The sequence below is a fragment of the Malus domestica genome, chromosome 05 (genome assembly GCF_042453785.1).
Source record: "Malus domestica chromosome 05, GDT2T_hap1".
Classification (NCBI taxonomy): domain Eukaryota; kingdom Viridiplantae; phylum Streptophyta; class Magnoliopsida; order Rosales; family Rosaceae; genus Malus; species Malus domestica.
The window spans coordinates 15,365,732-15,437,820 of record NC_091665.1 but is presented as its reverse complement, the minus strand read 5'-3'; the positions used below and the strand labels follow the sequence as shown (position 1 = coordinate 15,437,820).

General features: G+C 36.2%; 5 protein-coding genes and 2 long non-coding RNA genes across 10 annotated transcripts; 1 reads left to right on the top strand and 6 right to left on the bottom strand.

Moving 5' to 3' along the window:
- Positions 1-4,666: 4,666 nt before the first annotated feature.
- LOC139196401 (uncharacterized) lies at positions 4,667-6,857 on the top strand. Of its 2 annotated transcripts, none has more exons than XR_011581276.1 (2): positions 4,667-4,892; positions 4,975-5,247. It is a non-coding gene; the product is annotated as an uncharacterized lncRNA (long non-coding RNA). The 2 variants fall into 2 exon arrangements; XR_011581275.1 differs by lacking the exon at positions 4,975-5,247 and adding an exon at positions 6,133-6,857 and having other exon boundaries at positions 4,716-4,892.
- Positions 6,858-13,983: 7,126 nt separating this feature from the next.
- On the bottom strand, positions 13,984-18,770 carry LOC103437338 (uncharacterized). 2 transcript variants are annotated; one of them, XM_008375812.4, is made up of 10 exons: positions 18,626-18,770; positions 18,309-18,501; positions 17,744-17,947; positions 17,330-17,427; positions 16,979-17,060; positions 16,705-16,908; positions 16,366-16,622; positions 15,150-15,240; positions 14,840-15,056; positions 13,984-14,415 (listed from the first exon to the last, which is right to left on the bottom strand). In XM_008375812.4, the coding sequence occupies exons 1-10, from the start codon at positions 18,640-18,642 to the stop codon at positions 14,204-14,206; spliced, it is 1,575 nt and encodes a 524-aa protein (XP_008374034.1). In that variant the 5' UTR covers positions 18,643-18,770; the 3' UTR covers positions 13,984-14,203. The 2 variants fall into 2 exon arrangements, with proteins under 2 accessions (XP_008374034.1, XP_017188428.1); XM_017332939.3 differs by having other exon boundaries at positions 14,827-15,056; positions 18,626-18,768.
- Positions 18,771-41,454: 22,684 nt separating this feature from the next.
- On the bottom strand, positions 41,455-44,478 carry LOC114824798 (pollen-specific leucine-rich repeat extensin-like protein 3). Its single transcript, XM_070822291.1, has one exon. The coding sequence runs from the start codon at positions 44,429-44,431 to the stop codon at positions 41,579-41,581; it is 2,853 nt and encodes a 950-aa protein (XP_070678392.1). The 5' UTR covers positions 44,432-44,478; the 3' UTR covers positions 41,455-41,578.
- Positions 44,479-46,933: 2,455 nt separating this feature from the next.
- LOC114824797 (uncharacterized) lies at positions 46,934-51,623 on the bottom strand. 2 transcript variants are annotated; one of them, XR_011581274.1, is made up of 5 exons: positions 51,516-51,623; positions 51,366-51,424; positions 50,196-50,261; positions 48,185-49,491; positions 46,934-47,125 (listed from the first exon to the last, which is right to left on the bottom strand). It is a non-coding gene; the product is annotated as an uncharacterized lncRNA (long non-coding RNA). The 2 variants fall into 2 exon arrangements; XR_003773159.2 differs by lacking the exons at positions 51,366-51,424; positions 51,516-51,623 and having other exon boundaries at positions 50,196-50,626.
- A 1,363-nt stretch (positions 51,624-52,986) lies between these two features.
- LOC139196084 (protein DOG1-like 4) lies at positions 52,987-53,370 on the bottom strand. Its single transcript, XM_070821747.1, has one exon. It carries the CDS (start codon positions 53,368-53,370, stop codon positions 52,987-52,989), a length of 384 nt encoding a protein of 127 aa, XP_070677848.1.
- A 12,775-nt stretch (positions 53,371-66,145) lies between these two features.
- On the bottom strand, positions 66,146-67,267 carry LOC139196083 (uncharacterized). Its single transcript, XM_070821746.1, has one exon. It carries the CDS (start codon positions 67,265-67,267, stop codon positions 66,146-66,148), a length of 1,122 nt encoding a protein of 373 aa, XP_070677847.1.
- A 2,529-nt stretch (positions 67,268-69,796) lies between these two features.
- LOC103416533 (CCG-binding protein 1-like) lies at positions 69,797-71,150 on the bottom strand. The gene is made up of 3 exons (XM_008354779.4): positions 70,674-71,150; positions 70,443-70,516; positions 69,797-70,349 (listed from the first exon to the last, which is right to left on the bottom strand). Exons 1-3 carry the CDS (start codon positions 70,915-70,917, stop codon positions 70,035-70,037), a joined length of 633 nt encoding a protein of 210 aa, XP_008353001.1. The 5' UTR covers positions 70,918-71,150; the 3' UTR covers positions 69,797-70,034.
- Between the last annotated feature and the right edge of the window lie 939 nt (positions 71,151-72,089).

Genomic DNA, 72,089 nt, shown 5'->3' with positions numbered 1-72,089 from the left:
CATAACTCTAAAAACAACATATGAATATGTAATCTATTACATTAATTTTTTTTTTACCATTACTTGCATTTTTAGCACAACAACTAAGAAGGGTATCAATATATTGGCCCTTCAAAAACATTCCATCAAGGAACAACATTGGTCTACACCATCGAAAATGATTCGAACGAACCTTGGCAGCTAACAAAGAGGATTAAACATAATGATCAAACATTTTATTCTCCCTTTGACGAATATGTCCAGTGCAAGTATGAATATTATTTAATTTTTTAATAATGAAACAACCACTAGGTTGTTGCACAATAGCATGAACACACCATTGACACACTCCGATAGTTTCTTTGAGCAAATAGCAGTAACATGCTTCCAATAATTCCTAATGTACTTTAAAACAAACCCAACCTCGATACAATATTGTGTAATTTTTCTACAAAACTCAACTACATCATTTTCATAACTTTGACCCTCGTAAGAAATTAACTATGCCACTCATTTTTTGCATAATAGTGAGGTTCATAAGAGTTTCCCAAGTATTGGTTCTCATCTCCAGTACTTGTCGTTTCACTTGAACCAAAGGACAACGCACAACTATTAGAAACAATAGACATCTCATTCTTATCATGAAAATAAACCTCAACATCTAGATTACAAATCAAATTATTCACCAATAGAAGGGTTTGAATATCTTCATTGCATTCTAATAAACAATTTGCTTCATCACCATATAATGAGAATCTCAATGAAAACCCCCCCAACGATAAACTAGGAAACTATAACTTAATTGCAAACACAAATCCTTAGAACTAGTATGCAAAGTGGCACAACTATTGCACCATTTTCATATACACACTTCAACACCTTAGCGACATACATAATCTACACACAAAAATAAAAGGAACAAAATAATTAAATCATAAACTGATGTTGTATAAACTGATTCTACACATATATTATAATCAAAATGATAATACATAAATTGATTCTCCACACAAATACATTTTCTATATTAAACTAATCATATCATACGTATATCTAATTATGTAAATTGATCCTATTTAAAATGATTTTGCATAAATGCTAATAATATTGAAATTCTTGGTGAATCAAATTCCTAACTGATTTTGCATATAACTGATTCTGATTAAACTGATAATATACGTAAATCAAATTCTATGGAAAAAAAAAAACGGATTCCTTATCCATTATCATTTTAAGAAACTAATGCTAAGTGATTCTGCATTATTTACATGTTCTCTATACTTCAATGTCGAAACTAATGCTAAGTGATTCTGCATTATATACATGTACTCTATACTTCAATGTCAAAACTGAATGCAAATAAAAGGAAGGGTAATTTTGTAACTATTATTTTAATAAAAAAAATGCCCATGATGTCATCCTACACGTGTTCAAAAATTTCTCTCTTGTTGAAATGTTTAAAAAATATTGTCTCAATACACGATAAGTGTGACAACCCGTCCCAAATTTTACAATTTTATAAATTTTAAAAGTGTGAATTGATGAAAATGCCCTGGAGGTGAGGACTCTAACTTCCATTGACCATCGTCTAGAGAAACGTATGACTTATTCTTTTGGCGTATTTGTGCAGGACGCGTTGGTACGAATGCATAGGCGAAAGCCGTTCACGAGTCCAGATTATAACGATATAGTCACGGACATTTGAATTTGGTTATTTATAATTTGGATTATAGATTAATTGAACTACCACCTTATGGGAGAAAAGCCCAATCAGATTTATGTTGAATAAGTGACCAATCAAATTTTGAAAGGGAGAGAAAAAGGACCAATTAGGAGAGGAGAGAGAAGCTGAAATCTTCCCCCTCTCATTTTGTCAACCCGTGCTCACCACCAACCCGATTTCGACCAGGGTTTGCTCATCTTCTATGACAATTTTCGTCGGTTTTTCCGGCGAACCATGTCCAACAAACACCTGGAATCAACTTCCTAGCCTTCCCTCTACCATTTCCACTCAAAATTAAAGGAAATTTAGGTGTAGTTTGGTGAAAAACTCACCATGGGTGTCGTGGGAAACCTTACCGAGATTCATCATTTGTGAAACGATTTCCTTCAATTACCACCACCATTACACTCCCCTTGAGCTATGGAACAAAGCCCAAGCATTGGTTGAGGCCTTGGAACGATTTTGGAGTCGAATTGAAAACACCATTTTCTAGGGTTTCTAGCGGATTTTAACGAAATTGAAGCTCTTCCCGGCCTAATTGGTCATGGTCATAGGCGCCAATCATTCGGGATGCCTCGATGCGCGTGCTAGAGAATTATAGTGTGGACTCCAGGTGAGTGAGTCTTTTCCTTTTATCATAGGTATATAATTGATAGTTCCACAAACGCTTCTAAAGTGAATTATGCATGTTACCTACAATTAATTATTATGAACTACGAATGGCTTGATCCCTATTTAGGGTACGTAGGCAGTCTAACGAGACGTTAGATGTAGCCATACAATAAATGAGACTAAATAACTGAGACAATAGCCTTATTTAGGGAATTGAGTAATGTGAGGGACATTGGTGGAAAATATAAGATTTAACCTTATAATTTGGTGGTTAAATATTGGTCATAAATCAATGTATGATTGAAGTAAGGAAACGTAAGTAATGATAATTAATTAAACTAGTATCTAGTTGGGCTTATCATTGATAATTATTTCCAAAAATAAGTAGTTCGGGAGTAGGGCGTTATGGATTATGCATTTTATGTCATATTATATATATATATATTTAGGAATACTATGTTATAGTTGAATTTTGACTGCATCATGGCATATTCATATGTATATTACCTGCACGTAATCATTGTAAATGATTGGAAGAGCAAAGGTGAACTCAGGACACCCAGGTAAGTTCATGTGAGTTTATGGTATTAGTTAACATGATAGGGTTATGGCATGACTATATTATGTCTTAAGCAACCCCGACACTGTCATGTGGGTTGCTCATGAATCGTACATGTTATGTGGAGATGCATTGAGAGCTCATAAACTTGTACCCCGGTGTTAGTGCTCCCGCTTGTGGCTAGGGCATAGTCCTTCACATGATGTTCACCTCATTCACCTTACGCTCACCTTGGATCCAAGGAAGGTGCACAGTCCTGTCGTACAGACCACTATAGGTGGTTCCGACTCTTAGGTGACCCGTGATTATTCACACAATCTTTACGTGATCGTAGCACTTGAGCGTATTTATTTACAGTCAGTCCTGTCGTACATACCACTTTATGTGGTTCCAACTCGTGTGCAGGTATACTTATTGAGTTATGGATAAGTCGTACAGGTCACTAGAGGTGGCTCCGACTTATAAGTTAGCATATGTGATGAATATGTGATAAGCTAGCGTATGTGATGAATATGTGGTGAGCTAGCATATGTGATGAATACACGATAAGCTAGCATATGTGATGAATATGTGATAAGCTAGCATATGTGATGAATATGTGATGAGCTAGCATATGAGATGAATATTTGATCAGCTAGCATATGTGATGAAATATGTGATGAACTAGTATATGTGATTAGATATGAGTAAGTCGTACAGGTCACCATAGATGAGTCCGACTTGCGTACTAGTATGAGTTATTAATCACATGATTATTTGATATTGCTGATAAGATGCTGTGTTGTGGTATATTTATGATTTTTTTTCTGGAAATTATACAGGTGTTGTAGTGAGGATTATAATGCTTTATATGGTTTCTATTAAAATTTTATTTACAAGGTCACTCACCCTTGTCTTGTCTTCACCCTCCAGGTTTTATTAGCCGAGCTTTCTTATCATCGAAGATTCATGGCGATTCTTAGTATTGGAGATTATTTCAAGGGTACGATTCTTAATTCATCTTCTGTACTTGCTTATGCTCTAACGTCACGTGTGAAGTAGGTTCATTCCCGCTCACTGGTGCACTCTGGTATTTAGGCACTCTTAGGTTTAAATTTATTCACATTGTTCTACATCATCACACTTTATGACTTCGTCACCTTCCAGGTATCAGCCAGCACAGCTCGATTCGGAGTCCTAGTGTACATTCTGGGTTGGAGTGTGTCAATAAGCGCATATTTTTTGATATATTTTACTCCGAAAGTTTCATTTTCTTGTGGTATATTAGACGTAAATAAAAGGAATTACATGGTTTATGCCTTTGTGACTAGATTAATGAGTGAAATATTTATAATATATTTTTGTAATTTCTAGTCAAGTGGATCTGATGGAGTTTAAACTATACAACAACTCATTCATTTCCTCTTCATTTATTTTTAGTGTAGGATTGTGTTGACTTGTCTTATTAGCCAAAAAGAAGATTTGAATAGTCATAAATCTTGCATCTCTCTACCACGTGACTTTCAAGACCTAAAGAGATAGTTTTTTCAATGTGACCGTCACACGAGTGGTATACCATATGTTCCTATATAAATTATGAGTTATGTACATTAAAAGGTTAATAATTTAAAAAGTAAAATTTTTCACCACTTGCATAAAAACAAATGATGTACTATTCGTGTTTCCGTCGTAACTAAAAATTTCTTCTAAAAATAAATCAGCCCCTGTTTTCGTCTATTCCAAAAGAAAGGGAGCTCAGCATCTTTCCGTTTCGCAATTCCTAGAGGGCAGCCGACGTACACTGTTCATCAAAAGAGGGATTTTCACCGAGTAAAAGTCAGAGAGATGAAAAATTATCAAGCTAAAACCCATTCTAGTTTATGGGTTTTCAGATGGAGAATGAATTGGGATAGTTTGAGTGCGAATGAAGAACTCCCAGATTGGTGGATGCCTTCAAAATCAATGGTTGCAGGCTCACGACAGAAGAGGAAATAGCAGAGGCACAAGGGAAGGCGTTTTCAAATGGAGAATTTAATTGAGGTGCGTTAAATGTTACCAGTAGATAATTGAAGAGTTCTTCTGTTTTCTTTTCTTCTAATGTTGTTAATAAATGGGCTTTAAGCCGATGTCGGGTTACGGAGAAGAAAATAAAAACAGAAGAGGAAAAGGACAACTGATCAATATTCTGGAGAAGCAGAGGACATACGGAAGACAGCAGCAGCAGAGAATAAGGATTTTTCAGTGTTTTTCTAAACTCAATTTTCTTCTCATTTTCATTATGAATACAATGACAATTTCATCTATGTTTCGGAACTAATTTTTCTTAGTTAGGGCTACAATGTAGCCATGACTATGAAAGCTTAGATTCTAAAGTGAATTATTTTTAAGTTTTCAATTTTCATTGAGTATCGTTATATGTGCTTATATACTTGGTATTAGTCTTGGTGATTAGCGACCATTTTGATTTTTGCTTGGTAAATTTGATGTAAGTTATGCAGATACCATGTTTTCAACTTGAGTTAGAGTTTCTTGCAAATGGATACCATAAATTACTACTAGTAGATGCCATACTCTAGGATTTGTGTAGTCTTTATATAAATTTTCACTGATCGGAATGAGTTTTATTATGTTAAACTATTTCAAATGCCACGGATGGTTGCATAGTAGAAAATACGTAATAGTCTAGATGCCATAGATATTACATGTGTTAGGGAAGTTTGACTATCAATGAGGTTGAGTACTTGTTTAATAATTCGTTGCACGAAATCAGTTGGATTGGTTATGGTGAGTTAGACGCTCTAGTGTTTTAATTGACTCAATTTTAATTTTGCTTTCTTGGTTGCTACTTTCTGCGTTGTGCTCAAACTCTCTTAATTTTATTTTTTTTACTATTAGTTTCAATTCTCAAATCCATCTTTCATCAATCTTTATTAAATTTTACTAATGTTGCAATTGGATTTAAGTTAGTTGATAAGAATTAAATCATTTTTTGAGTGACAATATTAAGTGCTTGGTTTCTATATTATTGAACGATTCGTACACTTGCGAGCATAAAGTTTGGACCTAAGTTGGACTGATTTCGGTTAGTTTAATTTTCGCAACAATACATAAGTATTAAAAGTATACTCTAGGTGTAATTTTTCCTAATTATTATATATAATAAAACTTTTATTCATTTTTACCCATACGTTTCAACAAAATTATTTATAGCTTGTTTTTATGGTTATTAAAATAATAGAAAACATTTTTTAATCTTCTTTTAATTTCTAACAATGAGCAGCTTTGGGAGTCTTCTGTGGAATGAAGGGTAGTACTGGGATAATCAGACTCAAGTGAGATCATAATTGGAAAAAGAAATGCATTCTGATTTGGCACGTGTTCTGGAATTCAAATGCCTCCCAGGGAGTCCAATTCCTAAATGAGGAGTTGGCCACATACATTTGGATTTCCCAAAGTTAGGTAAACAAGACGTTGCGTGCTCACTTTCGCGGAGAGGACAGACAAGTGGAACTTATGCAGGAGTGCGTGTTTGTTCTGTGGAGAATCTGGAAGAGTCGAAATGCAATGGTTTTCAAAGGTACATGAATTAATCCAATGGAAGGGGCTAATTTGGTGCGGTACCAACTCCTAGAATTTGGAGCATGCCATATTACCAGGCACCAGGCTGACCCTAGCGTGAACGGATGGTGCTGTTTTTGCTGGGCAGCAGGTACGGTGGAGGAGGCCCAACTATGGTGTAGTAACGGTTAATGACGGTGCCTGGTGTGGGAAGTCGTTACAGGGAGGATACGGCTGGGTTATGAGGGACTTCGCAGGGTTGTTGCAACTGGCGGGTGGCGAGAGGTGAGGTTCTTGTTTCCAAAGCGGAAAGGAAATGTTGAGCATGTTACCTCATATAGATGTGATTTCCGTTAAGATGCTCTTGGTCCAGAATTCCTTTTTAATATTTTTGTTAAAGATGTAAACGTGTCATTCAGAATTTAATAAAATTTATCCTTTTTAATATTTCATAAGTTAATTCCGATTACGGACAGGTAAACACAGTAAATTCTTACACTTCCACCAAGAAATTAAACACTTCCTTCCAATCTCTAACATTTTTAGTGTGCTCACCAATCATGGTATTCCAATGCATTCACCATGTCCCTGTTCACCTTCTTCTCGTCACCTAGTTGCTCAAAGGACTTCTGGGCCACCTCCTCAATCATCCTGCCCAGTTCCAGTGGGACCCCATTATTCACTACTTGGAAAACCCTCATTTTTTTGAGAGATTTTTCAACGTGACCGGTACACTGAATGGTACATCACGTGTCACTATACAAATTGTAGGATATTTGTGTTAAAAAGTTAATAACTTAAAAAATAAATTTTCTCCCCACTTATATAAAAATATGTGCTGTATCACTCGTGTTCCAGTCACAATGAAAAATTTCTCTAGTTTTTGCATGCATGGCCTATTTCTAACACCAGTTTTACATGGACCGAGATGCCCGGTTGTCGATAAACTTTTTTTATGTAAGTTCTACTCCTCGTTAGGTTGTTTAGAACTAAGACAATCTCTAAAGGAGATGTCAATATGTCAAATAGGATTAAAATACATTCAGGTGTTCTCCAAATATGATGTGACAGTTGAGTCATTTGACTCCTTACTTTCTAACCGTCTTTTTTGATAGCAAACAAAGAAGAAATCAAATATTTTTAATTTAATTTTTTAATTCAGGTCAATTGTGGATTTCATCAGTAAGTGATGAGTTTGTGGGGTTGGGACTTGGCCTCCGGTATATGGCTTGGATAAAGGTGGATCAACCTCTCCCATAGGTAAAGTTGAGACTCAAAGACAGATGGATGGTGAAGTTTAGTGAAATTTTGATGGGACAAAGTGATGGTGGATTTTTCTTGGGATGACTTTGTTTTAGTACAATGAATGTAGAAGGTTGTTGGAGAGGGAAATCATGTATTGGTAAATGAAGACAATATTGGTAGCTAAATAGGAGTAGATTGTTTGGAAGGTAATATCAACCAACTAGTATTACAATCTAGTAACATCACTTTTTATTTATAAGTGAGATAGTTCATGGTCAACTCACATACATCACGATGACATATTATTTTTGTGTTGAGACTTTACAAAAAAATAAAAAATTAATAGCCTAATTGGACATATTTTTAAGTATTGACCCTAAAACTCCATTTTTAGGACCTTTTTAATGTAGCTGTCTCATTTTTAAGACTCTTAGACTAAACATCTGTTTCTTTTAAGAATTTGATTGAACATTTTTCTACAATTTTGGTGCCATGTGTATTTTAATTAGTCCATTCATTGTACCTAAATTACTAGGCCTGCCATAAGGTTTCCAGTTTTTTTACGCCAAAAAAAAAAACGAGTTCCTACATTCTTGTTAACTGATATCTAAGAGTTTAAATCCAAGAAAAAGACTAACGGCTCAAGATAAAAAGGTTTGAGGATATTAATCATGTTAATTTCCTCTAGTAAAGTTTTTTTTTCCCAGCAGCACATTCTTCCCATCGTTGAATGTACCGGAAGTTTTAGACACCGTACCATGGTCGACATTACTATTGAAGTTCCAGGTATTGCTTCTTCAATTCAGATTATTAGCTAGTTGCATTGATTTTGATTGTCTTTTGAAGTCGAGTAATAAGATAGTAGGTTTTAATTTTTACTGTAGATTCACATTCTCAATCAAAAAAAAATTTCGTACCACCGTTGAAGTTCTAAGGAATTTTTTTAATTTGTTTTCATGTATATGTTTGTTTGTTTGTTTTTTTTTTTTTTTCACATCGGTATGTTTGTTCTTGTTCATTACTTTGTTTAAATTTTGTTTTATTTGAATTAAATGATTAGATTATAGTTGAAATGGAAGGATTGGTACGTATTGATTCACTTTGTTAGTATTTAATATGGTAACAATTGGTAAGTAGGTTGATCGGGCAGAGAAAACTAACATTTATCTATATGTGCAGATTAGATTGTGATGTATGGCTTTTGACATACATATTTTTGAAAGATTATCTTAGCAGCTGCACTTTTGTGGATGAACAATACAATGAACTTGCAAGTGATGAGCATTTTGTTCTAAGAGTTGATAACTTTATATAAAAGTACTTGAAGTCTGAAAGTTTGAAATGTACCAATTAATTGGTATGTTCATTAATGTTATTTTGACACATAATAATTATTTGGTTCATGAAATAGTATTAATTTAGAATGTACCAGAAGCTTGGCACGTTAAATTTTTATTTTTTTGGTAAGTATCTAACTAATGAAACGTTATGTAATGTGAGGTTCAAACGTACCAATCATTTGGTATGTCCGTCAACATTATTTTGACGTGTAATGATTATTTGGTGTATGGAAATATTATTAATTGGCACGTACGTACTGGAGTCTTGTCCTGTGACCTTCGACTCTAGTCATTGAATCAATATAATGAAGTTTCTGATAAATTTGGTCATTGTAAAATAGAAAATTTTATTTGAACCCACATAACCTCTTTCTACATCTAATTTAAATTATAAATGAAAATGAAATTTTTTACCTTATTGCATAATTATCATCAAGTACAAGATAAAATTAACATTAAAACTAAAATTTATCAATAAACTCACCCCTAATAATCAAACCCTATCACCATTTTTACAAAAACACTATCAATACTGACAGTAAACATAGACAAAAACACTAAAAAGAACCTTCAAATGGTGGTCCATAAGGGATCTGAATTATTGAGCAAGTCGAAGGCCGAGTTGATCGATTTCACGAGCTACATAATATAGTGGGAGATCAAAGGATAAGTTGAAGAGAGAGTTCTTAGTGAATGTTGTAGAGAAATGGATGCAACATTTTTGGATCATGGCTATGTGGTCTCGAGGAGAAGCAATTCGATCCGGCCTCTTGAGCTTCAAATTGTGGAGAAGGGTACTTTCAAGAAAATTTTGGAACAGTTCAAGTGAAAAACTGATCAATTTTTCAAATTATTAACATTCAATAAGCCAATAATATATAGAACATTTTTATATGTACCCAAATTCAAGCTAGTTAGCTATAAGGGGATTTTTTTTTTTTTTTCCTATTAGATCCAATTTTATTTGAGATTTTTTTTTATAAATGGCTGTAAAGATAATTTTACACAATGAATTGGGTTTGGAAAAGTAGTTTAGGTAATAAATTTGGATTTATTAATTCTTTAATTGCAAATAATATGGGTGTAGAGAATAAGTTAGGTGTAGAAAAAAATTACATGTGTTCAAATAAAATTTCCCTCTTGTGAAAATATGCTGAGGCAAAAACATGCTTTGGAGGAGCTTACATAATGAGCCCAAATCCAAAAAAAATAAAGGGGAGTTCTTCCAAAGAAATACAGCTTTAGCAAAACAAACAAACAAAAAACGATAGACATCACTAATTAATCAACAAACCAGAAAACTGTTTCCCTACAAAAACGGACACGTAAAAGAATATATACATATTCGGAATTCAATAATTAATATTTTAATTTTAAAAAAAAATTCAATAATGAAATGTAATTTAAATAAATAGAAAAATGTTGATGCGCATATTGTTTAAAGCACAATTTAGACAAAAACCATAATTAAGATCAAAATCTAATTTTATTCCCGTGATACATTAATCATCTCATTTATTAATTATATTTTTGATGTTTTCATTATTTCTCTTTTTCTTCCTAATTTTAATGTATTTATTTTATTTTATTATAATTATAATTTTCATTTAATTCATCGTAATATATTTTCTTGTAAACATTTAGATAAACTAATTTTTATTTTACATCGATATACTTTATTGTCACAGCCCGTCCCAAATAATTAATTTTTCGATAATGTGAAATGACGGTTTTATCCTTGGACAGGAAAATTGTCGTGTGTGTGTATGACATATTGAGACTTAAAGATTATTTTGTGGTTTTGGATGGGTGACCCACGTGGATCACACACACACACACACAAACCTCATTCTCTTTCTTCCTCCCCATACACTCTCTCTCTCTCCTTGTTATTCGTACGGACAAGCTTCAAGATCACCCCAAACTTCATAGATCGAAGGTTTTGGGTGCACCATTGTGTTCCTTGTGGTGCTACGAGTTGATTGGTATCCATTTCAGGTAAGAATCCCTTCGAAATCTCAAGAACCCGTAACCCAATTTTCATGCACTATTCATGTGGACGTAAAACCTTGCATTTCAGGGAATTCTAAGCTTATAGGAAGCTTAATGAGGTCCTCACGAGTCTCGAAGTAGCTCGTTCGAGGAATTTGGACGTAGGGATCACGAGAAACGTCGTGTTGCAATTTTGGTCGGAATTTCGAAGCTTCCCCAACATGATTTCGTGAGATTTGATGAAGCTTCAAATAGGTATAACGTCATTCTTCTCACTCTAAGCTTTCATTTGGTTCAAATTTCATGAAAAATGGTTGAGAAACGAGTGAGAATAGTGAGTTTGAAATTTTACCCAGTTTTCCGACGACCGGCGACTCGCCTGAGACGAAGACGGAATATTCCGTCAGTTTGGACGGAATATTCTCACGGTGTCAGTTAGATTAGACGGAATCTGTTAAGTTTAACGGAATATTCCCTAACGGTGGTTAGGGAATCCGTCAGGTTTAGGCCGCGCGTGGGGACGCGTTTTGCCGTGCCCTTGCTGGCGCGTGGGAGGTCCAAAAATATTTCTAAAAATATGGGGATGTTCCTGAGATTGTGTAGATCACTGTGGTATATTCATATACCTATTTTGAGCAATGTATGAGAAGTTATTAGCTAGTTTTGTATATGTGCTTAAAAATAACGTTTTTATAGTTAATTCGCATATAGGTGAGACTTATCCCGAGGACGAGCGTATCCACAGGCGACTCGGGGGCTACGACCCTTCGACTTATCAGTGAGTGGGCTTTTGTTTTCAGTATATATTTATATACTTGATATATTTTCCAGAAATGCATTTTAAAGAAAGTATGCTTTGAAATAATATGTCAAATGCTTCTATATTTTGAATATGCGTTGCATGATTGCAAACATTCATAAATGTGGTTCTGTGGAGGCACATGTAAGTTCAAGTAAGTTATGTTTGATTGTGTGAATCATCGATGATGTGATATGTGATATGTGATTAAGTAATGTTGAGCTCATAAAGTTGCACCTAGGGTGATTGTGAATTAGTCAGAGATATGAAGTACAGGCCTGTTTATTTACGTCACCTCCCGTACTATATGCTCATATTGGATCCAACTTAAGTACACAGTCTTGTCGTACAGACCTTATTCATGGTTCCGACTCGTAGATGACTAGCAAACTATCGCCCGGCTATTATGAGAGAATAGAGTTGAGCATAATTATATTTCACCCAATCTTGTCATACAAACCCTTTTCAGTGGTTCCGACTTATGTGCAGTATATTGCCGTATAGGTCATAGTAGTGACTCCGGCTAGATTGAGTTTGAGCTATGAATTCAGCCGTACAAACTACCTCAGGAGTTCCGGCTAACATATCACATTTTTATGAAATTATTCTTACCTGGATTGTTTACTTTGTTATATTTTGGCATAGCATACATATGAATATGATTGTGTGAAGCATGAATTGAATTGATATGATTCTACATATATATATATATCTATGTGTATATGCTTATATCTTAATTATGGGAAAATCTTACATGTTTTACAGCGAGGGGTTAGTATGTTGATAAATGAAATGTTTTTGTAAAACATTTGTTTTTGCCCACTCACGTTTTCTGTTTTGCACCCCTCCAGGTTCTAAGTAAGTTGTTGGTGGTGGCTCGGGATCGTCGGCAGTTCTGACATAATTGAATAATAGTAGGACATTCCTGGTACTGTGTAACTAGTACTTGTCCTACTGGACTGCACCTAAACTTATTATGCTCTGATTATGAGTGTTCACTGTTGTAACTAACTCCTATCACTTTCATTTAGTAGTGCACTCTAATAATTTGGTTTTTAATTATTCGTATATTTACTATCTTTATCGCTTCCGCACTGTGTATATGGCTACGTCACTCTCACGTGACGGCCAGCATGCCTTGACCTCGGTCGGGGTGTGTCGTTATTTTCTTCATTTAGGTACATTTAATTCGTTATAATATATTTCGGTGCATACATTTAGGTATACACATTTTAGTACATAAATTTCGATACAAACATTTAGTTACATTAATTCAATATAATACATTTTGGTACGTTAGTTTAATAAAATACATTTGGGTACATGCATTTCCGTACACATATTTAGGTACATTAGTTTAATATAATACATTTGGGTACATACATTTCATACTGACATTTAAATACATTAATTCAATATAATACATTTCGATACTAACATTTCAGTACATACATTTCGGTATTAATATTTAGGTACATTAATTGAGTTTTTCAAGTTTGAGGAATGTTAAATAAAATTAATAAATTAAAAAAAAACAAACTTTGGTATGGTCAAAAAATATATTAAAATGTGTATATTAATAAATTTAAATATTTAATGGGAGACATTGAATAAAATACACATTAATTATTTTGAATTAAAGACACATAAGGGACTATAATCAATATATAATCTAACACCAGATTTATTTTAAATTTCAATCTTCTTCAAGGATTAAAGTTAGAAAATCCCCTTAATCCAAAACATATTGAAAATATGCAGGGATTCTAATTCTCTTTTTTAAGGGATGCAAATGATAGAGGTTTAGTACTAATAATTGAAAGACAAGTCCGAGTAAAAGCAAGGAGTGTGGAGGACATTAGTGGACACGTGCAAATATTGATGCATTGTGAACCTACGTACATATTAATGACTGAGAATTATCTAAGCGCTTGGACAACTAATGTTAACATTTCATTTAACGTGATGCCAAATTGCACTAATCATCTTAGTAGCGGGATTATATGACAATTTCAGCAATGTGGTGAGGAAAAACCTAAACCATACCGTTTAGCCACAATGAGCGGGGAGAATGACATACTGCACGTGTACACCACTACGGTGGCGTTTCTTGCCAATAAAATAAAGACGTGTTAAATTTTATCCCCACGTTTTTGTGTCTTTAGCACAGGACGCCACGTGCAGATGTACACAAGCCTTGTAAAGTGGTAATTCCACAACCAGACCACAGCTTTTTGCATTCATGTTCATCAAGGTTTCCATTAATTAATCCAAACGTATAATTTCTACCTTACTGTTACAAGTTGCTGATTGTGTTCTAAGAATTTCCTTCAATTTCGTACAACACTTGAATAAGCTCAATCTAAATGTGACCATTTACATAACTAAACAAATAGAACTTAAAGATCTGAGGTCACTCATGCTGCAGGCATAGAGGTCGAAATGACAACGTACGACAAGTAGTGTAGCCCATCCTGGATTTTGCTCAAAGCTGTGGTCTGGTCATCATGGAGATGTTTAGAGAAAGTACTTGCTTTTTCTTGGATCGATGTCTGTGAGAGCTCTTCCAGGGATTCCTCAGAAGCGCCCCTTATGGCTGCTAGATAAGCTTCGGCAACATCAGACATACCTGTAAAGTTCATCCAAAAATCAGACTGTCAACAAAAATATCTTTGCTACATGAAATAAACACGGCATCAAGGACATCAGAAGTGCACGGTATCGATAGGTTTAATTAATCCACTGTGAAACAAAATCATCAAGAATTCAGTCTAAAAGCATAAAGAAAAGACACGAGGGTTTAGGAGACTTAGGAATTAGCCCCCCAAACGATAACATATTTGGGTTCTATACGTTGCCGTATCCATGAGGATTATCTTCCCAAGGATGCAACATACCAGTCACCTAGTAGCTAACCAGTCTACATTGAGCAACTGAGTAACAATAAGCGATTAGATCTCAGAGTACATTTTTGTAACGGCAGATTTTCAACTAGGAAAAGGTAGTCAATTATGAGCATAAGCAGCAAGAAACAAAGTACCAAGGAAATCAACCTGTGACGAAACTACTAGACACTGCCTCCACGTATCCTGTCATTGCTTGTGCTTTTGATCTGATTATCTTTGCTTTCTCAACAGAATCTTCAGGCCAATCAATATTCTCCAGATCAGCATCCACATCTTCTACCTGAGTTTTGTTTGCACTAGATATGATGGATTTACCAAGAATCAGCAGTTGAGATACAGCAGAACAGCACAATTCAGACAGTCTCTGCAAAAATATGATTGCTTCAGAACTATTGAGCCCATCAATTAAAAGCAAAGCCGATAGAATACCGTACTGTTAGACAAGATAATTATGTACATGAACCCCCTCTGAGTGAAGACTCTCTAATCTTCCAGTGGTTCTTTGAATTATATCGTTAACAGCTTGTCCTGCCAAGGCACTTGTGAACCTAAAGAGAATGCAAGTAGAGAAGTTTAAAAGTCATGGTAACAAAGCATGATATAACAATGAACAAAACTAAGTATAGAAGACCAGGCATGTTTCTAATGCAATATGTCAGCCAAGGTTACAAAACCAAGAGGAGCAAATGACTTCCATTTCTTTTAATTGGATGCTGTTGAAATTGTAAAACATATGTAAAGTGAGAAAATGCAATCCGGTTTTGAAACAATACATATCAGCACCCAGCAATAGTTTTTCATAGGACTCCCCTGTAGCAGTCCCACCTTTAACAGATTTACATTTAGAGTAATGCTATGTAAACCAATATTTTAGACCACATTTGCAAACCAAGTGATGTGTCACCAATAGAAAATAAGCACGTTAATCAATACTTAAGTAATAATTCAATCACCAACAACCACATCATGTGGTTTACAAAATATGGTTTAACTTGGTGATCTCCCTAGCATTACCCTAACATTTTTCTGAGAGCGTGATGCATGTCAAATACCAAACTGATGCGATGTTGGGACTTATATGATCCATAAACACACACCTCCATAAGCAAATGATTATAAATATATTATTTTTAAAATCAACTAGCAGGAAGCCTCAGATATCCAATCAATTCAGACTGAGAAGGACGGTGGACAGGGAAAGGACACATCATCAACAGTGGCTTGATGAAAATCTGTCTCATCATGTAACTCAGATGCAAGAACAGCAAGTTTTATAGTTTCTGTAATCAGATGCTGGCTTTAGTGTACACATAGTTGTTTGTTTGTAAAATGAGTGGACAAATAGACAGTAATGAAGCAAAAAAGGTAAGACTATGCTAGTAGATTTATACAAGCTTAAAGATCAGTTAATGAGCAAATTACCGCGGTGGCGGAAAGCAATTATGCATATGCACCTGGTGCAGGTTCAATCCCCACTGATCCCCCTCCCCCCCTAACTAACAATTTAACCCACTAACACTATCGTTTGTCAAAAAAAGAAAGAAAGATAAGTTAATGAGTAAATTACAAAAATCAGATGAATGTAATAAAAAAATCAATATAACTAAAACAGCCATTCATGGAAGCAAAAATTAAAAGACAATAAAAAAAAGAAATTGAACAAGATATAATACCCAGCCGCCATATCAGCAGCCTTACTGACGCTTGAATCATGAAGAGTTTTCATCTCATCGGTATTTCCATCATCTCCGGTCTCTTTCTTTTTGCCTTTGTCCGACTCTGCACCACTTCCATCCAACTTAATATCCAGACTGAAAATCTGTTGCACCTCTTTAAGCTTTCCATCATAAACAAACTTCTGTTCTGATGACAATTTGCCTTTTCTCCGACTAAATAATAGTGCATTATGGCTGGACAAAGCCTCCAGTTCCTGACGGTATTACAAAATAACAACTTTAATACATTTTATTCCTTACAATAACAATATTTAACCTCAAAATTACATAACTGACCTCCAACTGTTCTGGACCTCCATATATGTAGAAGCATCGATCAAATCCCACTTCCTCATATAACTGATCCTCTCCGGTTTCCTTTTCAGAAAGTGTAGAATTCTTGTTGACTTCTATACCAGTCTCTGTGATCAGTAGATCCAAAGTTTCCTTTCCTACAAGCTCAAGCACTTGCATTCCCCTTGATGTAAAAGCTTTTCCAGTCTGTACACGAAACCAAGATAAGCAATGATGTCGCATTAGTTAACGAAAAAAGTAGCAGGAAAATGCAAACCTCTAGTAAGGATGGTGCAGTAGAACCATCAGCCCCACCTTGCTGGACAGATCCCCCAAGGTTCACAGCAGAATTCTCAATCCTAGAGAACAAGAAGTTGAAAGTACGGGTCAAGTTTGTGTTTCTAATTTGGTATTCAAACTCTTCACAAATATATCAACTCAATAATCTATGTAAGAAGTTAAAATTCGAATCTTGAGCGATTATCTGGACTGTAGCCATCTGCTGATTGCTAATTTTGATCCAGAACATCGTAAAAAGATTCTCTCTACATGAAATTCAAAAACTACTCGTGTTCTCCTGTAGCATAATGGCAAAAATACTAATGCATTAAACTGCAGTTGAACATACTTGTGCACTAGATCGGTACCCCCTTTCAACGCATTTCCTAATGCTTGCCATGCTCCTGTAGCAAAATTCTCCACAGAACTATCAAGCACCTTCAAACCCTGAAGGTATTCAAAAGTAGCATGTCAAATGAAATACACAAGAAAGTTATCAGCTTAAGAGGATTGAAGCAAAATTTAACAAACACACACATCCAATCCAGTGCAACAGAAAGAGTTAGTGTTAAATTTGCATTTGCGATAGCTAATTACCTATACATTTCATTCAATAAGTACAACATAAGAAACATAGGGAATGAAAACATAAAGAACTCAGCATAATAAACTTCACTGAGATATGATCGGCATGAATGCATTAACACAAAAGAGTGGCAGATACATAAAAAAGAAATCTCAACTCCGTAAATTTACAACTTGCCTGACCAAAAAGCGAATCCTGACTAGCTTTCTCCAATTTATCAAGAGCAGCCTTTCTTTGCTTTTCATGCTCATCTCGGCTCTCAGTGCCGTCTTGGCTTTCCTTTTCAGAATCCCTTTCCTCGTCCTTGGAAGATTCTTCTGAGTCCTCAGCAGCTTGCATGTCGGCAAGGCTCTTCGCTGCTGTCTGAGCAGCCACAGCCGCCTGCATCCAAAAACAGCTACTTCACAAACCGGACCACAAAATGCAGCAAACCTAAACCCTTCCATATGGACTAAATACATAAATCTCTGCATGGTTTATAATTAAACTGCCACAAACAAATAAAAACATACACTTGTAATCAGATTACGGCACCAAACTCTTAATAGCTTAAACCTACTTTCAGATTCGCAATATAAAACAGTTAATTAACTCCGCAATCATCAAAATGCACCAAAAATTACATCCACTAATCAACATTTCCCAAACTTGTAAACCTTAATTTCCAAAATGCACCAAATCAGGTAAACTTACAACACAAATGCAGATTCAAATACATTTATCAAACGCTGGAAACACTTACATTCCGAGAGATCTCTTCGGCAGCTTTCTGGAGATCTGAGAAGACGGAAGAAAAGCCCCAACCTCCCCATCCTCGGCCACTTTTCGCCGGCAACGCTTGCGCTTCAGTTGCTTCTCCTTCTTCCTGTGGAGGAACTTTGTCCTTCTTGAGCGGCTGTTTGTCTTCTTGCTCCATTGCCGATTGAATCCACGCGCTTTCGAGAGAAATGGAAGTTTTGAGGAATTTGATCGAGATTTATGTGAGTTGAATGTGTGAAGTTTGTTTGTTGGGCGTTTTATCACTTTTGGGAAGTTGAAATGGACGAAAGGAAAGCTTACCTCTCCATCTGCTTCATCGGCGTGCTTTCGAAGTCAAGGCAGCAGGTAAACGCCGTCCTTTGGGATGGTTTTCAGAGAGACTCGTTTGGTACAACCAAATTACTGGACCAACAGATCTACCGTTGGAGAAATTTTTAATTGTGACGGACACGGTGCTACATCATGTATTTTTATGTAAGTAGTGAAAAAAATTATTTTTTAAGTTATTAACTTTTTAATACACATATTTCATTATTTATATAGCGACACGTGATATACTATTTCGTATGACGGTCACACTAAAAAATCTCTCCTACCATTGGTGAATTGCTTTATTTGAACCAAGTGGCCTGCGTTGGTTTGAAGCTGGTAAATTACACAAAATTACCTTATTATAAGTTACATCACAATTTCATATTTAATGTTTTAAACATTACAATGTCAAACCTTTATTATTAGTTCATCAAATTAACTGTTAAATGATGATATGAAATACAATGCCATATTTTGCTGACGTTTTAGTCAACTTGTACAAATGGTCAAACACCTCCTCAACTTTAGGTTGAAACACAATCGCATACCTTATATTTTAAACATTGCAATGTCATATGCCTCAACTTATGAATTGGTCACAATATCAGATCTCTGTTAAATTTACTGTCAGTTCTGAATCTTCTGATGTTAAATGATGACGTGGTAAGAGTGAGATCCACTCCTTTGCCATTGGAATAAAATATTAATTAATTATTAATAAATTAAGAATTTTTATTTTAACGATTAAAGTTAATTAAAAAAGTATTGGGTAAAAGACTGTTTACTAGCCTCATGTTTCGTGGTTTTCAACATTTAGTATATCAAGTTTTTTTCATCTCAGATTCATACCTAAAGTATAAATTTTGGGACAGTCTCATACATCCGTTAGTCAAACTGTTAAGTTTTCTGTTACCTGTGACGTGGCACACTGACTGGGCGCCACATGTCATCCATGTTTTTTTTTTCTTTTTTTTCTTTTTTTTTTCTTTTCTTTTCTTCTTCCTTCTTCTTCTTCTTCCTCCGACTGCAACTTTCTTTTTATTTTTCTTTTTTTTCTTCCTCCTCCTTCTTCCTTCATTCCTCCTTCCTTCCCCTTCTTCCCCTTCTTCCTTCTTCTTCCTTCTCATTCTCCTTCTTCTTCCTCCGAATCTGGAGAATAAGATGAAGAAGAATGATGACACATGGCGCCCAGTCAGTGCGCCACGTCATAGTTAACGGGAGACTTAACAGTTTGACTAACGGATGTATGAGACTGTCCCAAAATTTACACTTTAGGTATGAATCTGAGACGAAAAAAACTTGATGTACTAAATGTTGAAAACCACGAAACATGAGGGTAGTAAACAGTCTTTTACCCAAAAGTATTTTAATTAGTTACTTTGAAACAAATATTTTATTAATTAAAAAGGCTTGATTAAAAGTAATTTTACTTTAAAACTTAAAAAAAACAAAAATAAAAACAAAACACAATGAAGGCTGCCTTCTTGTCAAGACCTCTTGGCAGGCCGGCTTCTCTGCCAACACTCTTGCTTCAGCAAGAACCAAAATCCACCCTGTGAAAGTACCTTCACATTCATCCTCATTTTTCTTCCTTCTATCTCCTATTCTTCTCTCTCCAACCTTCCAAATTTGTTTCTCCAGCGGTTCCAAGTCAGAGCTAGAAGCTCCTTTCTCCGTCATCGCTTTTGTTGTCCTTCGTGGAAACCCCTACTACTTGCACGTATTCCAAGCAGTCGCTCATGGAGGTCACGAAGGCCATTTCTGCAGGGAAATTTGAGGTTGCGACAGATAATCTTGCCTGGATACCCAATTTTTTAAAAGAAAACTAATAAAAATGACTTTAAAACTTTGCATTTTAACCTAAAATTATCTAATAACTTTATTTAATAATAAAGATAAGAAAAAGAAAAAAAACTTACCATATGCGTGAGTGGACTGGCCAGTGACTGTGCCAAATGTTTTCATCAAGATTTTTTTTTTCTTAGAATAAGAAAAAAGACTTCAAATTAAATTACTTCCCCAGTTTTATTTTTGTAGAGTTGCTTCCCCACAATAGTCAAGATGATGAGAGATTTTTCAATGTGTTCGGAACACGATACACCATGTGTCTCTATACAAGTATTGAGATTCTTGTGTTAAAAAATTAATAACATAACACGTGTTATACCACTTGTGTTATGGGCACAAGGAAAATTTTCTCTAAGATGACACTCAAGCTCAAGAAATTGGATAGAGAGCTGCATTTAATTATTGTAGGTATGTAGATAACGTGAGGAAACTTTAATTTTGTCACCCCCCGATCCTAACACATGTCCAGGATCGACACGTGACGGAAGACTATAAGGGGATGCCAAGAAATACAAACTAAAATACTGAACTGAAATAACAATAATCACATATATTTAAGGAAAAGTATAGGGGTAACCTAGCACTCCAAGGTCTTTGAACTCTGTCAGCTACCCCGAAGCTCCTTGTATCTAATAATACATGCATAGTCGCCCCTACACCATCGGAATGGTGCACCGGGCAAACAACAACCCGAATAAGCCGCGAAGCTCGTGTACGTGACAATAATTCGACGTATGTGATACTAATAAAAACCATCCATCAATCATAATTTATAAACGTCAAATTTAAAATCATATTTTATGAAATCATAACCAAGTCACTGAAAATCCAAAAGGAGTCACCTAGACATCCAACGGCTCGTCTAAAACAAGTCACAAAAGCTCACAACCGTAAACTTATACAACACAATGAAAAGTAGGGCTAGAGCGACACAATTCGGCCGAAGCCTACATCTCTAAAGCTATCTCTATCCAAACTCAATCCGAAGAATCAACAAGGCAATTAATCGGGTTCTGGACCTCTCAACGAAACCAAAACACCAAGTGGGATTCCAGACCACTCAACTAAATCCAACCAAGATACGATTCCGAACCACTCAACGAAATCACGGAGTAGAAAGGATTCCGGACCACTCAACGGAATCTGAGTGGATACGATTCCGGACCTCTCAACGGAATCGTGTAGTACAATGGATATCGGACCACTCAACGAAACCCAAGCTGGATACGATTCTGGACCACTCAATGGAATCGCGGAGCATAAGGGATTCCGGACCACTTAACGGAACCCCAACGGCAACCCATTTCCGGATCACTCAACGGAACCGAGCGAAAGGCTAACAACCATAATGTACAACGGCTTAAAGAAATGAGACATGAGTCAAGTTACTCAATTTACATAAGCTCAACAAAGTGAAACAAGGAATAAATACTAAATTTAGAACGAATCAACGAAGCGAGAAATGAATCAATGGAACGGGATGTGAAACAAACTTCGAAGCAACAACCCCATGGCAATGGGTTAATGATCCACCACAACATGCCAATCATACAAATTAATTCATATTTCAAATATACACGTCAAATCTCATTTCATAAACATAAATCAATAGTAAGTATTAAAAATAACAATTCAATATAAAACATATTTATAAAACCAAGTGATATCCACACAGGATAACAATTACAAAAACAAGGTAATCACCAATATCACATATATTAAAGTCACTCACCTGGAGTCCGTGTTAACGCATCCTAGCACAAGAATTTAGACGTCACGCACTATCGTCGCCTAAAACAAAGTACAAGTCCACATTTAGATTCCTTCGATAATTCATATACCCAAAAAAATCTCATATGTCCCCCACAACAACATTTAATGAGAATCAAACTGTCGTTCAAAGGTAGGGTCCATGATCCTACGTCACTTGCTCCGTAAGATCCAACCACTAGATTTTCAATTCGTAAGTTCCTAAGGTCCTTAAATATTACGTACTATAATGTATCAAAATTTGGTGACGATCCAACGATCGGATTGTCGATTGCTATGATGTTCGAGTGGCAGACCTTAACGAAATTTTGCCGGATTTTGCAGATTTTCTAGGCAATCTTTAGAACTCCATATCTCACTGGTTTCTCAACCAAATTCGACCTATAATATACCAAAACGAAGCTAGAGAAGTGTAGAACAAGATTATACCTACTTGAAGCCCAATTGGTGGCCGGAGATGGTCAGAAAATGGCCTGAAATATGGCTGTCCGCGGGAAAACTGGTAACCTGCAGGAATTTCTGGGCAAACTTTAAACCGTTATAACTTTCTCATTTTTAAACCAAATTACACGACCCAAACATGAATTTCATCTACACATCATGAGGAATCCAATTATGGTGCTTAGAAGTCTCACCTTGGTCAGAATATTCGGGAAATTGACTTGCAAAGTGACGGCTCAAATGAAGGTTCTTGATTTGTTTGATCCCGAGGTAAACTTGAGTATCCAACACATGAAACAGGTTCCTAGGATGATGGTGAACATAGTGAGGATGTTTGCAAGGTCCAATTTGCTGGAAAAGAAAAGTTGGTGAATGATGGCGTGCCTCGGTGAAGAAGAGTGAATGAGAGGGAAAGTAACATGAGAAAGAAGAAGAAGAGGAAAGAAGAATCCAGAAAAATGGGGACCAATTTGTGGGTCCCATGTGGCAGACAACAAAGTTCACATGTGTTCAATTGTCAATTTACCAAAATACCCTCGATGTTTAAAGGTTCGTAGAATCTTCGTATAACTCCAAATTACATTTCGTTTGCATCCACGCGTTCATCTCGACGAGTACTATCCAAATATATAAAGATAAGTGTAAAAATACGTAGGGATCAAATATGCCATAAATATAAAAGCATCGAAACTAAGAATACGAAATACGAAATATGAAATTTTAAATAGTGAAGTCCGGAAACGGGATTTCACAAATTTGGTAATTGAAAATAGCTTTTAAAATATAATTACTGAGAACATAATCTTCTCAAGGTTTTGATTTAAAGGATAACTTATAGGCTAATCGTTTTTGGCACAATGGATGCTTTTACAGGACTAAACAGGGTCTAAGTTTCAAACCTTATGAAACTAAATCAAGAATGAGGCATTATTTATAAAACTTGACCAATAAGTAAACAATATTTATGAAACTGGACCAATAAGTAGACATTATTTATGAAACTGGACCAATAAGTAGATATTGTTTATGAAACAAAACCAAGAATTTAGACACTATTTCTAATACTAAACCAATAGGTGGAAACTATTTATGAAATTGGATTATACACTATTTATGAAACTGGACCAAGAACTAGACACTATTTATGAAACATGACCAAGAAGTAAGGACTATTTATGAAAGTGGACCAATAATTGGGCACTATTTATGAAATTAGACCAAGAAAGAGACAATATTTATGAAACTGTACCATTACTATACAGTATTTATGAAGCTTGACCTAATAATTAGGCACTATTTATGAAACATGACCAAGAACTAGACGCTATTTATGAAAATAGACCAAGAACTAGACACTATTTTTGAAACTTGACCAATAAATAGTGTAGTATCATTTACATAAATAGTGTTCAATTTCATAAACAGTGTCTGTGATGGACATGCGAGGTACCGTGCGTCAGGGTTTTTTTTTATAATTTTTTATATTAAAATTCTATCATTTTCATTAAAATTTAAGTACTTTTGTCTTTTTATTAAAATTTAAGAGGTTTCATTAATATTTCATTCTTTTTCATTAAATAAAGTTATAGCATGATTTTGTGTTAAAATAAACTTAACCCAATTCATGAAAGCTCCATTTTTTAAATCCCTACTTTTTTCCCAAAAACTTATCATTAGTTTGGAATTTGAAGATTTTCAATTTCGATGGAGGAGAAATTCAACTTTACCTCTCGGGCTACATAGACCTGATTGAATCTTCCTTTTTTTGCAAGCGGTTTTCCGATCTCGGAGTCCCCCTGGTTTTCTTGCGTTTTCTAGGGTTTCGATTCCATTCCCCCTGAGTTTTAAGGAGTGAATTTTTTGTGAATTAAAGCCACACACAGAAAAAAGAGATTAGACAGCCTGGGGTTAACACTTCCTCCTTCCATACCCACGGAAGCATGGGTTCCTTTACAAAGCAAAAGCCGAACACAACCTATAAGTGCCACAAAATCCATTTGAGATGGAGATGAAGCCTGTAGTAATACTCAATGGGAAGAAGAAGATCATTTTCCTTTTTAATTAATAAAATATTTTTCTTTTTTAATTAATAAAATATATTTTTTTTTTAATTATTAAATAAAAATTATTAGTTTAGTAATAATTATTTATTTATTATTCTAATTGGAGAAGAAGTGGGTCCTACTCATGCCACGTCATCATTTAATAGCCAAAGTGACAGAAAATTTAATGGAGGTGTGACATTGCAACGAATTCATAAGTTGAGGTATGACATTACAATGTTTAAAACAGAAAGTATAAGATTGTGATTCGAGCCATGGTTGAGGTAATTTTAGGTAATTTACCTAATTATTTTAATTCATTTAAAATATTATTTAAAAAAAAATAAAAAAACCAACCTCACCCATCCATAGTATCCATCCTTCCCCTCACTTCTCTCTCTCACCATGCCCAAGACCACCATCCCATCCTTTTTTCTCCCCCATCCCATCGTCGGCACCGCCATTGTCTGCAAGCTCCAAGCCCTAGGCTTCACAAACATTGTCCTCCACACCCACGCTGACGTCAAGAAGCCCCAGAAATGTACCTGCACCACCAAACCTCATCGGACCCCAAGCCAAACCCCAGAAACCCAATCGAACCTACTCTCCCTTCGATCCTAAAACCCCAGCGCAGCCACCTTCCATCCCTTGAGACAAAACCCACAAACCCAATTGAGCAAAGCCTGAAGCTTTCTCCTATCCCAAATTGCCACCACATGTTCGGAACATGAGAGAAAGAAAAAGTTGGATGTACATGGATTTTCAGTGGCAGTGGCAGAGGTGTCAGATGGGGTAGCAACATAGCATACCTAGCTTGCGAAATTCCAGTTGAGATTTGATTTGTTTGAGTAAATTAAAAATTGGGGACTGAAATTGTAAAATGATAGGTAGCGAATATTAGGGTTGAAGTGTAACAACCCGTCCTTAACTTTACGATTTTATTAATTTTAAATGCGTGAATTGACCAAAATACCCCTAGAGGCGAGATTGTTGACTTTTCTTGACCGTCATTTCGTGACGTTTATAAGCTATTGTTTTACTGTATATTCTCGAAGTACTCGATGGTACGACTGCATATGCGTAAGCGAAATCGAATTTGGAGCTATGATGAAGATTTTAAGGAACTACGAAACTTGAGGGTGTTTAATGAAATTTGAATTTTGTGTATTTTATTATTTTCTGGTCGGACAATTTTAAACTTTTTATAATTTTTCTGGCCCGTGGGGCCCACACCAACACAAACTCTCATATCATCTCTTGTCATGTGTTACTCATCCCCCAACTCTTTGGGACACTCTCTCTTTTTCTCTCTAACTTTTCTAGCTCTCTTTCTTTCACTCTCTCCCTTTCTCTCCTCTGCAATGGCACACTGAGGACCACCGAGGCACCATCAGCCTCCCCACTCTGGCGAGATCGACCACCCACTAAATTAACACTCTTATCTCTCCCTTGTAACCAAGTTTCCATCACCACCATCGAACCAGTACACCCAGGGCACGACCTCCATGTTTTCCAACAAGTACCTTGTGAATTTTAGTGTAGGTAAGCCTCTTATAGGAGCATATTTATGCGACTTTGTTATCTTATTTCTTTGCATTTTCTTCGTTAATTTTCATTTATTTTGGTAATTTATGTTATTTTTGTATTATTGTAGGTCAAATTGGTAAATATGACAATAAATGGCAAAATGGAGCAGTTTTGGACTTGGATTGGACAGCAGGCATGGATAGCATATGGGCTGACATTTTCGGTGTTCAAATGGTGCTAGATATGTGCTAAAATTTGGTGAAATTAAAGTTGAGGCTTGGAAGACAAGGAATTACACAAAGAGGAATCTTAGTTGGAAAGGAACCTTATCTTATACAACCTTTTCTTATCCTATCTTGTCCAATCTTACCTTATCTTATCTCCAGCTACAAGGAGGAATCCTTATCATATTTCAACACTTCCTATCTAATTCTAGGAGTCATAAAATAATTCAAACAACCTAATATTTTTCCTCTTGGGATTCAGCTGTGCCTTTACCCTATATATACATTATTGCTACAAATTAGAGAGGGGAGGGAGTGTGCCGTAACCTGCAATCATCCATTGAAGTCACTGGAGTTTTCTGGGTTCATTCTATCTTTATTTTAAGTTTCAATGTTTATTTTAGATTATTTTTCAGTTATGATGAACATGTGTAACTAAGTTGCTTTTTAGCTATAGGTGGATTCGAAACCATGATCATATGTTTTATATAAATTGATTACATTAAGTTATTGTTTCATAAAACATGAATGCGATTTACTTATCTGCTTTATAGAGAACTTATTCTTGTATGTTTATTAAGGGTGCACACTTAGTTTGCGTGCAGGGATTTGATGCTAGAATATAAGAGAATTTCACCTAATCGTTATGAACTTATATTTGTAAGTAGTAAAAGTCACTAGTCATGATTAAGTTAAGTAAATTCTTGGCAGGAGTATCATGCTTTTCATAGTTACGAATGCTTTGCCAATGCTTATGATTTTCACAAAACTTAATGATCTTTGAGATGTATCTCTATCATGCTTTTCATAGTTAGGGAACTTGAGAGGAATAATTTGGTTACGTTGCTGAGTCCAATTCAATGAACTTAGGAAAATCTGAGAGTTAATTAGTGTTATTCACAGTTAATTTGGGGCATTGTCATTCATGGTTTATAGAAAGAATAACTGGAAATCGATTTGTATGCATATGTTTCATGTGTGGAGAAGAATCCTTTAGCTATCCTCTCACCCATATTTCTTTCACAACTTAATTTACTTTCTGCGATTTGCTTTTGCTTTCATTAAATTAGTCCAAAATTCCCCCAGTCATTGTTTTAATGTTAGTTTAACTTAGTTTTCAGTTTTATAAGTTTAATTTGTGTTGATTAGTATCCCTTCTAATCCCCAGAATAGAACGATCCCTACTTACTTGTACTACGTTTGCATAATTTATAGGGTTTAATTTGTGTGTTAGTTTCTACCACATCAACCTCGAAAATCCCCAAGATCTTCGTAGATTATGTTTAGGAGTACAATCAGGATGTTTTCGAGACGTTTTGGTGGCTTTTGGTGCTGAGACATGTCAAGGGAAACTTTCTCCAGTTTTCTGGTGAGAATCTGATGGCTTCGAGCAGTTTTCCGGCCAACTCTAGCCATGGCCAAGGAACCCAATGGTATATTTTGATTCCTTGTTTCTTGGGCTTCCACTTAATATATTAGATGACTAGTTTTAGGGGAGATTTGTAGTTGATCGAAAAAGGGGATTTCCAGCTTTCTCTTTCATTGAATCCGGCAACCTACAATCAGATCGACCCAACTCAAGAGGAAAAAAAAACAAAGATCCAAAAACCCAAATTTGGATTCGAAATCAAGATACGGCCTGACCCATTTCCTAAATGGATTTGGAATATTTCTTAGAATATTTCTTGCGTTGACTTTTTCAAAAATTTCTCGAAAACCCTTCTAGCCTAATTTCGACGTCTCGAGTCCATTTTTGACATTCTTTTAGTGAAATTCCGAAGATTTAACGTAGTTGACCGGCTCGGTGTCTTAGTTGACTTTTTAGTTGATTGTTGACTTTTTGCAAATTTTTCCAGGGACCCTCCTTAGCGTATTTCAATGCCCTGATTCTAAATCTGCACTTCATTTTCCCAAATTTAGTCGTTTTAGTTGAGTTTTTACTTACGGGACTCAATATTATGTTTAGGTGTGATTATTATCGGAGACTCTGGCTTTCCTAGTTTGAACGGCTACAACCTCGCAAGTATCTGTGGGTGAGTCTTTTCTTTTACATATAGTGTGTGTGTGTGTGTGTATATATATATATTTAGTTTCCATATATACATCTACTAACGAAGCTTCTATGTGATTACCATAATTAAATTAACGTTTACAAGAAATGTCGTAATGATGAGAATTAGGAAATCATTATAATCATATAGGATGCACAGGTATGCGTACTATTTCGGGATTACTTATGGTTATAGATAGTATTATGTCGACATGAATTACCGATTTACTATTGCATGATTTTATTTATGCTATCTGCTCATCGTGTGCTACACTGGTGTTAGTACTCGTTTGTGCTAGGGCGGCTTGACATGTATGTTCACATCGCATTGCACACTCACTTTGGATCCATTGTAGGTGTCAGTCCTATTTAGGACTCGTATGTGATGCGCATAGCGCTAGTCTTCATGTGATTGTAGTACTAGAGCGTAAATCATTATAACACCCAGTCCTGTTCATTCAAAATACTTATGCATGAACTCGTATGTTAGCATATGTCGATGAGCACTCTATATGATATGTTTGTTTATGCGAGATTATGTGATTACCGTACGTTAGGCGTTTGTTTACGAAATATTGTGACGTATTGAGTTCCTGAGATATTGCAAGCTACGGTAAGTATTTTCACACTATACGTAGTATGTATATTTGGAAACTATATTTGTTTTATGGCGAGGTGTTATTATGTTTTCAATAAGGTTTTTACAAAGCTTTATTTTTAGGCCCACTTACCTTTGTTTTTTCAACCCTGGATTTAGTGGCAGTGTTCGTGTTGACAAGGATTTCTGGCAAATGCTGATATATAAGACTACTTCGGATGGTATAGTTATTATTCTAATTTTACTATACTTTACTTATGCTCTGACATTACCTGTGAAATGGGTTCATCCCCGCTCACAAGCACACTCTTGCATTTAGGCACTTTTAAGTTTAAATTTATTCACATTTTCCCCATTAAACAACTCAATTTGGAATCCAAATGGACATTCCGGGTCAGGGTGTCATGAAGAACAGCAGGCACCCAAAGCCAAGGAGAGAGGGTAGTAATTCGCAGGTGAGGGCGGTAGTGGGGGAGTTAGTTTTTGTTTTGGTGGTGAAGGAAGGAAGGAAGGTTGAGGGATACATGTGGACTGGGAAAGAAGGGTGAGGGTGACGAGTTTGTAGGGGGTGGGTCCCACATTTTTTAAATAAAAATAATTAAATGATTTTATTTTAAATTTTTTAATTCAATTAATTTTTTAATCCAGTCGGGCTAGAGAGTGGCCCCTCCTCAAGCCATATCGTTTTTTTTCTTAACAGAGAAATTAACAAAAAAACTGACGGAGGTCTGACATTGCAACAAATTCATAAGATGGGGCATGACATTGTAATTTTTAAAACATGAGGTATGAGATTGTGGTCCGACCCATAATTAAGGTAGTTTTGTGTAATTTACCCTTTGAAGTTTGAATATCAAATGATACAAAATTGAACTCAACCTTGATCTATAGGTTGCGTTTTCTATGATGCGACAAAGCTTTGCGGAGGCGTGCAAACTAAATGGGGGCCATTGGATGAAATCTGTACAGCCGAAAATCAATCCATCAAAATGAGCTTTGGGTGAAACCAAGTCATAAATGACCTGTCACTAATTGAAAACGGTACCCTGCATCAATTAAAAAATTTTGAAATTTAAACGCTCCTCCCCTCCCTCCCCGACATCAACAATTACCACCATAAATTTATCTTCTCCCAACAGTCTCTATCTCTCGCTAGCCCTCTACCATCATTCCCATCAAAAAGTTGCTTACTGTTCAAATTTTTCGTTGTTGTTCGAAACCCAGTCGTAGTTATGTTGTGCTTGTCGTCTCTTGCCTCGATGCACTTCCACACAAAAGTTTAGAAATTCAAGCAAGTTTGGTTCGAGGGTGAGCATTTGGTTCCACATAAAGGACGTGGTGCTTGCTTACTTCGAGTTAGTTTCAGAGTCGTTGCTTCCCCCAATAGTCGACATCATACTTCATTCCCCAAAGTAAATTTGAAATTTGGTGAATTAAGAAATATGGAACCCTAGAAATAATTTTTTTTATTTGTAAATTCAATCAATTTGATTAATTATGCTAGTTGATTGATGAAATTAGTTGAAATTGGTGGATATTTGTGAAATTTTTGGAAAATTTCGGTGGATGTGGGTTTATAAATGTCGTTGACATGTTATGAGTAAGGGATAGGTAGTCCAGTTTTATTTTTTTTTCAAGTTATATTGTTGAGTTGGGAATGATTTGTGTTGATGAAATCTTTGTTAATTTTATGAATTAAGTTGATATTACTTAAGTCATAAAGGTTTTGTAAGGTCCTGTATTTTCAATTGCGTTGTGGTTATTATTTATTACTAATTAGAATGAACCTAAGATACATTTTTACATAGCTGTTCACGTGTTAAACCTAATAGTGAGAGGTGTCAATACTATATTTTGGACGCGGCATATTTTGGAGCAATTGAAAATAAGGTTAGTAGTTGTCAAACCCATGGCATGGAGGTCTGAAGATTAGCAGGTGGCATATTATTTGCATGCAAAAGTACCATGTGTTTGATTTATTAAAGTGAGTAAGCACTTTGATGCCACGACTAGGATATATATTGGTGGCTTATCTTCTTCTAATTGGACCAACAAAAGACTTAGGTCAGTAGCTTCATTTTCAACCAATTAGAGCCTTTGGGTTGCCGACTATTTGACACTATAAATAGGAGCTTTACTCCATTTGTACAATTTGCATGCACTAGTTTACGTAGAAGTGGTGGTTGTATATAAGTGTGTATATATAAATATAGGGAGACTTTGGATATGGTCCTTAGCTATAAATATTCTTTGATTGAAACCTTGTTGGTTTTTAATTTTTGATCGAGGTCCCTGAAATTAATGTGATAATTTATTTCTATGTATGTTACTATATTTTTTAAATTAAAAATTAGAAATTTTAGTTGTTTATTGATAGGAGCATATTTATGCGACTTAGTTAGCTTGTTCTTGTGCATTTTTGTTGTTATTCCTTAAGTTATTTTAGTGTTTAAAGTCATTTTTCGTGCAATTTCAGGTTCTAAGGACAAAGTATGCAAAAAGGTGCATTTTGGAGCCTTTTGGAGTAGTCTTGGGCATGAATTGAATAGCTTATGCTTGGAGCAATATAGATGGACGAAATTGAAGACCAAAGCATGCTAGGAATCAGCTAAAGAGAGGAAGAAAAATTAATTCAAGTCAAGGAAGGAAAAGGAATCCAAGAAGAAGAAGGATTGATCAAGTCAAAGTTTCTTAATCCTAATCTACAAAGGTTTCAGCTACAAAGAAGGAGTCTTAAACACTTTGGGATGCCTAATTCCTTGCTCTAGGAGGATGCCGCACCCTTCTCATCAATTACCCTTCCTTGCCGCACAAGTAAACACATTCCCTTTTAATTTAGGACCCAAATCAGCAAGGAAAACTCATTCTCTTCCCTTGCCGCATAGGAAAATCCTTTTCCCTTTATTTTCAGTCTTTGCCGCACCCTACATCCCCTTTTCCTTAGGATTCTGACTTTAATTCCTATTTCCCTTTAAGTTTTGGTTTAATTTTTGTTACCTAAATTATTTCCTAGCCTTAAATACCCAAAAGTCTTTAAATAAACACTCTAGCCACATTCTCTATCTCTCATTCACCATTCTACACATTCATTCACTCCCATACACAATTCCAGCCATTCTCTTTTCCTTGCCACAACCCCATTCAACCTAGAACACATTCCTGACCCCTAAACACATCTCATACACTTCATCCACCTTTGTGCCGCAGCAAGAAGAAAGAAGGGAAGACTCTTGAATGTTCGAGCTTGATTGTTAGAGCATTCTAGGTGTAATTCGTTCTATATTTACAATGTTTAATTTCTTTTTCTTTCGTTTTGCTGTGAACATGAGTGGCTAAATCCCTACTTAGCTAGGGGGAAATTCAAAGCCATGAACATCCTTGAGATATGAATTGATTTCTTCCAATCGTGATTTAATAAGTTGTGAATGCAATTCAATTAACTGTTTTCTTCAAAACTGATTCTTGTGTGTTGATTAAGGATGCATACTTAGTTTTCATGCATGAATTTGATGCTAGAATATAAATGAGTTTCACCTAATCGTTACAAATTTATATTCATGAGTAGTGAAGATTGCTAGTCACAATCGCGTTAATTGAATTCTTGGCAAACGTATCATGCATTCATAGTTACCAATGTCTCGTCAACACTTATGATTTTCATGGAACGTAATGATCTCTGATTGTATCTCTATTATGCATTCATGTAGGGGACTTTTGGAGAATGATTTGGGTTGTCGCATGCATTCATCCAATTCAATGAGTAAAGGAAAATCTGAGGGTTAATTAGTGCATCACGGTTAATCTGGGGTGTTGAGCTTCATAATTTATTGAAAAGCAATTGGAAATCGATTCATGTACAAGTGTGTCATGTGTGAAGAATGGACCTCTAGCTAATCCATCAACCATCTTATTTCCCAAAATTCATTTTACAATCCGTTTAGTTTTACAATTTGTTTATTTGTTTCAAATTCGTCAAAGCCAACTCCCCCTTTACTTTGTTGAGTCATATTAGTTAGAAACTGTTTTAGTTTGTGTTTTTAAGTGTTTTGAGTCAAGGTAAAACCAATTTCGTCCAAATCACTTTCTAGGGTCTAGTTTGAGTCTATTTAGTTGTTTTAAGCTGTTTTGAGTCACTATAGTTAGTTTTGAGTCTTTCAGTTTGTTTCGAGTTCTTTGAGTCTAGTTAAGTGTTTTCAAGCCTAGTTTTGTGTTTTAAAGTTAGTTTAGCATAGATTAGCAATCCATCCTAATGTCCGGTCCAGAACGATCCCTACTTACATCTTTACTACAATTGTCAATAAGAGGGTTTAATTTGTGTGCTTATATATTTTCACATCATTTATATAAATGAGATTTTAAATAAAAAACCATAATTTGTGGGATTAAAAATATTAAAATATAAATATACTATTGTGTGTGTGTGTATATATATATATAAACATGGGTACATTCATCAAAATTAACCAAAAAAATTATTCTATCCAAACTTGGGTACATTCTTCAAAATGACAAAAAAAAGATATTAGGCCTAACAACATTAGTAAATTTCTTGGATTAAACTTGACATGAATACATTTTAAAATCAAAGAAAAAAGAATGTACCCATATAAGTTTAAAAATGGATTAGAAAAAAATTGAATATATTTTATATAAAAAAAAGGGTACATTTTACATATAACAAATTGGTATGTTTAAGAATGAGTACATTTTAACATTAAAAAGTTTTACATGAATGGGTACACATAATTAGCATGGGTACATTTAGCAAAATAAAAAGTTAAAAAACAATATATATATATATATATATATATATATATATATATATATATGGGTACAAATACAAATAAACTTTAAAAAATATGGGCACAAAAAGAAATTAATATATGGGTACAAATTAAAAAAAATTACAAATTAAAAATGGGTACAAACTAAAACTAAAAATATATGATAAAAAATTTAGTCATAAATATAAATATACTAATTGTAACATTTTTAACATTAAATGAATATATTTATAAATAAAAATAATATTTTATTATTGAAATAATTAATGATATTATTAATACCCAAGGACCTTTATCAAAAATTGAAAAGGAATAGGATTTTAATCAATGGAGTAGCAAAATGAAGGATGAGAACCTAATTTCTCCATAAATATATGTATTAATATTAATATATATGTATGTACGTGTGTGTGTATACATTATATATGTATATAGAGAGAGAGATTAGGAAAATAAGAGTGGAATTATACATGGCGTTGGTTGTGATCAACTTCGTAGAGCTTGGAACTTGGGTTGGAATACAAAGGTTCTAGCTTCGGATTTAAGGTAGGGGTTCTCGGGGAACTTATCACCATTGGGGTATTTGTCTTGTTTAAGCTTTGTGAAATATGTGTTCTACTTGATGTATCTCTATAATTGATATAATTGTGGATATTGGAATATGATTTATATTACTGTTATTGTTGATAATGTGGAGATCGTGAGAATATTGATTATATGTACGTCATTGCATATTGGAGCTGGTGGATTTTATTGGAATAAGAGAAGTTTCGTATTTCATTTTCATTTTTACATTTACTTGTGCACCGGGCACCGGGTCATATTTTTCCGCTACCCCGGGTCCAATGCTTGACATGTTTTTTCCTTGTAGATGTATTGTTATAAAAATTTGTTGACATGTTGTGTTATTGTTATACATTGCGGAATTTGGTTGTTATCAGGGTAATATATTGTTCATTTGGTTGAATCCTTGTTTTGTTATGGGTATAGGAGATGGCAACTCAAGGGGTTTAACTAGCAACAAAAGAGAAAGAACCGTATAGGGGAAGGGTTAACAACCTAAGCAAGTCGTGTACTAGGAGTCATGCATCAAAAGGTTAATGATGCACAACTTGCTGGGTTTGGGGCATCATCCTTTGGACACTTAGAGAGTGTTGATAGACTAGCCTTTAGTGGCCAATTAGTGTAAGAATTGTCACTCCGTAGAGTGGCTAATCAAGGGCTGAAAGATTTAGAAGGACTCACGTATTTAATAGGTTGTGAAGTGACCTGGTCCACGAAGAACTTTTGTCTCATTACATGGTTTCGTTGTGACGAACTCTATGAATTGTGTTTCTACTGAGACAAGGGAAAACTTGAAAAAAATTAAAAAATTTATCTTTAAAAGGGGAAAATGTAGAAAAATATTAGAAACGTTCATATTGACAAGGGTGACAACTTTTCTAAAGAACTAAACTCCAAAACCTTAACCCATAATCTGAAACCTTGACCAGTCAAGTGTAAACATAAAATGGTAATCCAACAATTAGTATTTGTCACTTTGATTTTTTCATTATAGGTTAACATTTTGGAGTTTAGTCGTTCAGCAACATTGTTGCCCTTGTTAATACAAGCGTTTCTAATATCTTTCCACATTTTTCCCTTAAATTTTTTTTTTTTTTTTCAAAATTTCCCCTTTCTTAGTAGAAACACTATTCAATATTGTTCTGGTCGTCCCAATAACCAATTTCGCCATATGTACCGATCATATCGTAAATGATGTCATCCCAAGTGTCCTCATAATTTTTCAAATTTTTTACATTTCTACCTTTTTTATTATTAATTATTAATTACAAATTAATATTTTACACATTAAGTTCCACATGGTATACCATCTTATCATCCAAACCCCCTAATTACATTCCACAAATTTTAACCAACTCCAATCTCCTTTCTTAAATTCCATTGCTTCTCCTTAAATCTTTAATTTTCCATCAACTACACTCAATCATGACAATAACACCCAATTTGCCTCCAATCTTGTTAAATACATCAAACAGCACCCAAAACTTCATCCCAAATCTTCTTTAATACACCAACATCCATAACTCATCCTCCAATTAATACCCCACCTCCCAAAACAAATTTGGTCATCTTTAATACTCCCAATTCCAATTATGTTTGTCCTACACCAACTCCAAATCTCAGCATCCAATCACCGTGAATATACCCTCTACCAAAAGAATCAAACTGTGTCAAGAAGAGGCCACTGCCACTACTCGTTCCAAGCATTTATTTTCAGGTAGACATAACTCAACACATTGTCTTTTGGTTTGGAAGACACCTTGATTTCATTGGGGAAATCGAACGCGCTCCTAGTGAGTTGAGTATTGTTCAAAAGGCAAACCAAGAATTAAAAACTAAGGCAATGAGGTTGCTTGTCGGCATCCAACATATGAAATACTTGAATACAACTGAACTAATAGACAAGTCTAAGGGTTGCACCTACACTAAGGAGAAGTGGAATTGAGGAAGAACATGTTGTGCACGAAGAGGTTAATTCTTTTAAGTTTTATGCCTAACTTGTGTTGGCAATTCATGATGTAACCGTAAATGTGGTCCTGTTTTTTGGAACACAAATGTTTGTAGAATGCCCTTAAGATTAGATGTGGGAGTGGGATGAGTACATGTTTTTTGGTTTTTTGGAACACAAATGCATGTAGAATGTCTTTAAGATTAGATGTGGGAGTGGGATGAGTACATGTTTTTTGGAACACAAATGTTTGTACACTTTCTTGAACAATGGATGTGGAAGTGGTGATATGTTTCAGTGTACTACTGAGTTTTGTCTCACTTTTGTCTTTGAAAATTTATTTTTTGCTACTGGAAGGACCAAAGTGATAAGACTACCTGAGGGCAAACACAGTTCTTCATAAGTGCTCATAAAGACACACACGTTAAAACTGTCAAGTTTTTAGCCTATTAAATGTGACTATATACGAACTCAACATTTTGTTGCCACCATAGCACATTCTTAATGTCGTTACTGTAAAAGGCTTTGGATTTGGAAGGATTATTGATGAACAAGTAGTTGTAAACTGACTCCCTAACCGCCTTACAAAACTATTCACAAGCCATCATATACCCACAATAGGCAGTCATAAATCCATCATTTCCACCTAGTTTTTGTTGGCGTCACATTTAATGACATCTAAATTGATCATCTGTAAATGGAAACCAAGGACAATTCATTAGCCAACATTTTCTTCGTCGACAATACATCTGTAATGTAGTTACACAGAAAGGGTAACCAATTGTAAGGAATATTGATGACAAACTAGTTGTAAACAAACTACCTGACAACTTTACACAACTATTCATAAGCCATCATATACATATAACAGACCCTTATTTATTTGTTGTTTCCATCCATTTTTTGTTGGTGTGGCATTTAATGCCATCTAAATTGATCGTCTATAAAAGCAAGGCAAAAACAATTCAGTAGCCAACACTTTCTTCAGCAATAACCATGGCAACAACACATGTCATGGCTTTGTTAGGGAGTGATGGTGATTCTGATGATCCGACCGATCAAATTGCAGAAGCAAAGAGCAAATTTTCTGCCAACTCACGCTCCATCAATAAATGGCATCAAAAGTGCCTCAAACATGAATCCACAATGGTTGCATTATAGTAACAACTTAACGAGGCGTTGTACAAATCAGCCAAGTACAAACTCTAAATACATATCTGAAAACGTAAGTATGATGAACTAGTTCTAAAAAGGAAGATGATGAATGTTGTAGTTCAATCATTTCAATAGCGATGAAGCACCTCTAAGAAGAGTGTGACTCTTCTTTTTATGATGGGTTTAAGAAATTTCGTTCATATTTCCATCAGGTTCGGTAAGGATATGATTGGGACAACATCATGGCCCACACATAAATGACATTCTTAGAGACGGTGGTGAGTACACATAGCACGAGTATGTCAAGGTGGCTCACAATGCACCCAATGATACTTAGCCTGAAATCTCCCTTCCTATATATTTGCTCCCATCGTTATTGTAGTGTTCCGCCTTTGTCATTCTCCATCTTGAAATGAAGTGAATCGTTTTTCTCTTGCTCATCTCAAAATGCTCTTTCAACATTTCCACATTATGCCCGATTTGATGAGCTTGCAATTGATATTTGGCATTATACATACCCTTGGAGGTGCAACCAATTTTTTTAATTCCTCCACTTTGCACCTCCAGTAAACCCACTTGTTTACTTATTAAAATATTGGCATATGCACATTGTTCAATCATCATCTTCTTTGACTCTGAAACTCGACAATGTCATCTAAATAAGTCTGACGCAGTTGACATAGGTTATGTCCTTCATTGAAAACTGTTACAACAAATGTTTCATAACCAATTCCCTTATTAAGCGCAAGTTTTGCCTTACACTCAGTTCTAGCATCTCCCTTCCTACCTTTCCTTTTAGGTATGGGATTAGCATCCACCAACTTCTTTCCTTGTTTGCGACAAACAAATTATTTCCTTAACCAACGTTCACCATCATTGGACTTTTTACTACTATGCTCTCGAAACCCAAACCCCACTGTAAGTGCATAATTGTTGTAAAAAGCATACTTTTCATCCAACGGCTCAAACTCTTTTTTTAATTTCAGTTTCAACTCATCGTCAACGGTTGGAAAAACTATTCAACCCTCCCTGCACTAGATTTAGCCCCTTTATCTACATCATCTCTTTCCACCACAATTTCATTTGTTTCTATTCATCCACCCATCAAATTACACTTCTATGTCTACCTGCTACAAATCTACAAAACTACAACAAAACTTATCACAACCCAGCACAAGTTTTGCACATATATATCTAAAGTCCAATTTCATGATTTTAACCAAGTAAAATTCCAGAATTACATAAAACGAAATGGAATGGAAATGCATCAGAACAAAGGTTCTCGATTTTTTCAGACTCACCTTCACAATCTCAGTTTATTCATAGATTTTGGAAGAACATTCCACTGGGCATGCAAAAATGTTGACCCTAAAACCTACCAAGTCTACGTGGCGTGCATGCTGAATAGCTAATGAGTTAACTACATCATTCGATTGAATGCGGGGCATGCCAACTTGACAACCAAGCTCGGTCGGTGAGTGAATGAATGTGGTAGTAGTGGTGTCGAACGTGCTACTGATTTTTTTCTTATGATCATGGCCGATGAAGGAATTTGTCTCAGCCTCTAGGTTGAAGATAAGACTACTAGTTTCCTTGAAGTTTACGAATCATCAGCATCGGGCTCGGCCACTGTGATTATATTTGTGCAAATATAAGTACGCCGAATCGCTACCAAACTGTATGGACATAAATATTGAAAAGAGATAAGTGTCTTGATTGTAAATGTGGTTTGGACATTAGAATGCCGAACTCTGAAATGTACTTGTGAATATCCACTCATAAAATAAACTCGGCTTTTGATGTGTCGAGCCATGTAACTTGGTAAAACCTCACTTCGCCAAGAAAGCTAATGAAGTGACCTCTTCCAATAAGGACTCAAAAACTCCCTACTGGCCAAGACTTGGATAAATAATTAGTCAATCTCGAAGCAGTGTTGTTAAGACTAACTGAAGGTGCTCCTTGGTCGCCAGATTCTATGGCTCCAGTATTGTTAAGACTAACTAAAGGTGTCGCCAATTGTCAACCATAGTGTTGTTAAGACTAACTAAAGGTGTGCTTGACGAAGTTAGAAAGGTGAGTGTTTTCTCAAGAATGAGAGGGTTTCGCGTAGAGTGAAGGTTTGCGCATGGCATGTTTGTTTGTGTGTTAGAAGGAGCTTTGAATGATTCATTCCCTTCTCTATTTAAAGTAATAATTTCCCACATAGCTGAAGTAGAATCCCACTCGGATTATAATTCTTCAATTTCTCCTTCATCCATTCTGAATGGGCTTTGACCAATCCTAGTATATTTAGGACTTTGAATCCAACCTTATTATCCTCAAGTTTTAATTCTTGATCCTTAACATATGCTCCTTGATTCAAGGCATCACTGATATCTGAGGACTCCTTATAGTATCAAGACTGGGCCAAAATCCTATCCAAGTTTGATGAGAACAACTCCTGGTAGGACACGTCTTATCCTTCTTGGGCTAGGCTTTCCTTGGGAATATCTCAAGACACCCTTGGCTTTTCCTGTGGGCTGAGCCCATTACCGCTCTCGTCCTAAAATTAATAATTGGGTCCAAACACATATACAACTAAAATAGTCAGTACAGTCCAAGTTGCCAAACGAGGCCACATAGTCTTCTTATTGACTAATAACGAGAGAATAATGCTGAATTTGAAGGTTAACAAAACTTTGAAGTTACTGATCCTTAAATCATAATTATATTAGTTATTAAATTACTTTTTTGAAATAAATTTAAAAGATGTTGCATTGATCCCAATACTCAGATGTTAGATGGTCAAATAGAAAGAAAGGTAAATGTCCACTTCTCGTAGAAATCCATAACTAAATGAATTGGCAGTGAAGTTTGATGACATGTTGGAAATGTGTAGCAAATTATATACACATTTTTGTTGTTGTAATTGGACTGAGGAAGTTGAAAGAAATGTAAAAGAAGAAGTAATTAGGTTTAGGCCTAAACCGCCAGACCATACAGTTGTTTTCTTACCTATTTTTGTCAAATTTGAACCATGTTTGATTGTGAGTTGGAGTAAAACCGATCAAAACTGAATTGTGCCTATCCCTATACACATTTGTACCTCTTTTGTATGTTTGCCCAGATCCTCAGTTTTAGGGGTAAGCGTATGGGAAATTGATTGTATTGATACTTCTACAACTCCCATTTTGTTTTTTAGCATTTTATGAATTTAATATTTTCAACTTGTAAAAATGTCGAACTTGTACTTCAATTTGCTTACATCCTCATCTCCTTTCTACCTCCACTCTCACACTATGTTTAACAGATCGATGTATTTTCCTTGAAATCCCACTTTACTCTTGCTCTTCGTCCCACAACAGCAACAGCAACACCCCCCCCCCCCCCCCCCGCTAAAACAAACCCAAATTTTAGACAGAATCATAAGCAATTTCTTGTCTCGTTGAGATCAACAATTTTAATGTTTGTAAAGGTGTGACATTTCTATTCAAATAACTAAAAGCATGTTTAATAATGTTTTGAAAAATATAGTTAAACATAGTTTTTGAATTTTGCAGTTTTAAGTGAAATTTTGTAAAACCATATGTGCTTTCTTAGGAAGTGCATTTTCATAAAGCACTTGAATTTCAAAAATAAATGATGATATTCTTAGTAAATGAAAGAACTTATAAGCAATACTGATTTGCGTATATACAAACTTCCCAAACAAGCCTTTACTGACAATACAAACATTAATTTCGTTCATGATCAGCCACAACTTTCAATCACTTTTTCTCTTTTTTTCTGTTTTATTTCTTTAGCAATAAATTGTCGATGAGTTAACACATATTAAGTATAAATTTACATTAGCAAAAGATAGAACCAATCAAGTTGCATGGAAGGTATTGAAATTGTAAACTCACTGTATTTGGTAAGATTCTCAAGTTACAAGTGAACGTGTAGAGGGTGTTTTGTAACTAGAGAAGAAAATACAAAATGAAGCAAACATGTGAAATGATAAACTACTACTCAATAGCCTGGGAACATTGGTGGTGGTGGCGATGAGTATAGTGCTCCAATGTTTGGTGGTAGCACGAAGTCTGGTTGGGTTGGTGGTGGAGACTCCACAGGAGGAGGCAAATGAGGAGATGGAGTTGGAGCTGGGGGAGAAGGTGATTCGATTGGCGGTGGTGGGGATTGGACTGGTGGTGGTGGGGATTGGACAGGCGGCGGGGGAGATTCGACCGGCGATGGTGGGGATTCGATCGGCTGTGGAGGGGATTCGACTGGGGGTGGTGGGGATTCGATCGGCGGTGGCGGGGATTCGACTGGTGGTGGTGGGGATTCGATCGGCGGTGGCGGGGATTCGACTGGTGGTGGGGGGGATTCAATTGGTGGTGGGGGAGATTCGACAGGCGGTGGTGGGGATTGAATTGGTGGTGGTGGTGGAGACTGGACAGGTGGTGGTGGAGATTGAATTGGCGGTGGAGGGGATTGGACAGGTGGTGGTGGTGACTGGACTGGTGGTGGTGACTGCACAAGCTCTGGAGATGGTTCTGGTGTTGGAGATGGTGATGGAGGAGATTGCACAGGTTCTGGCGTTGATGGTGGTTGAATTGGAAACAACGGAGGACCTTTAGGGCTACGGCCAATCGGGCTTGGTGCAGGTGTGAGTATTGGTGGCTCAACCTCTGGTGCTTTAGGAGGCTCCACCTCCGGCGTTGGAGGTGGCTCAGCCTTAGGTGTTGGTGGTTGCTCGACCTTTGGTGTTGGAGGTGGCTCAACCTTTGGTGCAGCAGGTGGCTCGACCTCAGGTGCTTGGGGTGGCTCAACCTCAGATGCTTGGGGTGGCACAACCTCAGGTGTTTGGGGTGGCTCAGCCTCTGGTGTTTGGGGTAGCTCAGCCTGTGGCATTGGCGGTGGCTCAACTTTTGGTGTTTGAGGAGGTTCCGGCTTAGCTATTGGAGGTGGCTCCGCTTTAGGTGCGGGAGGTGGATCAGCTTTAGGTGCAAAAGGTGGCTCAGCTTTAGGTGTAGGAGGTGGCTCGGCCTTTGGCTCAGGTGGCGGCTCAACCTTTGGCGTCGTAGGTGGCTCAGCCTTAGGGGTAGGTGGTGGCTCAGCCTTAGGGATGGGTGGTGTTTGGATCTTTGGTGCCTCGGCCTTTGGCTCGGGTGGTGGCTCAGCCTTTGGGGTGGGTGGTGGCTCGGCTTTAGGGGTGGGTGGTGGTTCAACCTTTGCCATGGGAGGTGGCTCATCCTTAGGGGTAGGTGGTGGCTCAGCCTTAGGGGTGGGTGGTGGTTGGACCTTTGGCGCCTCGGCCTTTGGCGTGGGAGGTGGTTTAACCTTTGGTGTGGGTGGTGGCTCGGCCTTAGGGGTGGGTGGTGGCTCAACCTTAGTGGTGGGTGGTGGTTCAACCTTTGGCATGGGAGGTGGCTCAACCTTTGGAGTGGGTGGTGGCTCAACCTTTGGCGTGGAAGGTGGCTCTGCCTTTGGAGTGGGTGGTGGCTCAACCTTGGGGGTGGGTGGTGGCTCGACCTTCGGTGTGGAAGGTGGCGGCTTGGCCTTCGGTGTTGGTGGTGGGGGCTCGACCTTCGATGTGGGTGGCGGCTCTACCTTTGGCGTCGGTGGTGGACTAACCTTTGGCGTTGGAGGCTTTGGTGTCTTAGGTTTCTCTGGTGTAGAAGAACCACCACAATTCTTGCTGCAATCCACAGGCTTAGTTACCACAGGGAAACATGTCTTTGTGTTCTTTTGCTTGGGCCTTCCTGGCATGCAATTGCCTGAGTCATCTAAGACTATTTTCGATTTAGGATTTGGCATACAGTTTTGAGCCTCCCCACTAAAATAGTTGTAAGCAAATGTGAAATTTGCCAACTTAGGCAACGTGCAAATCTTATCAGTCACAAACCCTGTCAACCTGTTGTACCCAATACCCAATTCCTCAATGCTCTGCAGCCCGACGAAGCTCTTTGGCAAAGAACCTATAAATCCATTGTAGCACACATCAAAAACCTGCAAGTTTCCTAGGTTTCCAATCTCAGGAGGGAAGCACCCACCAAGCTGGTTGTTCATGAAGATTAGCTCGTTCACGTTGTGCATGTTTCCAACGCTATGCGGAATGCAACCACTGAAGTTGTTAAACGCAAATGACACAACAGAAACCTTGGAGTTTCCAATCGTCTCTGGAATCGCCGATGTGAATCGGTTGTGGTTCAAGAAAATGGCATCAAACTCCTTGAAGAAAAGCTCCGGAGGCAGCTCGCCTTCGAAGCCATTGAACCGAAGGTCAAGGTACTTGCAATTAGGCCAGTGGAGGACAACTCCAGGAAAACGACCAACAAATCGGTTGTTGCTGATGTCGAACTCATACATGAGCGTCAGCCTCCTGAAGCTCTCTGGGATGATGCCGCAGAACCTATTGGAGTTGATGTGGAAGAGTGCGAGGTCGGTAAGGAGCCCCATTTCGACAACGAGATGTCCTGCAATGTCTCCATGGTTGAGGTCTATGCCGGCCACCACATTCAAGCTCGAGTCGTCGAGTGCTGGAGCGCAGAACACCCCTTTGTAGGCGCACACATTCTCCCCTTCCCAGTTGGCAGTGAATTTAAAAGGGTCGGAAAAAATAGCGCTCTTCTGTGCCTGGAGAGCGACATAAGCCCTCTTGAGCCTGTCGTTTTCAAACTTTAGTTTGACGTCGACTTGAACCTCGTAGTTGTCAGGGAGGTCGCCATTCTCCGGGAGAGAAATGAGCTGGCGGTGGGCTATGTGAGCGGCTTCAGCATCAGTTAGGGCGAAGGAGGGAGCGGGAAACGAAGAGATGAGGAAGGAGAGGAGAAGAAAGCAGCAACCTGAGACCGTGGGCGAGAGGAGAGGTGGAGCCATGGCTGAAGTGTGCTATCTTGGCTTGGCCCAAGGCTGCTTATAGAGATGAGGGGGAGGGAGGTGGAGGGAAGCTGTTATATGGTGTTGACATGTGATTGAATGGTGGGAGAAAGACGAGGTCCTGGCGTTGTTTTAGCACCGAAAATTGTTGTGGTCTTCTCATTATTTACATGCACACCCACAAAATCTGGAGGTACGTTCAAAGTTTTAGACATAAAAATAGACGGTTGACAGGGTCGTTGTTTTGGTGATAAACTGTCAATGTGGATTATTGAATTTACTCTAATAAATAACTTGATGCATGGTTTAGGGTTTCCAGCATGCATAACGTTTTCTTGCTTCAAATAGCATAATATTTATGTTGACACTTTGGCATAAACCTCATTCTTTGGGCAGAAAATTAAAGAATAAAAAGAACTTAAAACTGGATGTAATTAACGACTGAAAAGACCGCCAATAGGTTTTCCGATTTCTTATCGTAGAAGTCATTTTCCAGGTTATGTGAAGGAATAACATTGAATCAAAAGAGAAGACGATATGCTTCTGGTCAGAATCCAAAGTGAAGCGTATAATTTGATAAAAATATGATATTATAAGAATTAGTACAAAGATGATAGGGCGCACAGGTGCGGCTTGGCCTCGGTAAAACCTTGACGGGGCAGCCAACGTTAGAATAATTCTTTTGATTTGTAGGGAGATCAAGGAATTAGGTCGTCATCAAGATCATTTATAACTTAATGAAGCTTGCTGCTGTTGGTTTCTACTGATGCTAAACTGTCAAACTGTTTTTATTGTTTGGAGACTTGGAGGGTTAAGCATATTGCCATGTCTGCGTCCCTAATGAGATTATGTGCAACCTTAATTATGCTTTTATAACTTTTGTCCGTCTCAAACATCATTACGCTAAAAAGACACTTGGTGATAGTCTAATGCTATATTTTTTTTTAAGAACCAAAGCAATGACCCTGTTTTTCTCTTCAAACCATATTCCTTTTGGTGTGTCTATTTGCTGACTTTCGTCTATTACGCACTTGGAGTGCGTAGATATACATGGAAGTTAGCGATTGAACTTGCTTCCCAACCAAAATCTTGTACCATGACCAAATTGAAGAAAATAAAACTACCGCGACAAAAATTAAAATCGAAGCGAAACTCACTGACCAAAAGTACGTGCATTAAACAAAAAGTCTAAACTGACGTAAGATGAATTCAAGGAGGGCTAGTGCTATAGTGGAATCAAGCACCCTGACCCTCTCACCCAGATTCGTGGTTCCCACCCAGTGGCTGTTAAGAGTTGTCCCATATCGGTGAGGGATAAGATTTGCTATGTGCTTATATAGTATTGGACTACTCCCTATATTGTCAATTGGTTTTATGGTGGAACCTCAATTTCATCATGGTATCAGAGCAGGTTATCCTCGTGTGAAGCCAAACGGCCACACTGGAACCTCAATTTCATCATGGTATCAGAGCAGGTTATCCTCGTGTGAAGTCAAACGGCCACACGCGCTTCACGTCACCCAGTTGTTGTCCACAAAATCTACCACACATGCGGGGGCGTGTTGAGAGTTGTCCCACATCGGTGAGGGACAAGGTTTGCTATGTGCTTATATGGTCTTGGGCTACTCCTCATATTACTAATTGGTTTTATGGTAGAACCTCAATTTCATCAGTGGTGAAGTCAAGAATTTTTAGACAACCAAATCCTTTTGATTTTTTTTTTTTTAACAAACGATATTATCTATATTAATTACGGGAGGAGGGGATGGGTTTAGCTATTACGGGAGGAGGGGATGTGTTTAGCCTCACAATGGGCTAACAACAATGTGGTTTAAATTCGCCTTTGGCGAGAATCGAACCTAAAATCTCCTATTTACAAGTAAAGGGGAATACCACTAGACTGTAGTACTAAGTGATTGTTATAGTTTGTACCTAAAATAAATGTATTTTATTGTGATATGTCCATAATGCCGCTATTGAGGGGGTCTTGAATAAATATGGAGCTCTGAGTTTAAATTCAATTTCTCATGTTTTCTTATTTTACTAAATTAGTTTTCGAACTCACGAGTGTGAGTGAAAGCAGAATCGAACTCCAAGTTACGGCGGTTGAGTTGTTATTTTTAAGAAGCGCAAAATGATAATTATCCATTTTCTTGCTCGACTCCCTCTGCAACTCTCTCTTCTCCTTATTTCCACCGAGAACCAATCTCAACCAAATCGTGGTCTTAAGCCACGTTATCCTTTTTCTGGGTGTTGTGGGGATCACTGAGGTGGTCTTGCATACGAGTTTTGGTGACTGGAACACGTTGAACTCGAGTGTGGAGTTCACCTCTCTAGCTTCGCCCCTGCCTAGATGTTTTTAAGTTTTCTTTGGCGTATTTGACATCATTTTCAAGATGAAAAGTCATTTCTCTTTTATGACGTGTACATAAAATTTTCATTTTATAGTTTTAGTAAGATACTAAAAATTGATACCCCGCAGCAACACGGGATTAGAAATTATAAGAAAAATTGTCATAGACGATTAATATTACTTACATTAAAAATGTTTGAAGATTTTAACAAACAAAAGATTTAATCGATACAGTCCACACACAAACAATCGTAGAACTTGTCTCTACATAGAAAAAAATAAGTCATTCACGGAAGCACCTAAAGTTTCCCTCCATTACTCTTGATTGTCAAGAAAGCAACCTAGGCAAGGAAAAAATATGAAATATTAAAATACATGCAATTAATTTATACATCAAAAGGTTTATATTATAAAAAAATAAGGATAAAGTATGGTTACCTAGTGTTTTCTATTGGTGGAAAAGAATCTGGTTTTATACCAATTAGAGAGGACTTTTTTTTAGTGATTTAATAGTCACTTATTTAGATCAATGCAATCTAATATTGTTAACGTAAATATTGAGATTTTATGTTATAACTAAACAATTATCACTCAAAACTATCTCCAAAATAAGAAAACATGCCCAACAACTGTAGTGATTTGAAAACAAATTGCATGCTGTGATTCCTAAAATTGGTTGTATAATATTTCATCATCTTTAGTGAAGCCAATTTTCTAAGAAATATGCAAGGGATCTTTTATAAACATGATAAAACGATTCAAAAGGCAAAGAAATGAGATTAATTTATGGAAATGAGACCAAGCTTTTAAATTGAGGACAGTGGTGACATTATCTATGTCAATAGGTCTTTCCAGCTTTGCCCCAATCATGCATATCAAAGAAGAAAAAAAAGGGAGAAAATCATCCAAATATATAAGACTTTTAGTTTACATGCATCCCAAATTAGGGTTCCAACATCACAATAATTCTGGAAATTTAGGTTCCAACATCCCATAAATAATTAAACGAAAAAAAAATTAAGAGAGAGAGGGAGGAATAATGCATACCAAGAGAAAAAGTTGGAACGAATCAAGGTGTTTGGGGATTGAAGTGAATTGGTATCTGGGTCAGTTTAGTTTTTTTTCGTGAAGTTTAGTAATTTTTGATGCACCATCTATTTGTATTTATAGTAATTACCTACACAAATCTCAATCATCTTACAATCTATCACTATACAAATAGAGTTCATACAAAATGGCACACTATGACCTCTCTTTGGTCAGCAACAGTTTTTCAAAGTGAAATCAACTATTACTATTGTTAATTATCAATCCGTTAGGCAAATTCAAGAATTTTCATACATAAATTGCAGAAATAGATTAAACGAACAAATTAAGAGAGAGGGAGAAATAATGCATACCAAGGAAGAGAAAAAGCTGGAACCGACCTTGCCATGGTATACATGCATCTCAATTTTCAATACCAATTGCCTTTCTCAAATCTAAACGTCTCTCTCTAGTCCTCCCTCCCATCCCAAAGTCCTCTCACCAACACATCACATAGTAAAACAAAATCAAGTTATTCATGATTACTCAAATCCCAAGTTGGGTGAGTGACTATAAATTCTCGAGGCATCTAGTGACCAAGAGAATGACACTCACTCTTACCTTCAAAAATAGCCATGTTAGGTTATTGTAAAAATTATGATCCACTTTTATCATATTTATTAAACTCTAAATAAAAGATTATGAAACATTGTGTTATTTACATGCACCAACATGCAGGAAAAACATATGGTTTCATATTCCAAGAGAAAAATAAGTTTAAGGAAAAACCTCAACACTTAACCTTATTATAATGGTGGCTGCTCAGTATAACATATGATCGTCTCAAGGACCTCTTCGAAACTGCCATGGAAACATGTGGTTGGGAATCTGGATGACAGCCTAAAACAACATTGTATCTCAAAGCCTCATATTCATAAAAACCTGTGTCAGCTTTAAAAAATCTAACTATTTTCTAAATCACCAATTACCATTGTTTAATATCAGTTTTCTGGAAACAAAGATCATTCAAATGTCACTATTATTAAACCTATTAGCAAGAACAAAGATTCTTAAACTTCCTATTTCCATATATGAATTTAAGGAGAGAAAAACAGAGTTATGCAAGTATAGAGGTGCAGTTGATTTTAAGTTGTCAATGGGAGAAAATACCTGGAATTGGAAATAAACTTGGTGAAAGTAGAAATCTTCAAGCTGCAATCAAATTGATCCTGGTTTTAGTCACAGAATTTCCTTTCATCACAGAAAATTACAGCAAAACTTTTAAAACTAAACAAAATTGTGTGAAATGATTAGGAAAGAAAGAATACCTGCGCTTCGCTGCGGGCTTTAAAAACGTTAAAATTGATAAATGATAGCTGGAAACATTGAGAATAGTTTTGTTCATTACTTAAACAGTAGAATATGTACAGGGAAGATTCGTATTGACTCCACATTAAGAACTTATGTACAATAAAAAAGGCCTACACTCAATTTCACGATTGAGTTTAAAATCCTAATACAAAAGTAGCAAGGAAAATGGACGGAAAACAAACATTAACGACCAAAAAAGCATTGATGTCCATTAAAGTGAAAAAGATTAGGCGTTCACCAATAACTCAACTTGACCAGCGTTGTATCAAGCCTTCCTTTTGTGGTCTAAAGTCACTATTAATAAAGCCTCCTGTAAAGACAAAATTTAGAAGTCATCTATTTGAGTAAAAGATGCAAACCTTCCTCCTTTTGACAGGAAGAATAGCAGAGTCTGTGACATAACCATTCTGAAAACTATAGTAGCAGGTTTCCCAACAAAATTTGCAACACTCTTCCAGCTCATTCTGCAAATCGGTGGGGACTAATGATAGAACCGTACCATGGTAAATACATCTAAAAAAATAGTTTGAACTAAATTTTCTTGCAAAGTAGTGTTAGTATTGTCATCTTGGCCTTTTTTTGGACCCAATAGACAAATCTTTTTTTTCTATATTTTTTAACGGATGAAAATCATTTTTAGAAATTGGATGCGGAAAAATACAGAATTCACAATGTTTGCGAGTAACACGATGATAATAGAAATTAAGAAGAAATAAGAAAATGTGTGAAATATTCAAGGAAATTGTGAAATTAGAAGAAATTTGTAAATGTTACTTGAGTGTTTCGTAGCCGTTGGAGTAGTGTTCAACCACATCAAACCAAGTATCTCTAGCACTTGCAATAGGTCTATTGAAACGATCCTAATCGGTCAAAACTTAAAAAAAATTAATCAAAATTATCAATTATGATTTAAGTTTACTTGACTCCATGGAATTCATGTTTAATTGCAGGACCAGATGCATCCATTTCATTCAAATCAAGAAATACAATGCAATCAAATTAATAACAAAATACCTGAATTCAAAGACAAAGCCAGGAAACTTCTAAATCTTCAAGTCTTAAATAGATTGGAGCATAGCCCTGCTTTTTGCAACAAAACAACCATTTTTTCATAAAATTACAGGAAGAGAAATAAAATTGGAAACAAAATTACTTCAATTGATTAGGGAATCTGCAAATTGCTACCACTTGATAATTTTGCAGAAGGTACAATTCTGTTTCATTTCCCTGCAATAACAGCAAGTACAATTCTGTTTCAGTTCTCTATACTAACCCAAACCCACTTCTTCAATTCCTTCTTTCTTGTCTATCTTAAATAAAAGGAACCTCATGACATTTAATCCTTAATTATCAATTATACCAAAGTATTTCGGAAATACATAAACAACGAAATTCCATTGATGAACTCAACAAATGGCCCTTCAAATTGGACAAAATGCAATAAGAAAGAATTGCAATGTTCTGAGACTTCTTCAGATCAAGCACACACCTAATTCATGAATTTTCCTTAGAAAAATGTTCATCAAAACCCCGAAATTTTCATCAGCAAGCATGAATATCTTTTGGTAAGCTGTTCTCAGGCTTCTGATCTAAGTCCTTGCCCAAGGGAATAGAAGCTCGTTTAGACATGCAATTAAATACAATGAAATTTAAAATGTTTACTATTAAGATGAAACATTGATTAATGAATACCTCTGCAATTAGAATGAAAATGATATCAGATTTGGGAATTCTATTTTCAGCACATAACGTTATATTGAGAATAGAATTGTGAATTCTGTAAGGTCATATTTGAAGGGAAGTAGGTAAACTAAAATTAAAACATTGTAAGGAAATAAGAATTATTACTTGCTAAAAAATCCCAGTTGTCAGTTCCTTCTTGTTCACTTCGTGAGATTATCCAATTAAAACAAACAAAAGATAAATTAAAGAAGAAAATCAGGGGAGCTAAATTAATTACATTCTTTATTGACTGAATATTGAGCAGCACAACAGTGACAGTGAAGTAAAAAGGGGCTTACAAAGGAATGGGAAGAAGGGAATCTCCAATCCAAAATAAACACAAAGACAAAGGCCACAACTTTATCTTAGAAATTAACTCCACCAATAAAATTTCCAAAAAAATGAAGTGATTCAGTAATTCGAAGCAGAGAATGGTAAAAAGCAAGAAAATTTGGAGACAACCTGAATCCAAATCGACCTTGTTATGCGCGAACTGAGCAACTCCATCCAGCAACCGAGCTCTGAGGCAAAAGGGTGCTAAACGGGTTAAAAATATAAAACAAACTGGCCAAAAAAACTCAAAAATACTGTAAAAATTAAGCATCAACTTACCTACGATTCACTTTACATCGTAACTGAGGTATTCGACTCGGCGGCGTTCGACCTGAATCAAGTCGCCAGACTTTGGCGACTGAAACCCTAACATTTAATACTTGAAAAAGTCTTTCTAGTTCTGCATAGAGAAGATCAAATAAAACTCCTGATTACCTGCTGTTGGAAACAAATAATAAACATAAAGGGAATTTTATAGAAAATTAGGATTAGATTTTAACGGTTCTCACCCAAATTTGGCCAAATTCAAGCCTACCATCAACGATTCCAGTTCGTATAGCCTCAACTCAGCATCACATAGAAGAATGTTAAACATGCAACACGGAAATGAACCAATTCCCTAAACTTTTGAAATTGGGGATGATCTGAATATGGAATAAAACCTAGAATAACTTACCATGAGTACATAAGGTTTTAGAAAACGATTGAAGCCCGTAATTTAACGCGGCAGTGGCCCCTGGTGGTCGCGGTGGTTCCGCCGCAAGAGAGAGTAATTGAAATATGCAGAACGATAAACCATAGAAACAACAGAAAGAAAAACTCAAAATTTTTAGTAAAATTAAGTACAAAAATCACTAATCACACAACCAAAATTAATAGAAATAAAAATTCAGTATGCACGAAAGACCAAAATAATCTTTGAGGGGGAGGAAATTGATGAAACATTGAACCTTGAGAACTTGATTTTCTGGGCAGCGAGTGGAAGAGCAGAAACGGGCTTGAAGGGAGTGAGTTCGGTTGGATTCTAGGGCTTGATAGGTGTGCATGAAATCGAAATCGGTGATGGGGTGAAAATTGATTTCGTGCAAGAGATTTTTTGTTCGAATCAAGTCGAGCAGGAAGGAAGAGAAAACTGAGTTTTTTGCTTCAGGTTGCTAATCATGATTTTTTTTAGCTAGAGAGAGAGAGAGAGAGAGAGAGAACTGGAAATCGGAGAGCCATCAGAGCACAAAGAGCTTTTGTGAGGCAGAGATCGAAATCGAAATCAAAAAAGGAAGGCTCGAGAACTTCTGGAACCATGCAACGCGTCGACATCTCATAGAAGCAGAGGACGTGTGGATATCAGGGGCATACATGAAATAACAAAAAATCACGAAAAAAACGGAAGAACACTGTGCTTATGATAGTTGTTTTTCTCTTTTAGTATATATATAATTTTGGTGGATAATGTTACTAAATTTGTAAATCAAATGGCATGTAAATTGATGATTGGATTATGACTTAATGTTGCTAAACATGTTCATTCCTGTTGGTGACACATTATTTAGCTGGCCTAATCGGATAAATGGCCCCCATGGTCATAAGGTATTCGGAAGATAGCTTTTGTGGTAAAAAAAATTCGAATTTAAACCCTTGTGGTCTAAGTCTGTTAAGATTTATGCTCAAAATTAGAACTTCTGTCATTCATCGTTAGGTTTAGATGTTTTGGTTAAGGAGAACATTTGATTTTGGTCACATTTCTTCCTCCCCATTACCTCAACTTAATCTGCACCATGCAAGTAACAGCCAAGAACTTCACACTCTGCAATGGTCTTAGCAAATCTAACAACCCCTTCAATGTCTTGAGCCTCACACAATCCACCTCCTTCAACACCCACTCCAACCCACTCAACATCACCTTCATCGCCACATTCACCAGCCCTTCCAACTCCGACGCCGCTTCCCCGTTCCTTTCCTGGGACGCCAGCCGGGCCAATTCCACCGTCCTCATGTTCGCCATCGCCACCTGCTGCCTCACCATTTCCCTCTCCACCTTATCCTCCTTGTACCTCAGCTGCTCAACCTTTCTCACCTGCTCCTCCGATATGGAAACCAGCCTCCTCGTCTTCAGCAACTCGACGAGCTGGAACATCATTGATGACTTCCACCCGGTGACCCAGGAATATGCATTCTCCAAAGCGCTTGATCAAACAAGGCAGAAGAAGGCTAGGACTTATTCCAAGCAACAACCCACTTCACGGTGTAATACTCCTTGTGAAGGTTGGTGGCTTTCAACACCAAAGCCCGAAGCTCCACCTCGTTCTGCCACGTCTTCTCCAACAACTTGAGAAGTTGCTACTGGAGCTGAAAAACCCATTAACGAAGAAATGATAGAAATTCTAATTTCGGGCATAAATCCTAACAGACTTAGACCATAGAGATTTAAATCCAAATTTTTTTACCACAAAGGCTATCTTTCGAATACCTAATGACCACGAGGACCATTTATCCGATTAGGCCTATTTTGTCACGCCCCGATCCCGACGTACTTCCAGGATTGATACGTGACGTCATCAAATAACCATATATCTAACATACTCGTCTCCGAGATATATACCAAGCACATGCCATGCCTCGAATTGCGTAGTAAAATTTGTATATTTTATGGCTGCATCTAACCTTCTCGTTAGACTGCCTACGTACCCTACCCAGGGATCAAGCCATTCGTAGTTCATCATGCACTATAATTGACATATAACACAGTCCGTTTAAGCCGAAAGGCATAACATTTCTCAATCAATCAATAAAACTTAACAAGCATGAAATTACTAGACTCAGGGTTACATAACAAACCCACCTAAAAATCATGATTTCCCTTCAATCTTCTATATATGTCATTATGTCGCAACATGATACCGCAATTCACAACATATATCATATCAAAGAACCGACGAAGCACAATACAATTCTCTATCCACACTAATTAACTAATTTGACCAAAATAATAACAACTATAACCATATCTTCTAAATTCATACTTTAAGAAATCATAGAAAATCCTGAATGAGTCACCCAAACGTCCAACAGCTTTTCTAATTCAATCCACAAGATTCTCAAAACCATTGCTCACAAATATACTAAAACTAAGGTTAGAGTGACACAGTTAAGCCAAGCCTACATCTCTGAAGCTGATATCAAATCTAAGAAACCAACAAGTAAAGTGATGCGACTTTGGACCACTCAACGGAATCCAAACAAGGATATGATTCCGAACCATCACTCAACGAAATCACTTGCACTATCAACTTCTCATGACCACTAACTATCTTATCATACAAGCATAAAAGTTATACATAGTTATACGCATACATGCTATCGATCCCACATATCAACCATCATCTAGTCATATAGAGCACAACACAAGGAATTCCCTCAATTACTATTTCTACTAAAAATCTAATAACGTACCTAACTCATATCCTAACTTTCATCTCCATCTCATGCTAGGTAATAATGCCAAGTTCGAATAGGTATTCATTTGTCAATCATACCCAATTAATTATCAAACAATATTTAGATCCCATAATTGTCATTCACATTATTAAAAAGTTAATTAAACACATAGATACCACAAACATCATCAATACACAAGACAAAACATATTTAATTAGCATAGGTCTATGGCTAAATATATAAAGTTCACATTTCAATAGAAATCATATTTATAAGACCAATTTATATTCACAAATGATACTAATATGGGAAATTAAGATAATAGTCATATCTCATGCATTCAAGTCACTATCTCACCAATATAGGCCCACTAGACTTCAATTAGTTCCGAAGTACTAATTTTGTTATTTAAAACGTTTCGAGACGTGTTGACCACAAATCAACTCTCGGTCAACGATAGGGTCCACAACTCTACGTAATTTGATCCTGAAGATCCACACATCGGATTTCTGATCCATAACTTCCCAAAGTCCACATTATACTTCTAAAACAACATACTAAATTCCCATCGTGATCCGATGGTCGGATCTCCACCAATGACTAGAATTAAATGGCGGTCAACAATTTATTTTACCAACTTAGAAATCCAATTAGGGAAGATCCGTACGTCGGATTCCCTATCTGTGAGTTTCTATGATGCACAAATATTATGTTCTATCACGCATTAAGGTTTGGTGATGATCCAACGGTTGGATCGTTGATTCATATTTTGACAAAGTAACGTATCGTAATGAAACTAAGTCCAAACAATCAAATTACGTCATACGAATATCAATTATGAAACCAAGGCATTTATTTGAACTTAAAAGGATGTCTTCGACCCACTGGCCAGGTCGCCGTTGCACCTGCCGCCCCGACTTGCCGGAAAAATTCAACTATTTTTAAAAATTACCAAAATTTACAGAAATGAAGCTCTCAATGAGTAGAGCAAGTTTTATACCTGTGGCCAAGTCCAATTTGGCCGGGAAAAGCCACCAATTGCCATAAACCCATCGGAACCCTAGAATTGGGTGTTCTCCAATTCGTCAAAATCATAGCTCCGTCGCCCCCAAACTAGTTTGGGCTTTGATCCAAGCCTCAAGAGGAGTTGGACAAGGGTGGTGGTCATCGGCTATATCTACAAAAATGGTGGAATTGCTGCCGACACCCATAAATCTCGTCAGGTTGTTTTCCACCAAAACAAAACCAAAATCCTTCTAATTTCGGGTGGAAATGGAAGAGGGAGGGCTAGGGAGTTGTTTGGTAAGGGTGGAAGGTTGTCAATTGCCGGAAAAATGGAAGGGAAACCCGTTGGAATTTGTTGCAGCCGCAGGTCGGGTCGAGGAAAATCGGGTCAAAGGGATAGGGGATCCATGTTGTGTGTTTCCTCCCCTTCTTCCTTTCCCTCCTTCTGCTTCCCCCATTGGTCACTCATTTTCTTCCCTTTCCTCTTCCCTCCTCCCGTTGGTCTCTCCCCCTTTTCTATTTTCTTCCCCTGTCTCTCCCGCAACTCCCTTCTTTCTTTTTTCTTTTCTTTTCTTTTTTCTTTTTCCTGATTGGTTCCCTTAAACTCCCCCATGAATTGGGTTGGTCCTCCTTTTTTTTTCCTTGGTCACCATTTCCACGGGGAGTTTTAAAGAAAATTAAAATCTATAGTCTAGAAACACAACTTCAGATGTCCGCAACTGATTTCGCCTATGCGTTCGTGGTTTCGAGATCTATCCAAAAATATAAATTGTGACCTCGAAAGGTCTACGAATTTTAGATAATTAATTTCCAAACTTCAACTTCGCAACTAGTTTAATTTAAAATCTAAATTCAAATAAATTAATATAATTTGTCGTAAAATAATATAAAGTCTCAATAATACGAATATGTAGATTATAACAGTGAAATCCAGGAACGGGATTTCACATATTTAGTTTTCAAATTTTATCCACAAAATTAGTCTCCCTAGCATTACCCTATTTTGGTAAATGTCAAATTGTCTTGGCAGTTGAAAGAGTCATTGCTCCCAAGCAGCGTCCCTCAATTAATCACTGACCCAATGTCCCTCATGTAAGAGTGTTATTATTCTCACCTCAAGGCCTTATCTCCTCACTCTCTTTTTAATGAAAATTTTAATTACAAGTTTGTCTGTTTGTAAAATGACCGACAAAGAGTTTAAAGAATAATAATAATAATAATAATAGGGAATTGTTATTGGCACTTCAAAAATCTCATTCTACACTCCAAACTTTCTATATTTAGAAAGAAAAATACATCTGTGAGGAGTGTATAATGAGATTTCCAGAGTGCCAATTAGGCCTGGCAAACGGGTCGTGTCAATCGTGTTCGTGTCGTTTTCGTGTAACACATGTTATCTTAACGGGTCGTGTCGTGTCACACATGTTATCTTAACGGGTCCTTAACAGGTCGGGTCACTTTACCCAACGGGTAAAGTGACCCGACTCGTTATGACTCGTTAAGAAAAAAAAAAATTCTTAAATTTGCACATACCACACATTGTCACATAAATATTACTTCAAAATATTAAAACACATTGTCGTTTAAGTACTACATCTACACTCGAAAATAAGAGCCTCATAAAAAATACATTCATACACTACTAATCTATTACAAATATTAAATGTGCAAGGATATGCAAAATGAAAGCGTTTTTGTTTTCAAGGTTCTGAAGCATTTCTCAAAAGTTTAAACCTTGCCAAAGGAACTCAAAGCTTAATTAAGTATAACATAAGATTTTGTGGTATCCACTAGTGTAAATATTTTAAATTGAAGATCGAATTCATTCATTGTATTCATATAGGGTCAAGGAGTGTAGTTGTAAAATATCATCAAAATCGGAGTTAAAATAACCGTTAAATCGTGATTTTTCGTTTATAACCGTCGAAAAGTTTTGTTCCGTTACTTAATCTTTAAATGTTTGTTTTTTGCAATTTTTGGCGTATGCGATCTCGAAGCATATACAAACAAGTATGATGGTTAGATCATTGAAACTAGTTTCGTAGAATGCGTATCTCATCAAAACAATAGATTCACTAACACTTAAAAGTTTATTCTTACTTTCATTAAGTATAACATAACATTTTGTGGTATCCACTAATGTAAATATTTTAAATTGAAGATCGAATTCATTCATTGTATTCATATAGGGTCAAGGAGTGTAGCTGTAAAAAATCATCAAAATCGGAGTTAAAATAACCATTAAATCGTGATTTTTCGTTTATAACCGTCGAAAAGTTTTGTCTCGTTACTTGATCTCTGAATGTTTGTTTTTTGCAATTTTTGGCATATGCAATCTCGAAGTATATACAAACATGTTTGACGATTGGATCATTGAAACTAGTTTCGTAGAATGCGTATCCCATCAAAACAATATATTCACTAACATTTAAAGATTTTATTCATACTTTCATCCAGTATAACATAAGATTTTGTGGTATCCACTAGTGTAAATATTTTAAATTGAAGATCGAATTCATTCATTGTATTTATATAGGGTCAAAGAGTGTAGCTGTAAAAAAATTATCAAAATCGGAGTTAAAATAACCGTTAAATCGTGATTTTTCGTTTATAACCGTCGATAAGTTTTGTCCCGTTACTTGATCTTTGAATGTTTTTTTTTTTTGCAATTTTTGGCATATGCGATCTCGAAGCATATACAAACAAATTTGACGGTTGGATCGTTGAAACTAATTTCGTAGAATGCGTATCCCATCAAAACAATAGATTCACTAACACTTAAAGATTTTATTCATACTTTCATCAAGTATAACATAAGATTTTGTGGTATCCACTAGTGTAAATATTTTAAATTGAAGATCGAATTCATTCATTGTATTTATATAGGGTCAAGGAGTGTAGCTATAAAAAATCATCAAAATCGGAGTTAAAATAACCGTTAAATCGCGATTTTTTTTTTATAACCATCAATAAGTTTTGTCCCGTAACTTGATTTCTGAATGTTTGTTTTTTGCAATTTTGGGCATATGCGATCTCAAAGTATATACAAACAAATTTGACAGTTGGATCGTTGAAACTAGTTTCACAAAATACGTATCTCATCAAAACAATATATTCACTAACACTTGAGAGTTTATTAATATTTTCATTAAGTATAACATAATATTTTGTGATATCCACTAGTGTAAATATTTTAAATTGAAGATCGAATTCATTCATTGTATTCATATAGGGTCAAGGAGTGTAGCTGTAAAAAATTATCAAAATCGGAGTTAAAATAACCGTTAAATCGTGATTTTTCGTTTATAACCGTCGAAAAGTTTTGTCCTGTTACTTGATATCTGAATGTTTGTTTTTTGCAATTTTTGGCGTATGCGATCTCGAAGTACATACAAACATGTTTAACGGTTGGATCGTTGAAAATAGTTTTGTAGAATACATATTCCATCAAAACAATAGATTCACTAACACTTAAAAGTTTATTCATATTTTCATCAAGTATAACATAAGATTTTGTGGTATCCACTAGTGTAAATATTTTAAATTGAAGATCGAATTCATTCATTATATTCATATAAGGTCAAGGAGTGTAGATGTAAAAAATCATCAAAATTGGAATTAAAATAACCGTTAAATCATGATTTTTCGTTTATAACCGTCGAAAAGTTTTGTCCCGTTACTTGATCTCTGAATGTTTGTTTTTTTACAATTTTTGGCGTATGCGATCTCGAAGCATATACAAACAAGTTTAACGGTTGGATCATTGAAACTAGTTTCGCAAAATGCGTATCTTATCAAAACAATAAATTCACTAACACTTGAAGAGTTTATTCATATTTTCATTAAGTATAACATAAGATTTTGTGGTATCCCCTAGTGTAAATATTTTAAATTGAAGATCGAATTCATTCATTGTATTCATATAGGGTTAAGGAGTGTAGCTGTAAAAAATTATCAAAATTGGAGTTAAAATAACCGTTAAATCGTGATTTTTCGTTTATAACCGTCGAAAAGTTTTGTCCTGTTACTTGATCTCTGAATGTTTGTTTTTGCAATTTTTGGCGTATGCGATCTCGAAGTATATACAAACAAGTTTGACGGTTGGATCGTTGAAACTAGTTTCGTAGAATACGTATTCCATCAAAACAATAGATTCACTACCATTTAAAAGTTTATTTATATTTTCATCAGGTATAACATAAGATTTTGTGGTATCCACTAATGTAAATATTTTAAATTGAAGATCAAATTCATTCATTGTATTCATATTGGGTCAAGGAGTGTAACTGTAAAAAATCATCAAAATTGGAGTTAAAATAACCGTTAAATCGTGATTTTTCGTTTATAACCGTCGAAATGTTTTGTCTCGTTACTTGATCTTTGAATGTTTTTTTTTTGCAATTTTTGGCGTATGCGATCTTGAAGTATATACAAACATGTTTGACGGTTGGATTGTTGAAACTAGTTTCATAGAATGCGTATCTCATCAAAACAATAGATTCACTAACACTTAAAAGTTTATTCATACTTTCATCAAGTATAACATAAGATTTTTTGGTATCCCCTAGTGTAAATATTTTAAATTGAAGATCAAATTCATTCATTGTATTCATATAGGGTCAAGGAGTGTAGCTGTAAAAAATCATCAAAATCGGAGTTAAATAACCTTTAAATCGTGATTTTTCATTTATAACCGTCAAAAAGTTTTGTTTCGTTACTTGATCTGTGAATGTTTGTTTTTTGTAATTTTTTGCTGATGCAATCTCGAAGCATATACAAACAAGTTTGATGGTTGGATCGTTGAAATTAGTTTCGTATAATTCGTATCTCATGAAGTTCAATGGTGTGTGTGTGTATATATATATATTTATTTATTAAGTAGATTTAAATCTATTTATTTTATATGTATAATTATTATAGTTTTTAGGGGTATAAAATTTAATTTAAAATTTAATATATATATATATATATATAACTATTATATTTAATATTTTGGGGGTATAATTATTATAGTATATATAATTATTATAATTATTATAGTTAATTTAATATATATATATATATATATATAATTATTATAGTTTTTAGGGGTATAAAATTGTTAAATTAATATATATAATTATTATAGTATTTTTTTAGGGTTATAAAATTATTAAATTAATATTCTGCTTATCGTGTATCGTGTTACCCACGTGTATACCCGAACCAACCCGTTATCTTAACAAGTGCTTATCGGGTTACCCAATAACGACCCGTTTCGTTATTGTGTTGACCCGAACACCTGTTAATTTCGTGTCGTGTCGTGTCCGGTTATCGGGTCGTGTCAGGAATTGCCAGGCCTAGTGCCAATAACACTTCCCTAATAATAATAATAATGATAATAATAGGTTTTGGCATGAAAAAGGTAACATGAATCCTAGACCAAAATTGGGTTGTGAAAGAAATAGACAATATGTAAGCCGATTGTACTAAAAAAACATAAAGGATGAGAATAAAAGAAATTCTAAAACGAAAAAAAATATAGATACCCTTTCTAAAAGGGGTTTTGAGGTTGTGTGGTTCAATACTTTCCTCTAATCACACATGGCTTTGGTGCCTTATCTCCCCCTTCCAACCAGAAGTCCAGGACAACCACACGAACCCATCAAAATTTGAATCCGCCAATTAAACTCAACCATATTTTCCACTTCCACCCTCAAATTCCTCACAAACCCACATCAAAAATCGCATCTTTCTCCGCCATGGCGATAACCCACAACCTCAAACCCCATATTGGAAAGGGCAATCACACATCATCAAAGATCGCATTGTTAGAGAAGACTTTATTATATATATATAAGCATTGATTAATATGTAATTTTTTAAAGAGAGTTTTAACGAAAAGTTCACGGTACTGTTCACTTTAACGAAAAACCACATTTTTACACTAAAAAGTCAAATCTTATACTATTCATTTTACCCTTTATTTTGTCATTATCATTAATACTCAAAGTTTTCAAACCCTTTTCATTAGTTTTCCATTTTTTAAAAGAAGAATGTATGTGTATAATGTGACAGTTTTCGGTTAATATTTATGTTGGTGTGATACAAAATATGGTTGGTCTTAAATAAAAAAAAAAACAAAGAAAGATAACAAAGAAATAAGTTTAATAAAATATGGTGCCATTTAGTACTACGGTCTAATGATATTTCTTTTCACTTGTAAATAAGCAGTTTTAGGTTCGATTTTTGCCAAAGACGAATTTGAACTACATTATTGTTAGCCCATTATGAAGTTGAACCCACCTCCCTTCACTTAAGATAGATAATATCGTTGGTTCATAAGTTTAATAAAATACGGTGGGGTCTTAAAATATGGTGGAATACAAATTAATCGTTAAAAAAAGAAATAAGGATAATAAAGCAAGTCTGAAGATGGTTGGGTAAGAGAGAAAAGGAAAGGAGACGGAATGTAAGCAAGATTGTGGAGTCTGTTTAGAGAGAGGAAATAAGATAAACAAATGAAAATTAAACAAAAGCAACTCCAAACTGTAGAAACAGCGTCGTGTAGGGATATCAAAGACATTTTCATCTTCTTCGCATGTTGCAGTTAGGGATGGTTCGGTACGTGTCATGCCCTGATTTCGATATATGTTCAGGATCGACACGTGATGTCAACAAATACCCGTATCTCTGACATACCCCACCTCCAGGATATTTACAAAGCCTAATTCAATACTCGAATTGCTTTACAATTTTTGTATACTTTATGGTTGTATCTAACCTCCTCGTTTGACTGCCTACATACCCTCATTTGGAATCAAGCCATTCGTAATTAGTCTCTCACAAAATCAAACATGTATCACACTGAGTTTAAGCAGAAAAACATAGCATTCCTCAATCATTTATTAGAACCTGACCAACATAAATTTCTAGACTCAGGGCTACATAGCTAACCCCCATGAAGAATCACGATTTCTTTTCCATCCAACAAATAAATCATTATGTCTCAACATGATATCGCAATTCACAACATATATCATATTAAAGAACTGACGAAGCACAAACCGTTCTCTAGCTACATTAGTTAACTAATTTGATCAAAATGCTAACAATCATTTCCATATCTTCTAAATTCATACTTTATTAAATCATAATCGAATCATAGAAAATCCCGAAAGAGTCACCCAGACGTCCAACATCTTTTCTGACTCAATTCACAAGATTCTCGAAACCATTGTCACAATACATATAAAATTAAGGCTAGAGTAACACAGTTAGGCCAAGCCTACTTCTCCAAATAATGAGATTTTAGACCACTCCATGAAATCCCACAACCTCGGGTTCCTGACCACTCAACGGAACCAAACTAAATATGATCGCCTATCAAATGTACCAAGTATAACTAATCATCATCACCTCTAGAATGCGTATGGTCCCCCATCGCGGATATACCAAGCAGGATCATCCATGTACCACTACTACATGGTGTAATCTCATCATCACACATTATACATAATTATACAATACACGCTATCGATTCCACATATTAACCAGCATCTAGTCATATGGAGCACAACACAAGGAATTCCCTTAATTACTATTTCTACTAAAAATCTAATAAAGTACCTAACTCATCTCCTGACTTCCATCTCCATCCCATGCTAGGTAGTAATGCCAAGTTCAATAGGTATTCAGTTGGCAATCATATCCAAAATATTATCAAACAATTTTTCAAATTTCATAATTGTCATAACATTCATCATAATTATCAACCACATTATTAAAAACATAGTTAAACAATATGTATCACAACCTTCATCAATGCACAAGCCAAATCCTATTTAATAAGCATAGGATGGCTAAATATATATAAATCACATTTCAATAGAAATCATATTTATAAGACCAATTCATATTCACAATTGATACCAATATAAGAAATTAAGATAATAAACATATCTCATATATTCAAGTCACTATCCAACCAACATAGGTCCACTGGTCAGATGCTGTCGCATAAGCCGCCGCGGGTAGCGGTCGGCCGCCCCGACTCGCCGGAAAAATTCAATTATTTTTAAAAATTACCAAAAATTACAGAAATGAAGATCTTAAGGAGTAGAGCAAACTTTATACATGTGGCCAAGTCCAATTTGGCCAGGAAATCCCTCAAATTGGCTCGCACCCATCGAAACCCTAAAGTGGGTGTTCTTCAATTCGGCTCCCTTGGTGTTCCAACGCCCCAACCACCAATTGGGTCTTGTTCCTGGGTCCAAGGGAAGTTGATTAAGGGTGATGGTGAATGGTGATACTCACCAGAATGACGAATCTCCGTCGAGAACCCAGGTTCACCGGTGGAGTTCTACCCGAATTAGACCTTAAAAACTCTTGATTTTTGGTGGAGATGGAAGGAGGAAGGTAGCTAAGTAGGTTGCAGATGATGAATGAGTGCAAAACACCTGGAAAATGAAGGATTTTGGCCTGAAATTGGCCAGGTCAAAACCGTTTTTTGTGGGTGCACGGGTTGACCAAATGGGGGGGGATCATTTCCCTCATTTTCTTTTCTTCTCTCGCCATACCCGTGGCTTTCTCTTTTGTTTTTTTTAAGCAACACAACTTTAAACGTCCGTAACTATACCGTTATAATTCGGACTCGCAAACAGCTTTCGCCTATGCGTTCGTGACGGGATTCATCGACCTCTAACCTTCCCTACCAGCCCACACGGCCACACCTCATCCCAGATTCGTCAACATCCCCACCCCCATCTTCATCCCTCTCATTCCTGGGCTTGTCTTTGCTACCTTCAGGAGTCGGAGGGCTATGCGAAGTGCATTGAACAGAATAAGGTATTGATCATCATTGATGTGTGAGCTTTTCCATGTCTTGCCAAACGAAATCACCATCAAAGGGCTACTCTGCTTTGTAGGCTTGTAACAATGGATCTGATGTCATGGAAGAACGATTGGGTTCCTCAGACGAAGGCTGCAATGGGTATGGTGTTTAGGGAAGAGCAAGTTACAGGTATGGCTGCTTTTGAAGATTGAGAAAGCAGACGAATGCTTGCTTCTGCATTTGAGGGAGACAGTGGAACTATGGAAGGAAAAAGAGAGGGTTTTTGGTTTCAAGAAATAAAAGAAAGAAGAAACCATGATGGTAAATTATATACTAACCCCTTAGGTTTGAGGTCTATTACAACCTCATACAATATCTTTAAAACATTTCACTTTCATACCTCACGTACTATTTTATTTCAAAATAATACCTCCGTTATATTTTTCATCCATTGATCGTTAAGTGCTGATGTGGCTGCCACAATTGTGTCACGTGACTGCCAAATGTGTGCCACTTGGTAAAAAAAACCTAAATCTTCTAAATTAAAAAAAAAAAAAAAAAAAGCTGAAACCTTATCCCCCATCATCCTCCTCTCTTCTTCCCCCTGCAACCCAAAAAAAAAAAAAAAAAAAAAAAAAAAAAAAAAAAAACCACTTCAGTTCGTCTTACCCCCTCTCTTCTCCCCCATCTTCATCTTCTTCCCCCTGACCCTCTACCTGCAACCTAGAAAAATAAAAATAAAAATAAACCCAGATCCCCTCTACACCGCCATCGTTGGGTTCGTGAGGTGGGAGGAATGGGCGTGGATTTAAGGAGTGGAGGGTGTGTAGAAGAGGGAAGAGGGTGGGTGCGGATGTAGGGTCTTCGAGGGGGGGTCACGGGGGTGGGGGTTTTCTTTAAGCTTTTGATTTTATTTTGTTTAGAAGATTCATGTTTTAAAAAAAAAATTAAAAAATTATTATTTTTGCCACATGGCACAAATCTGGCGGCCACGTCAGTGCTTAATGGATCAATGGATAAAAAAATCTAACGGAGGTATTATTTTGAAATAAAATAGTACGTGAGATATGAAAGTGAAATGTTTTAAAGATGTTGTAAGACCATCTCCAATGGTGGGCTAAATGCTAAATTACCCCCCAAATTCCCCCCCCAAACAATCTTCCAACCCATGCTAAAACATTGGGCTAAATGCCAAATGTTAAAGCTGGGCCAAATACCCCCTAAAATTCCCCCCCTCCGTGCGACTGGACTCACTGGCAATTGGGCCAATCTCAGCCTGGTCACTCTCCAAAGTGCCCACGTAGTGCGCTCGCAAACCTTTCCCAATAGGGGTGGGCCCTGTTGTCAGCCGTTTGTCGGCCACCCAAAAATCCCAACGGCTATAATTTGAATCCAAGGGCTTGGTTTAACGGACCGTTGGTTGATCCAACAGTCCATATTCAAATTTAATTTTTTTAAATATGTTATTTTAAAATACATTGAATCCAACGGCTGAGATTGAATATAATCAAATCTAACGGTAAAAAAAAGATCTAATGGCCCAAATTTAAATCCAACAGCTAAAATAATTTAAAAAAAATTATTTAACTCAAAATTCACCCAAAAACTATATAAATACCTATGTATTTGTTCAAACATCCATACAAAATTCAATTTTCTCCTACAATTCTTCCACTCTTTCCATTTCCAAATTGTTCAACATGGCAAGAGAGCATATTGATGGTCGTAATTGGACCTGTGAGGAAGATGTTGCTTTATGTTTGGCATGGGTTTTTGTTAGCGAAGATGGTGCAGTTGGCACATCCTTTTTGTAAGACTCTTGCCTCTGCGAAAATAATTTCTTCTTTGCACTATCGGGATGAGAAAGACTTTTGACAAAGGTAAACCAACTAGGATAAATACCATCAGTTAGGTAGTAACCTAGTTCATACCTATTACCATTTACCTTGTATCGAAATTCCGGTACCCATCCATTGACAACATTATCGAACAAAGAAGAAGACCAAAGAACGTTGATATCGTTGTTTGATCCAGGAGCGCCGAAGAAAGCATGCCAAATCCATGTGTCGTAAGACGCCACGGCCTCGAGCACGATGGTTGACTTGTTATGAAGGCACTTGAATTGACCAGCCCAACCAATTGGACAATTCTTCCACTCACAATGCATACAATCGAGACTTCTTATCATGTCAGGGAATCCTTTTTTGTCTACCTTGCATAGAAGCATCTTCAAGTCTTCACGATTTGGCCTGCAGAGGTATGTGGCTCCATATATGCCTTCAATTGCCTTACAGAAGCGCTTCAGGTTCTCAATAGCAGTACTTTCTGCAAGTCGGCAATACTCGTCAGTTGAGTCTGTAGAGCACCCATTAGCTAGCATGTGAAAAGCAGATGTGAGCTTTTGATGAGGTGATAGACCATGTCGGCCTGCAACATCTAGCCTCCTTGCAAAGTAGTGGTCATGATTGGCAACTACGTTCAAAATGCTTTCAAAAAGCTCTCTCTTCATCCGAAACCGCCTCCGAAAATCATGAGCAAGAAATCTCGGACGCTCGATGAAATAATCTTTCATCATTCGGTCTTGACACTCTTCTCTATCACGCTGCATATATGAACTTCCCTTGACAGAACCATGATGGCTAGATTCGCCATGGTGCTCAGATTGCATAAACGGGTTGACAAGTTCAACTTCGGCGTTGAACAATTCTGCATCCTCAATCTCGATCTTTGTTTGGTATTGTGCCATCTGCATTGACATGCTATGCCTTCTTCTATCACCCATTGATGATATATTGATGATTTTTAGGAAACAAAAACTCTTTGAAAGTTGAAAGATTGGTGAATATAGAGGATGATTGAAGGTTGAAAGGTTATGTGATCAACAAATATTGGACATATGTTTATATAGAGGATGATTGATGAAAGTTGAATGGTTGGTGAAGGTTGAAAGTTTGGTGATGAACCATTGGTGAATTAAAAATTTGGTGTTGAATGGTTGGTGAATTGAAAGTTAGCCCAGGGTCGAAAGATTGGTGAAAGTTGAAGACTTGCTATGTGAAACATTTAGTGATTTTTCAATATTTATCGGAATTTAAATTTTTTTAGATTAAAATGTTCATAAAATTAATTTACGATAGTCTACATATTTTTTAAAAAAATTAATTTAAGAAAAAAATCGCCTAAGTTCATTCTTTAATAATCCCGAGCTAAAATTTTAGACCAGAATGGTTGGAGCAGAAAAACTATTTTTGGGCTAAAAGCTAAATTTTTCGAGCTAAAATATTTAGCTTTTAGCCCAACCATTGGAGATGGTCTAAAAGGTTGTAATAATAGATTTCAAACTTGAAGGATTACTATGTAATTTATCCTTTCTTATTTGATGGTTTCAAAAAAGAAGATGGTTTCTTATCTTATGGTTTCAAGAAATAAGAATAAAAAAAGGAGAAATCATGATGGTTTCAAGAAATAAGAACCAAGTTGGCAAACAATGAGACAAAGAAAGAATAAAAAAAGGAAAAGGTCGTGAACAAAAGGGATTTGGATCCTCTCTTGAGCTAATGGAGAGGATCCTCCTGACCCATCATCATGGGCCGTTGGATTTTTATCCAACGGCTATAATTATTATAACTTTAAAGGGACCCCCCTATTTGTAGCCGTTGGATAAAAATCCAACGGCTCAAGATGATGGGTCATGAGGATCCTCTCCATTAGCTCATGAGAGGATCAAAATCCGAACAAAAGTTATTGGCCGGAGGAACGGCTTGGTGCTTGATTAAATAATATATATATTGGTTTGGGATTCCCAAAAAAGGGAAAATGAGAGGCCGATTCCTATACCAAACGATTTGGGATTGATATCAAAATTTTCAGGATTTTTTTTCCAGCCCTAGTTGCAGCCGCTGTTCTACAACTATACCTTTCCGATTCTATCCTTCACATAAATCAGGTTATCCTTGCATAGCGTCGCCCAACTTCTTCTAGACCAGCCTAATCCCGTCTAGATCCGACTGATTAGAGGAGCAGCTACCCGCCCCTCTTTGCGCCTCTGTATATGAAGGGCAATCGAGATTTTCGAGAATTTTCGGGATTCCCGATTTGTCCCGAAATCCCGAAACTATTTCGGGATTCCCGAAAATTTGGTTTGGGATCGGTATTGAAATTGGGATTCCCGAAAATTTAGGTATTGAAATTGGGATTCCCGAAAATCTCGATTCCCAAACCGAAATTTTCGGGAATCCCAATTTCAATACCGATCCCAAACCAAATTTTCGGGAATCCCGAAATAGTTTCGGGATTTCGGGACAAATCGGGAATCCCGAAATGGTTTTGGGCTTTTGGGCTTTTGGACTAAAATTTGACATATTATGCCTTTGGGCTCAATTTGCCAATTTGTTTCTACTAATCTGCCAATCAAATGGCAAGGCATGTTTGTACGTGCACAAATTTGAGTCCGTGTACACCAGTAAGTAAAAATGGATTTAATAATGGATGGAAGGAAAAAGAACTAGTAAGTACAATTGTAACGTAAAAAATAATACGCCAGCTTAAATTTCTATATAGCACATAAATCTTTCATCTCAATGCATATGTGAACCATCAAGATGAAGAATTATTAAGGAGGGGCAAGGTATCAAATAATCAAATAATCAAATTTATATTCAATGGTTGAGATTAAATCTCAACAGAATCTGACGGCTATTAAAATTCTAAATATATATTTAAAAAATAAACAATATATATATATATATATATTTTTTTTTTTTGGTTCGGTTTAGGAATACCGAAATCCTAAAAACTTGAGACTGATTCTCGTATCAAAATTTCGGGATCAGTTCGGTATTGGGTACCGAAATTTTCGAGAATTTCGGTTTGGGATTTTTTCGGTTTTGTTTCAGGAATTTTTTGGTTCGGTTTGGGATTTTTGGGATTTTTTTCCAGCCCTATATAAAAGAAGATAAGGATGTTGTTTGAAGTAGACCTTCAGTCCGTCCCTCTAGAAACCATTCCGTACTACTTTCTTGTGGCATTTCATTTTATTGTGAAAGGTTTTAGGTTCGAATTTTATGGATTGCAAAATCAAAAGAAAAAGAAGATAAGTCCTATGTTTATGTTTTGCCAACAAAAGAAGATAAGATTAACATTGCAATCAGGCACTAGTCGGCCAGTCCCTCTCATGTCCAACAAAATTATCAAAAAAACAATCGGCTTAGGCTTGGATAATTATTTAATTGAACTTGATTGAAAAATTTACGGAGAATGAAGTCCTCTACTCAAAAAAAAAAAAAAAAAAAAAAAAAAAAAAAAAAAATCGTTTCACCACATTCCTCAACCAGTAAGCATAAAATGATACACACATATACACAAATCCAACTTAGTAGTTTAATTTGATCCAAAAAAATAAAAAGAGCTTGGTGCTTCGTGATTTTCTAGCATGCACCGGATCCTTAACCGTTGGATCCTCGTTCTTTTGTATTATTTACCAGAGACCGCACGTTCAACCATCCATTGTTCCGGTGCATTTTCGTCCGTCCCTACCCGTTCAGTCCCCGTCAATCAGTTTCATGGTCAGGGGAGGGGGAGTACCATGCAGGGTGCGTACCCTTGATTCTAAGGAGCCTAGTGAAGGGTGAATCCGGCATTCTTCCTCTTTCTTCTTCCTCCATCTCCTCAGCCGATTTCGGCAACCCATCCGGTATGGGACAGAGTCTCTCCGCTTCTTTTCCCACAACCGACGGCTTTGACGAGTTAAATCCGTACTTCTTGTCTTTCTGGATTGCTGCAATCCCGTGTAGGCATCCCACCAACGTCTTCACACCTCCTGCTTGGAGAATCAGCTTCTCCACATCCTCTTTTGGCGTCTCCTTCTGCACCAAAAAATATTTAACTTTCAACATTTTCTCAGCAACCAAACAGTCTGTATTTTACAGGAAAAGAAAGTGATGAAATCTACCATATACCTCGAGATCCTTGAGCTCGAAATAGGCTCTCCAGCAGCCATAGGACTCGTCTCCTTGGAGCGTCGAACAGTACTCTGAGCCAAAATCACAGAAATCGAATCAATAAATAGAAAGAAAAAAAAATTCATAAAATGCAATGAAAACGAGGACCCGATACAACAAAATCAAAATCCAATTCAGATAAACTAATAAAAAGATCAAAAAATTGAAATTTACGAGATGGGTACGAACCAGAAAGCTCGTTCTCGCACTTTTCAATCAGGGGCGGGTCTTTAATGCCGCGGTCAAACTTTGACCGGCTAAAAGGCTCGAGCTTCGGAATGTAAGAGGGATTTCTCGACGAGCAACAGACAGTGGACGCGAACTTGGGCGTTGTTGCCGTTGACGACGACGGAGACAGTCGTGTAGTGGGATAAGCTTCTCGGTGTAGAGGAGAAGACGACGGACAAGAGCGAAGCATGACTGACTTTATCATTGGGTCCAAACACGCGCAAAAACTATCCCCACTCTCTCTTGGATTTTGCTTCTGCGGACGCTGGTCTCTCTTCTTCTCAGAAGATGGTTATTGCACTAATTGGATTGGAATCATTGGATTGGATTGTGGATTACAGGGGAGATGCTATTTTATACGAGAAAGGCTCGGCCGAGTGGATAAGGATTAAGTCTCAGATAGGATATTTGAGCGGTGATAAATCCAAGAAAAATGATAAAGAGACTGTCAAATTATGTTTTTTATATAATTTTTTTTTGAAAGATTTAACAAAATATTTCCGGTAATGTTAAGGATGTGCTATCTACACATTTTTTTTTACTTCTTTTACATTTCTTGTTAATTTATGTCATTTGATCTTCTTCAATTCATCCGATCCGACAGCCAAAAAATTAAAAGGGTGTGAGAAAAGTAAAAAGGGCTGTGTATATATCACATCTCAATGTTAATATCAAAATTATTCAAAAAACATGAGGTGATGGAGAGTGATAAAGAATCTCATTTTGAGAAAGTTTATTTAACATTTCTCTAAAAATAATTCTAGCAAAACCAAAATTTTAAATTAAATGATATGTCACTAATAAGAGATAAACACATTAATCGATACTTAATTAATAATCTAATAATTTACAACTACATCAATTGATTGCAAATATAGTTTACAAAATTTGGTTTCATGATTTTTTGCGGAAAGGGATCCTCTCCAGACTCCATTCACCAAATCATCATCATCAAACAATCTGAACCCTTAAAATTTAATTTAACAGCTAAAGTTATTATAACTTTTAAAGTGAACCTGTATTTTTTTTAACTGTTGAATCAAATTTCAATGATCCAAATTATTTGGTAGAAAGCGTCAATGTGGCACCGGATTATCGGTGGTGGAATGAGTGATGTCGGAATAAGCAACACGCGGCGGGTTGTGCGAATCAGTGGGCGGGGAAGAGAATAAACAGGGACACATGGTGCAGTCTGCGTACTTTGATTTTTTCTTTTTGAAGTGACCATTTTGTACCTGGAGATATTTGTGGAGGCAATATACAAACAAAAAGGGTCCAATTTTTTTGCTTGTTTTGCCTTTTGTATATTTGAATGACCTGGTTCGACTTTTACATCCTTTTTTGCATATAAGGATATTGGGGTGACAATTCGATCAA

Excerpts from the sequence above, each read along its gene's own strand:
- LOC103437338 (XM_008375812.4), bottom strand. Across the intron at positions 15,241-16,365 it reads GCTGCTGATATGGCGGCTGG|GTTCACAAGTGCCTTGGCAG; the intron begins GTATTATATCTT and ends CATTCTCTTTAG. Across the intron at positions 14,416-14,839 it reads GTCTAGTAGTTTCGTCACAG|GTATGTCTGATGTTGCCGAA; the intron begins GTTGATTTCCTT and ends TGAACTTTACAG.
- LOC114824798 (XM_070822291.1), bottom strand. The coding sequence starts at position 44,431 with ATGGCTCCACCTCTCCTCTCGCCCACGGTCTCAGGTTGCTGCTTTCTT.
- LOC139196084 (XM_070821747.1), bottom strand. The coding sequence starts at position 53,370 with ATGATGTTCCAGCTCGTCGAGTTGCTGAAGACGAGGAGGCTGGTTTCC.
- LOC139196083 (XM_070821746.1), bottom strand. The coding sequence starts at position 67,267 with ATGGGTGATAGAAGAAGGCATAGCATGTCAATGCAGATGGCACAATAC.
- LOC103416533 (XM_008354779.4), bottom strand. The coding sequence starts at position 70,917 with ATGATAAAGTCAGTCATGCTTCGCTCTTGTCCGTCGTCTTCTCCTCTA. Across the intron at positions 70,517-70,673 it reads GTGCGAGAACGAGCTTTCTG|AGTACTGTTCGACGCTCCAA; the intron begins GTTCGTACCCAT and ends ATTTTGGCTCAG. Across the intron at positions 70,350-70,442 it reads TCGAGCTCAAGGATCTCGAG|AAGGAGACGCCAAAAGAGGA; the intron begins GTATATGGTAGA and ends TTTTTGGTGCAG.